The sequence below is a fragment of the Nycticebus coucang genome, chromosome 19, assembly GCF_027406575.1.
Source record: "Nycticebus coucang isolate mNycCou1 chromosome 19, mNycCou1.pri, whole genome shotgun sequence".
Classification (NCBI taxonomy): domain Eukaryota; kingdom Metazoa; phylum Chordata; class Mammalia; order Primates; family Lorisidae; genus Nycticebus; species Nycticebus coucang.
This window is the reverse complement of record NC_069798.1, coordinates 41,416,898-41,488,626: the sequence shown is the minus strand read 5'-3', so window position 1 is coordinate 41,488,626 and position 71,729 is coordinate 41,416,898. Positions and strand designations below refer to the sequence as shown.

At 45.5% G+C, this 71,729-nt stretch overlaps 1 protein-coding gene across 1 annotated transcript; it reads right to left on the bottom strand.

Annotated features, from left to right (window-relative positions):
- Positions 1-17,314: 17,314 nt before the first annotated feature.
- SLC14A2 (solute carrier family 14 member 2) lies at positions 17,315-66,913 on the bottom strand. Its single transcript, XM_053571592.1, has 19 exons — positions 66,732-66,913; positions 65,784-65,964; positions 64,606-64,795; positions 60,317-60,445; positions 55,945-56,137; positions 53,433-53,580; positions 52,136-52,270; positions 50,393-50,442; positions 49,736-49,910; positions 35,079-35,201; positions 32,839-32,921; positions 31,965-32,124; positions 31,137-31,326; positions 30,677-30,805; positions 29,676-29,868; positions 27,055-27,202; positions 26,185-26,319; positions 22,045-22,094; positions 17,315-17,802 (listed from the first exon to the last, which is right to left on the bottom strand). Exons 1-19 carry the CDS (start codon positions 66,903-66,905, stop codon positions 17,602-17,604), a joined length of 2,787 nt encoding a protein of 928 aa, XP_053427567.1. The 5' UTR covers positions 66,906-66,913; the 3' UTR covers positions 17,315-17,601.
- Positions 66,914-71,729: the final 4,816 nt, after the last annotated feature.

Here is a 71,729-nt window from a genome sequence, read left to right as displayed (position 1 = left end):
CACCATTAGCAGGGGTTGTGACTAGAAGGGAACGAACGCAAGAGGCTGATGTTCTGCTGCCTCATCTGGGTGTTCCTCCCTGGAGGTGGCCCCTTGTGACATGTACACTTAAATGCAAAGTTACTGCAATTTAATAAAAATTTTAAGATGACCATAGGAAGTGGAGCAAAGGCAATTGGGAGTCTGTTTTGTGACAGAGTTTCAGATTACTGGATAGGTGTGTGGCAAAGCCCGAGATGAACTTAGAGACATGGGACTTTCATGGGGGTAAGAGTCTGGGGCTGGAGGCATTGAATGTGGGGATCATTTACACAAAAGTCACAGGGAAGACAAGAGCATGGGCCATTCTTCTGGGGTAGTAGGGAGCTGTTAGAACCAGTTAGAAGCAGTTGGAAGCAGTTGGAAGGCAGGAGGAGGATGAGTGAACACAGCCATGCATATTGGTGTATTCAACTTCTTCCCACTCTAGGTCCCTCCGTTTGGCTCTGCCAGCTGTGATTTTTATGATTTCTTATGGGACTTAGGTTCTGATGAGGTAGGGGGAAGATGCTGCTTCATCCCGTCAGGTGGGGAGGGTTGGCGAGGTGAGCGCAGGTGGTGAAGGATGAAGGGAGGACGCCCATCCAGCCTTCCACCTCCAGGGTATGTGGCCCCACCCTGTAGCTGCCAATAGCAGAGGACAGCTAGGTGCTCAGACCTGTGGGTTTGCCTCAGAGAAGGGCCTTGAAAGTCAACTTATGGGGGCGGGGGGAAGGTGTGTGAGCAACGTGCTGCTTGGCACTCCTCTCTGGAGTCCAGGGGCCTCTCGAGATAAAGTGAGAATGTGCTGGAAACTGTGTCTGCACAGAGAACAGTCACGCAGGCTTGTTGTCTTGCCTCCCTGTGTGGGCTGCTGGGCTTTGCTTTTCCTGTAAGCACATTAGGTCAGGAGGTCCGGGTGATGTATCCCAAATACCTGTGTGATGCTGAGGCCCAGGTAACGTGTCAAGAACAGAGCCAGTACATTTCCTCTAAGGGAAAATACCAGGGCAAAAGTGACTACCAAACACACTCACAGCAAGTGTCAAGGCATCTGCAGAAGTGCAGAGGAAAAAGTACATATTATGGAGATAGCACACACACAGCAAGGTTCCCACCGTGGACTCTAAGCCGTCACACATGGCAGGGCAGGAAGGGTGAAGGGGCTGGTTGGGGCATGTGGATGAGCCCTCCGTTACAGAGCCTCTGCCTGCTTTCAGGACTCCTCCCTCCTCAGCTGTCATTATTCCTCAATCGGACACTACATGGGGGTGACAGTCCCTCAGAGTAGAGGTGTCTCAGGACATATTGTCCGTGTTCCCACCCCAGGGCCTTTGGCTATGCTGTCCCTGTTAGGAAGATGCCTTTGGGAACCAGGTGGGTTGAGATCTTGGTTCTGGGGCTTCAGTCTATAGTTTTGGGACAAGCCTTGTTTCCTTTCTTCAGCTTCCTTTTCTTTAAAATAGGGGTGGCCCTCTCTGTGGTATCAGTGATGGTTTAAGTCAGTGGTTCTCAACCTACTTAATGCCGTGGCCCTTTAATACAATTCCTGTGGGTCATGACCCACAGGTTGAGAACCACTGGTTTAAGTGAACTGCTTCACAGAGATGCTATCACAGATAACCAATTAGAGTTGTTCTCTATCTCATGTCCCTTAATTCCTGCCTGGAGTCTCCTCATAGTCCACATGATCTTGTTCTTCAAACATTACTAATTGTTTGACTCATATAATGTACCTGCCTCCCTGTACCTGGCTTAGCTCCAAGAGTTGGGAGTGTCCACTCCGGGGCCCAGGTGAGCTGAGGGCTTGGATTTTGCTTTGGAAAGGAACACAGTGTTCCCAGATCCCCAGGGTGACTTCTTCAGGGGCATTTTGGTTTCTGTAACTTCTAAAATGTCTTTGAGAAGCTAGTAACTACTCATATATTTGAAATTTTATAGTTCTTTTTTTTTGTTGCTTAATCTAGAGTGTAGCATCAACCTATCTCACTGCAACCTCAAACTCTTAGACTCAGTGATCCTCTTGCCTCAGCCTCCCGAGTAGTTGACACTATAGGTACCCACCACTATGCTTGGCTAATTTTTCTATTTTTAGTAGAGACAGTGTTTCACTCTTGTTTAAGCTGTTCTTAAACTCCTGAGCTCAAGGGATCCTCCTGCCTCAGCCTATCAGAGCACTGGGATTACAGGCTCAAGACACCGAGCCCAGACTCATAGTTCATTTTTAAATTGTAAGTTTAAATAGTTCAAAATGCATTTTAAAGTACAATTGTGAGGGTCTTGTGAATGCTGGTAATATTCTGTTTCTTGACCTACATGCTGGTTACATGAGTGTGTTCATTTATGGTAGATTCATGGATTAAATCATACACGTATGACTCATCCCTTTTCTGGATAAATGTACTTTAATGAAACATAAAAACAAAAAAGCTTGTTCTGGGCCATTGAGCCCATAGAGAGGACAGACAGCTCTGTGATAGAGTGACTTCTAGCTCAGCCTGAGAGCAGTGGCCCAGAGTCCTAGGGCCAGTCTAAAGAAGCCATGGAAAAGCCAAATGAAAGGCCACATCTGGTGGGTAGGAGGCTCCACCAGCCTCCTGAAAGCCAGATCAGAAATATTAGAGATGAGGTCTACACGAAATACCATGGAAGTGTTGAAGAAGAAGACTTAACTTTGCCTTGCTTATCAGAGAAATATTCACAAAAAATGCTAGTGACATTTGAATTGGGGTTTGAAGGTGGAATAGGAGTGTTTCTGGTGGAAAATGGAAGAAAGGAATGACAAGAACAGCATGACAAAAGAGTAAAATTAAGAATTATTGGGTCTGAATGGACTATAAAACTAGTGTATGGTGCCCCATGATCGCATTAATGTACACAGCTATGATTTAATAATAATAATAATAATAAAAGCACATTAAATGAAAAAGAGAAAATTGCAATGTAAAAAAAAAAGAATTATTGGGTCTGAGGCTCAGAAAGTAATCAAGTGGAAGAGTTTAGTGTGTGAGGGGATCTGGAGAGAAGTGAGGCTAGAGAGGGAATGTCTGGTTCATAAAGAGCTTTGTCCATCAAGCTTAGGACTTTAGCTTCATCCTTCAGGCAGGTGGAAGCTCTGAAGCATGCAGGGGTCACCTCCCCCAGTGAAGTACGTAATATAATAATTGTCTTCACAGAATGGCTTATCATAATGCTCACAATAATACAATCAATTAGGGAACAAAATTTAAATTAAAATAACATTAAAAATAATTTAAAGATAACTAGAATAACCTAGAGAAAGAAAGCTGGGTGTATGGAAGGCATGGGATAGAGAAGGAGGCCCCTCTTCTCCACCCTGAGCTCTTCTGCAAACCATCACTGCTGTAAACCATGCCACAAGCAAGACCCAAGGTCAAGACTGAACAGTACAGAGACAATGATAAGGTTTCTGAGCATAAGGATGAGATACAGTCAGGACCAAACTTAAGTTTGTTAATAATGAACATTCAAAAATTATTTTTGTGGGGGGCGCCTGTGGCACAGTGAGTAGGGCTCAGTGAGGAGGGCGCCGGCCCCATATACCGAGGGTGGCAGGTTGCAACTTGGCCCTGGCCAAACCTCAACAACAACATATAGCCACGCATTGTGGCGGACAACTAGCCTGTAGTCCCAGCTAGTTGGGAGGCTGAGGCAAGAGAATCTGCTAAGCCCAAGAGCTGGAGGTTGCTGTGAGCTGTGACGCCGTGGCATTGTACCAAGGGTGATAAAGTGAGACTCTGTCTCAAAAAAAAAAAAAAAAAAAAAAAAATTTTTGTGATGATGCAAGGTTTCTGGTTTTCTAGCAGTGCAATCATTGCCTGATAGTAGAGTAATAGCCAGGAGCTGATCAAGGAGCTTTACCTTCACTATCTCATCTAATTGCTAAAAGAACTACAGTAAAAGTTTTACTTCCTTATTTCCAGTGAGAAACCTGGACTCAGAGGCAGATTAGACAAATCTCTCAGGACCTCATAATTAATGTTTTTCTTAGCAGTTGTGCACTGTCTTGCCATCCAATATCCTGTGGAGAATCAGTGAGGTGGGGGATAGGACTGAGACTGGGAGACTAGAAGCCAAGGACAGGACACATGTAAAGCAAAAGGGCAAGGAGTGGAGAGCTTTTGTGGTGCTTTTTGGAGGTGCGTGGGCGCCCTCCAGTGGCAATTTGAAGGTGTTATGCGCCCAAGGTCACCTGAGCCCAGTGACGGCCTAGGAGGCTGCTATATAGGAGGTGCCAATGTGCAAAAGGGTACAGGAGTAGACAAGGAAAGGGAAGGAGATGCAGAAAGAGCCATTTTCGTCCTAGGTACCCAACAGTATGTCTCCCATCTCTCTATGGACAACTGGGATCTCTCTCTTAATTCAAGGGAAAACATAGCTCTCAAACTTTGATGTACATAGGAATCACCTGGGAACATGAGGCTGCAGAGTCTGGGCTCCAGTCTTGGAGTTTCTGATTGTTAGGTTTGAAGGGACACTCGAATATGCATTTTAAAACCACACCCAAGTGATTATGACTCAGGTAGTTCTTGAACCACATTTTTCAAGAAACAAAATGAGGCAAAATGAAACAGCAATAAAGCAGTTTAATATATATATTTTTAAAAGTTGGTATTTCAGCAGCAAACTAAGAATGTGGCTCCAACATCCAGTTGCTGAAAGAAACCCAGAGGAATTCACAAATTACTGTTCTCTTTATGCTCTGGGCTGCCTAAACATAAAAAATACACAAACACATAAATCCTCAATTATCCTGCTGGCTTAATTCTCAAAGATCAAGTTAAAACAATCTGATGGCTTTCAAATTAGTTTGTCCTTGCAAAAGAGTGAATCCAACAGTTGGGCTCTTTGGAATTACATTCCTAGAGATTTTAATATGGCCACACCAAAAAAAAAAAAAAAGGTCCTCTCTGATTAAGTAATGATGAGAGGGTCACTGACATTGAAGTCTTTGGGAAGACTGGTAAAGAAAGATGTTTAACTTGATTTAGCTTTAGGTGCTTGGATCTTATTGGATAACATGACTTTTTTTCTTATTTTTTCTTTTGTTTTTAATAGATATTTATTATGATCCATAGTCAACTAGTTTTGGATATATAGTAGAACCTCCCTACATTGACTACCTCCTTAAGTTGATCTTAACATGTACCACATGTATGTATCAGTACAGTAGGTCTTGTTCCTTATCATGACCACCTCTGTATGTTGGCCAGTTTGTTGCATTCCTTGGGTGTTCAACTTGTAGAGATTCTACTGTACTACCTTAGAGCAATAGTAGTATAAACCAAAGATTTTTCTGAATTCAGAAAAAAAATACTACATGTGGAAAAGAATAATTTTGTGACATTATCTGGAACAACTAGATGTCCACTTGTAAAAGATTGAGAACCATGCCTCATACCATGTATAAAAACCCCAAATGAATCAAAGACCTAAATATAAAGTTGAACAAGAACAATAACTCTAGCCCTAGCCCAAACCCTATTCAGCCCCAAGGGCTGTCTAACACTAGCCAGCACCCAACCCATGCCCTTATCCATGCCCTAACCCAAGAGCTCCAAACTCCATTCATACCCAATGGCTACTTAAATCTAACCTTCACCTAAACCCAAACCTTAACCCAAGGGACCTGAACTGTATTAATACCCTAGGGCCACCTAACCCTAACCATCATCAGAAACTCAACTATAATTCTAGTCCTAACCCAAGGGACCTGAACCCTATTCATCTCCAAGGGCCGCCTAACACAAATCAGCACCTGAATCCGAAGCCTAAACCTACCCTGACCCAAGGGCCCCAAATGGTTTTCATCCTCCAAAGCTGCCTAACCCTAACCAGCAGCCAAACTCAAACCTAACCCTAGCCCTCGTCCAAGGCCCCAAACCTTATTCGTGCTGCCTAACTCTAATTGGCATTCAAACCTGGGCCTAACCCAAGGACATTGAACCCTCTTCATTCCTAAAAGCAACCTCACCCAAACCACCATCACCAGAATCCATGCCCTAACCCTAGCCCTAACCCAAGGGCCCTGAATTCTCTTCAGACCCAAGGGCTGCATGACCACATTCATCATGTAAACCTGGTGCATAATGATAGTGCAAACCCAAGGGCCCCAATCTTTTTCATTCTCAAGGGCTGCCTGATGCTAACCATAACCTGAACCTGGGCTCTAACCCTAGCTCAGGGCCCTGAGCCCTTTTCATCCTTTAGGGATGCTGGACCCTATCCATCCCCCAGACAGACCTAGGCCCTAGTCATCCTAACCTTCACCCCAGGGTCCAAGGTCTATTCCAACTCGAGAGTCTCCAGGCCCTAGCTATCCCCTAGAACTGGGCCCTAATCCTAGTTGTCACCTGAGCTGTCACTTCATCCCCCAGGGCCATCAGTCCGTAGCCATCCACAGGACCTGGCTCTAACCCTAAATCTAACCCCAAGACCCTGAGCGCTTTTCATACCTCAGGGCCACTGGGTCCCAGCCATTTTCCAGACCTGATCCCTAACTCATAGACCAAAGATCCTCTTCATCCCACAGGCCAGGCTAACCCCAACCATCACCCTAAGCCAGGCACCAACACCAGCCCTCTCCCCAGAACCCTGAAAGCTCTCCATACTCTATGACCAACTTTTCGTAATTATTACCCTAAGCCAGGATCTAATCCTAGCCCTCACCCAAGGGCCCAAATCCTCCTCATTCCCCAGGCCTGCCTGTCTCCAACCATAACATAAAGCTGGGCCCTAAACCTACTCCTCGCACAAGGACCCAGAACCTTTATCATCTCCATGGCTCACCTGACTATAATTATCACCCAAAGTCAAGCCCTATTTCTGGCCCTCGCCCAAGGGCTTTTAACACTCTTCAACAGTTAGGCTTATTTTATCTTAATTAGCTCCCAAAGCTGGCCCCTAACCATATCCCTCACCCAAGGGCCCAGAGCCCTTTTCATGCCTCAGGCCCTCTTGACCCCACCATTGCTTGAAGCTGGGCCCTAACCCGAGCCATCACTTAAAGGCCTTGAATGCTCCTGACTTCAACCATGACCTGAAGCCAGGCTCTAAGCCAGTCCTTACTCAAAAGCTGGAACCCACTTCAGTCTCCATGTTCATTTGAAATTATTACCTGAAACCAGGCCCTAAACCTAGCCCTCACCCAAGGGTTCCAGCCTTAGGTTGATAATTATGGACAAGCAGGCCTTGAGGATGAAGAGGTTTCAGGGTCTTGGGGAGAGGGCTAGTGTTATAGGGCCTAGGTTAGGGTGATGGTTGGGGTAAGGTAAGTCTGGGTGTAAAGAGTATTGGGGGCCTTGGGTGATGGCTAAGGTTAGGGCCCAGCTTCAGTTGATAATTACAGACAGGTAAGTCTGCAGAATGAAGAGGGTTTAGAGCAGCGGTTCTCAACCTGTGGGTTGTGACCCATAGGAACTGAATTAAAGGGTGGCAGCATTAGGAAGGTTGAAAACCACTGGTTTAGATAAATTAGGTGAGGGCTAGAGTTATAGCGAGGCTTGGGGTGATGGTAGGGGTCAGTCTGGCCTGGGAGATAAAGAGGGTTCAGTGCCCTTGGGTGAGGGCTAATGTATGGCCTGATTTCAAGGATAATTAAAATCAAATAGTCTTGGGAAAATGAAGAATGTTCAGGACCATTGGGTGATGTCTAGGATTAGGGGATGGCTTTCTATGATTGTTGGGTTTAGCCAGACCTGGGAAATAAAGAAGGTTTTGGAAACTTGGGTGAGGACAAGGGTCAGGGCCTGGCTTAGGGTGTTAATTATGGTCAAACAGGTCTGGGGGTCGAACAGGGTTGGGAGCTTGTGTGTGACCCCTGGAACTGTCTCCTAACCCTAGCTCTCACCTCAGAGTCCGAAGAATTCTTCATCCCACAGGGCCACTAGGCCCTAGACAACCTCCATACCTAAAGACACAAGAGATTATTTCTGATTACTATGAGAAACTCTTTGCCCAGAAATTTGACAATGTAGAGGAAGTAGACCAATACCTGGAATCATACAATCTCCTTAGACTTAACCAGGAAGAAATAGATGTCTTGAACAGATCAATATCAAGCACTAAAACTGAAAAACAATGAAAAATCTCCCATAACAACAAAAAAGCCCTGAACCAGATGGCTTAACACCAGAATTCTATTAAACTTTCAAAGATGAGCTTTTACCTATACTGCAGAACCTATTCCAAAACATCGAGAAGGAAGGAATCTTCCTAAACACATTCTATGAAGCAAACATCATTCTGATACCAAACCAGGAAAGGACCCAACTAAAAAGGAGCACTACAGAACAATTTTACTAATGAATATTGTCATAAAACTACTCAATAAAATCCTAGCAAATAGAATATAGCTACACATGGAAAAATATACATCATGATTAAGTAGGCTTCATCCCAGTGATTCAAGGCTTATTTAACATGTGCAAATCCATAAGCAATAGAAGCAAAAGCAAAGACCAAGTGATCATTTCAATAGATGCAGAAAAAGCATTCAACAAAATTCAGCATCGTTTTCTAACAAGAACACTTAAGAAAATAGGCATAGGTTGGCAGCGCCCGTGGCTCAGTGGGCAGGGCCCTGGCCACATATGCCAAAGCTGGTGGGTTCGAACCCAGCCTGGGCCAGCTGAAACAACAATGATAATTGCAACAACAACAAAAAATAGCTGGGTGTCGTGGTGGGTGCCTGTAGTCCCAGCTACTTGGGAGGCTGAGGCAAGAGAATCACTTAAGCCTAAGAGTTTGAGGTTGCTGTGAGCTGTGACACTCACTACAGGACTCTACCCAGGGTGACAACTTGAGACTCTGTCCCTCCCACCCCAAAATAAGCACAGGTGGCTGATTTCTTAAGCTGATTGAAGTCATCTATAACAAACCCACAGCTAATATCGTATTGAATGGAGTAAAACTGAAAGCTTTTCCACTTAGAACTGGAACCAGACAAGGATGTGCTCTATTGCCACTACTATTCAACATAGTGCTGGAAGTTCTAGCCAATGCAATCAGGCAAGAGAAGGGTATAAAAGGCACCCAAATGGGAGCAGAGGAGGCAAAACTCTCTCTCTTTGCCAATGATGTGCTTTTATACTTAGGAAAACCCAGAGGTTCAACCATGAGACTCCTGAAAGTTATCAATAGGTATAGTAACATCTCAGGGTATAAAATTAATGTCTACAAAACAGGAGCTTTTGAATACACCAATAACAGTCAAGTTGAGAAAAAAAAATCAAGGACATAGTACCCTTCACAGTAGCTTCAAAGAAAATGAAATACCTGGGAATATACTTCACAAAGGAGGTGATGGATCTTTACAAAGAGAATTATGAAACCATAAGAAAAGAAATAGCAGAAGACATTAACAAATGGAAGAACATACTATTCTCTTGGCTGGGAAGAATTTACATTACTAAAATGTCTATACTACCCAAGGCAATCTACAGATTCAGTGCAATCCGCATTAAAATACCAATATCATACATTGAAGAACTCAAGAAATAATTCTTCTTTTTGTATGGAATCAGAAGAAAAACCTTGTATAGCCAAGGCAATACTTAGTAATAAAAAAAAAGCCAGAGGCATCACTCTACCAGACTTCAGGTGATATTACAAGTCCACAGTGATCAAAACAGGATGGTATTGGCACAAAAATAGAGACACAAACATATGAAACAGAATAAAAAACCTAGAGATAAAACTAGTTTGTAGTTGCTATCTGATCTTTGATAGACCAAACAAAAGCATTTAATAATATATATATATATTAAAAAAATAAAAGGAAAAGATCTTCTATTCAATGAGTGGCGCTGGGAGAACTGGATAACCACATGTAAAAGACTGAAACTGGACTCAGACCTTTCATCACTTATAAAAATTTATTCAAGATGGATAAAAGATTTAAATCTAAGATCTGAAATGATAAAAATCCTAGAAGAAAGTGTGGGAGAAACTCTAGATGATGTCAGCCTGGGGAAAGATTTTTTTTTGAGACAGAGTCTCACTATGTCACCCTTGGTAGAGTGCCGTGGCATCACAGCTCACAGAAACCTCAAACTCTTGGGCTTAAGTGATTCTCTTGCCGCAGCCTCCCAAGTATAGCAGACTACAGGTGCCCACCACAACGCCTGGCTATTTTTTGGTTTAGTTGTCATTGTTGTTTGGCAGGCCCTGGCTGGGTTCAAGCCTGCCAGCTCCAGTCGATGTGGCTGGTGCTCTAGCTGCTGAGTTACAAGGCACTGAGCTCTGGGGAAAGATTTGATGAAGACTTCATCAGTAATCACAATGACAACAAAAATATCAACTAATGGGCCTTAATTAATCAGAAAAGCTTTTGCACAGCTAAGGAAACAATAATTAAAGCAAATAGACAACATTCAGAATGTGAAAAGATATTTGTATGTTATGAATCTGACAAAGGGTTGATAACTAGAATCTACAGAGAACTCAAATTAATCAACAAAAAAGGAACAATTTCATCTATCACTGGGCAAGAGACATGAACAGAACCCTCTCTGAAGAAGATAGATGAATGGCTAACAAACATGAAAAAATGCTTATTGTCCCTCATCATTAGAGAAATGTAAATCAAAACCACCCTGAGATATCACCTAACCCCAGTGAGCATAGCCCACATCACAAAGTCCCAAAGCTGCAGACACTGGTGAGGATGAGGAGAGAAGGGAACATTTTTATAGTGTTGGTGGGACTACAAACTAATACAGCCTCTTTGGAAAGAAGTATGGAGAACCCTTAAAGGACTCAGAATAGACCGTCCATTTGATTCTGTAATTCCATTATTAGGCATCTACCCAGAAGAAAAAAAATCATTTGATCATTAGAACATTTGCACTAGATTGTTTATTGCAGCTCAATTTATAATCACCAAGATGTGGAAACAACCCAAGTGGCCATCAACCCGTGACAGGATTAACAAACTGTGGTATATGTATACCATGGAATACTATTCAGCCATTAAAAGAGATGGAGATTTTACATCTTTTGTATTAACCTGGATAAAGTTGGAGAACATTCCTTTTAGTAAAGTAACACAGAGTGGAAAAGCAAGTATCCAATGTATTTAATACTAATATGAAGCCAGTAGATGAACCAATATACATGCACAGAAGAGAAAAACTCAATTTAATTTAAGATGGGGGGAGGCGGGAAGGGAAAAAAGGGTGGAGGGAGAGGGATCGGTGTGCTCCTACCTAATGGGCACAATGTAAAGGTATATGGCACACATTCTGGGTGCTGGACACATCTACGACAGGGACCTCACCTAACAGAGACAAATATAGTAACCTAATCATTTGTGCCCTCATATTAATCTGAAATAAAACAACAACAAAGAATTACAAGGCAGTGATAGCAGAGCAGTAAACCAAGTGTGGGTCCATGTGACTACACAGGCCACATATCCACGAGGCCAGCTCTGGCCCAGGGCACTTGGACAGACTTTCAGAGGATTGGGTGGTGCATGGAAGAGAGAAAAGCAAGTAGTGTTGGAGGATCAAAGACAACAGGAGGAAGCACCTTGTTTTGCTGGACATCACTTAGTGCAGCAGTTCTCAACCTGTGCGTCTGTATTAAAGGTCCATGGCATTAGGAATGTTGAGAACCACTGACTTAGTGTAACCCTGTCAGTTGCTCACTGCCCCTGGCAGGACAGGGCTGAGATTCAGGGAGGTACAAAACCTGTCATCCCCGTTTACAGTCTGTTTGCATCAAAGGCCCAGGGATGAGCCAAGGTGGGGCCCAGAGAGAGAGAAGTGGGCCCTTGAGGGTGGGTTTAGGAGGAGGGCTGGGTACTCCAGCTGCAGTACAGAGTTGCTATCCCACATTCCAGATTGTCACCTCAATTTCATGTCCCTGAGCTTGCTTGCTGTATGCTAGGATTGCCAGAAAGTAGATAGGCATCAGTGTCCCTCAGGGAGCTTGAAAACAAAAACCATGCAAAGATGAGAATAGGACTCCACGGGTCTTTAGAGAGGTCAAGAGCGCAGCCTAAGTCTGTCAGAACCAGAGGTGAGGAATTGCATGGCCACCTCTGACTTCTAATGACAGGGACAGCCTCCACTTGACAAAACCATGCAGCCTGGAGCTCTTCTCACTCTCCCTGAGGCCTTCCCATTTCCCAGCACAATACCAATTCCTCTCTATACCTTCCACTCCTGGGGCCAACAGGAGCTCTCATAGCCACCCCTGCCTGGGTCACCCAGACACTCTTGAGGAGCAGACAGCAGGATTTTGAAAATACTGTTGCCTGATATTTATCTAGCTTGCAGCCCTGCTGGAAGGGCTGTGCTATATGTGGCAGTCTCTCTCTAATGTTATGGGAGATCCTTGTGACCCAGACTAACACCCCAAAAGCAAGTCCTAGAGAAAGGGGTCAGAGCTGCACCAGTCCCTGTCTCAGTCCTGGCCCCTCCAGGGAGTTGGCAGAGGGGTGAGTCTCACCTCCTCCAGTGAAACCACTGTATTTCTGGCCTCTTCCTAGTAGAGGGCGCTGGCTGTCTTGATAGCTCTGTGTTCTGTCTGTCTCCTTTACTGCTAGCCTAAGCTGTCTACCAACTCAGAGCTCCTAGAGCAGGCTCCTTTTCTATTTGCATCACGCCTACTCACCTGTCCACGTGCAGCTGCTGCCATCACTACCAGCCCCCTTCTATGTTTTATCTCCACCCTGAGCAGCCCTCCACCCCGTCCTACCTGCTCACATGTGCAACTGCTGCTTCTCATCTGTGCCTGTGCTCTCATCTCCAGCCTGCTCTGCCGGTGCTCACAGCACCTCACAGAGAGCAGAGTGGCCAGAGAGGCTGAGAGACAATCCCACCACTTTACTTTTCCTTTCTAGGATGGAGGTGCTCTCTCTCCAGCTTTGGGGGGTCATGCAACCCTTGCATGGGTGCTCAGCCCACTGAGCCGGATGTTTCTGGTTAGTGGTTTCATTTTGTTTTATCTAGTCTCCTTTAGGGTGGAGGGCTGGCCCCTAACGGCGTTGAAGAAGAGATAGGCTTCATTTTTGAGGATTCTCTGCACTGATTCTCTGCACTGTCCATGTGCTTCCTGCTTCCAGCTACCCAGGGCTTCCCACTGCTCCTTATCAAAACCTACCTGGGATAGCTGGGCATTGTTGTGGGCGCCTGTAGTCCCAGCTACTCGGGAGGCTGAGGCAGGAGAATCGCTTGGGCCCAGGAGTTGGAGGTTGCTGTGAGCTGTATGATGCCATTGCACTCTACCAAGGGCGATAAAGTGAAACTTTGTCTCTAAAAAAAAAAAAAAAAAACAACCTACCTGGGGACTGAGGGCTTAACAGTCTCTGGGGGCGACTGTAATGGGAAACAGCTTGGGGCCCAGGAAACAGACACTACAGTTGTTTTCAACTGCCTGCTGCATGTTAGAATCAACCCAGGAACTTTAAGAAAATACTTATGCCCAGGGCCACTGCTGACTTAATTGTTCTAGGGGAGGGCCTAGGCATCAGGATCTGGGTTCTGACCTAGCCAGAACTAGACCTCAAAGTCTAGACCTTGATCCAGCTGCATCCATGTAATCTGAGAGGTTTTAGAAGCTCAGATTCTTGGCTCCATCCGGACCTGCTGAATCTAAATCTTTGGAGTTGAGGCCCAGGGTTCCGTGTTTTAGTAAGCTTTGTAGATGAGGCTCAAGAGTTTGCAGCCAGTGCCTTACAATATGCAGGGAAGGAGAGAGAAATGGATGCAGGCAGGATCCTGCTTCTAAGTCTATGCTGTGGTCTCCAAAGAGCGGGTAGAGACCCACCGCCTCAGCATCACCTGAGAACTTGTTAGAAATCACATTCTCAAGCCCAGCCTCCAATCTGTGGAATCAAACTCTGGGAATGGGGCTCAGTGTTCTGCAATAAATAAAGTCTCTAGGTGATTCTGATACAGGCTGGAGTCAGAGATCTACTAACTTGCTGTCTAACTATCTCACCTGAGACCATCACATGCTTTAAAGGTCCAAACCATAGAGCAGTGATTTTCAACTGGTGTGCTGTGAAAATTTTAAAGATCATTAATTAAATTATTTTTGAAAGAAGTTCAAAGCACATATGTGTTTTTTCACTCTTTTATTTGATAAACATAATTTAAATGTGCCATAGAAGTTTATCTATAGATTCAAGTGTGCTGAGCTAAAAATGATTGAAAAACACTGCCTTTGAGGCTCTGTAAGGTAAAGATGGTTGTAGAAAACTGCTTGCAGAGCCTTGAAGTTATTGGCACAAAATGATGAAATTCTTAGGCTTAGATGGGGTGTCCCATTCCGAAGTATTCATTCCCTGAACACTTCTAAGTTCTGAAGGCGAGTCAGCAGGCCTGCCTGTGATTCTGTGTCTGCTATGTGTATATTGCTTTGTGTGAAATAGATTACAAATTCCAGCTAGTATGCATGACCGTACTCTGGAGTCCTCAAACTGTGGCCCACGGGCCACATGAGGCGGTGCGATTGTATTTGTTCTCGTTTTTTTTTTTTTTTTACTTCAAAATAAGATATTTGCAGTGTGCATAGGAATTTGTTCATAGTTTTTTTTTTTTTTTTTTAAAACTATAGTCTAGCCCTCCAACGGTCTGAGGGACAGTGAACTGGCACCCTGTTTAAAAAGTTTTAAGGACGCCTGAGAGAGTGGACATGGGAGGGTGTTTCAGTCAATTACTCAATTAACTATTTCTTGGGGCCACCAATGGGCTAGTTCTATGAGGGAAAGAGACAAACAACAGAAACAACTATGTATGTGTGTGCACGTATGTGTTTATCTATATGTGTGTAGCACACATTCTGCCCCACATACATTAAATATTTTTTCAGCAGTTGGGTTACGCTTGTGCCTTAGTCCCTAGCTTATCTTCACTGGTCCATGTAAGGCCCCTCTCTGGGATGTGTGAAGGAATATATGTCTTTTTATTTTTATATCCCACTCTCTTTTCCCTCTCCTTTTTTCCACTGTCCTTTTTTGGTTTGCGTGTGTACTTGCAAAATGTGTACTGTGCACACACCCAGATGTGTGGAGTTTGCTGATTTCTTGATGTACATATTCCCACCATGCAGCTATCAATATGGTGCCACTGGGTGGCACTGGGAGAAACGCACTCACTTGCACAGGCAGCTCCCAGGACTGGCCCCAGCCCTCCACTGTTGGCACTTAATTGAAGTTCTGGACTAGACTGGCTACTTTGATATCCTGTTGACATTGAATGCTTTCATAGGTTGAGTTTTTCTTTTTACCCCATCTATTTCCACCTTGCTTGCTGGGCCAACTTGGCTTGCTTTATAGGCAAGGATATTGAAATACTTAGAACAGCTGAAGGGTTTTATGAGTGGTCACAAACCAGAACAGCATGCATGTGGAGGGTTTCCTGCTCTTAATAAAACCAGATTATAACACTTTGGTGGAAAATGCATGAAAACTGGTACTTTAATAGTTCTATATCATCACTTAGAGGTTCTGGGGCAGCTGAGTGAGCTGTGAGCGTAAACAGCCTCCTGGTGAAATTCCTGGAAGCTTAATCCTCAGAGAGCAGTAATTCCATGGTCATTAAAATACAGCCTGAGACCTTGTTGGCCTCAAGGTGTGATCACAAACTCAGAGGTAGCCTCTGGAGTGTGACTTGTTCCCCTTGCCTACATGGAGGATTTGTTTCCATGGAGAAGTGCTCCATTTTCCTAGAGAAGTCATAATGAGCTAGACATGATCTGGAAGAGAAATATGCAGACCAGGGATCTTAGGCTGGGAAAAGATGGCCAGGATCTTGGGGCAGACAGGAGAGAAAAGGATAAATGTAGAAACCAGCTTTTTCTAAGAGAAAATGCATTTAGTGAAATGCATTCTTTTCCTAAAGCTGTGTTTATAGAGGTTCTATTCCCTCCCTTATCCCTCCGCCCTTCATTCCCCTCTTAGGTCCTCACCCATTCATGCTACACTGGAAGTCTTTGTGTGTGTGTGTGTGTGTGTGTGTGGTTGTGTGGAGGGGGAGGTCCCTCCATGGCCCTCTAAGAGGTTCATCCCCCTTCTTTGGGGAAGGGGTGGGAAACCTGTGTCTTGTGGAGTCGCACAAAGAAATGTTGTGGTCTAGGTCAATGCTATGACCACAGCCACTAAGTAACGACTTCCTGGCCATGTGAGAGTTGATTGATTTATAATTCACAGGTACAAAGCTAAAAGACTATCCCCCTAAGAAGTGAAATGGGTTATAAAAATCTGTGCTTGATCTCAAACAGAAAACCATATCCACAGTCATTTATATATATTTTTCTCCCTAAACACATCAGACTCACTTCTGATAATTTTTTTTTTTCCTGGGATTTTTTTTTTTATTGTTGGGGATTCATTGAGGGTACAATAAGCCAGGTTACACTGATTGCAATTGTTAGGTAAAGTCCCTCTTGCAATCATGTCTTGCCCCCATAAAGTGTGACACACACCAAGGCCCCACCCCCCTCCCTCCTTCCCTCTTTCTATTTCCCCCGCCATAACCATAATTGTCATTAATTGTCCTCATATCAAAATTGAGTACATAGGATTCATGCTTCTCCATTCTTGTGACACTTCTGATAATTTTTAATCCATCCTCACCTCTTTTAAGACTCGTGATTGACCAGCAGAACCCCCTCCCTTCCGAGTAATGTGTGGAGCTGCAGGTGAGCCCAATTTTAATAAAACTCTGATACTAACTTGGCAAATTTCATTTAATGAGAGTATGAACATGAATATTGCAAAAGGAAATATATTTGTTTACAATACGATTTGAGTGTTGATATAGATCAGTTTTCACCTATGACATTTTCAGAAATATTTTTGTAATGGAAAGGAAGGTACATTGGCATTTTAAGTGAATTTAGATTCCCAACCTCAAGTCTGGAAAGCATCATCCTGTGACCTCTGTAGAATGTTAACAGTTTCCTGCCTTTTCTCTGGTAACACTTCCATCTTTTACTGAACTCAAAGTAATTACTTGTTGCTCATGCTGATTCTACCAGTTTATAGGACAGAAAGAACAATCAATAATTCTGAGGTGGAAAGGACTCTTGCGTCCCTTCCTGTCATGAGACTGATTAAGGCATCAGGGCTAAAGGCTGGGAAGAACTTGCCCAAGATGGTAGCAGCTCATTTGTGGCAGCGCTGGGGTGGAAACTGCCCTCTTGCCTTCTAGGCGGGGGTGGAACCCGCCCTCTTGCATTCCAGGTTAATGCACAGTTCCTGGTACTGTGCTTTGCTATGCTGAGTTGGGTGAGCACATCACCAATTTCTGTTCCCTTCCTAGTGACTTCTCTTTAAGGATGCAGCTTATTTGTAAAAGAGGGCAAGTTCTCCTCAAAGGGAGCTCTTATGAAGTGAACTATGAATATAAAGTCTAAACTAAGTGTATTTTGGATAAGTGTTGTGTGTCTCAGAACAGAGAGGTTCCTGAATAGCAACTACACACACGTTTCCCAGTCCTTGAGGGGAGAATCACACAACAGATAAAAGGGAAGGTCAGGGCCACTGTCTGGGAACCGGACAGCCTGCTGAAGGCTCAATTCACAGTGGCATGTTTTGGAAAGGGTAGTTTAGGAGACATCGTAGGCTTGGTACTTTGTTATGGTTGATGCCCTTCTGTTTCTCTCCTGGGACAGGTAGTAGATGCGGTTGGCTTCCGGGTAGGTGACTTTGCTGAGCGGGAGCTTGTAGATGGCGGGGTTGTTGGTCGTCAGGAGCAGGAAGGTGAGCGCTGAGAGGCAGAACGGCCAGGTGCAAGGTGGTAAACCAAACTAGGGGTGGGGAACACAAAAGAATCCTTGGTTACTTATTTATTTTATTTTATTATTTTTTTATTTTTTTGTTTTTTATTTTATTATTATTTTTTATTTATTTATTTATTTTTATTAAATCATAGCTGTGTACTTTGATATGATCATGGGGCATCATTCACTAGCTTCACAGACCGTTTACCAAGTTTCACATATACCCTTGTAAGATGCACCGCTGGTGTAATCCCACCAATCCCCTTCCCTCTACCCACCTCCCCCCCTCCCTCCCCTCCCTTTCCCCCTTCCCACTATTCTTAGGTTGTAACTGGGTTATAGCTTTCATGTGAAAACCCTAAATTAGTCTCATAGTAGGGCTGAGTACATTGGGTACTTTCTCTTCCATTCTTGAGATACTTTACTAAGAAGAATATGTTCCAGCTCCATCCATGTAAACATGAAAGAGGTAAAGTCTCCATCTTTCTTTAAGGCTGCATAATATTCCATGGTGTACATATACCACAATTTATTAATCCATTCGTGGATCGATGGGCACCTGGGCTTCTTCCATGACTTAGCAATTATGAATTAGGCTGCAATAAACATTCTGGTACAAATATCTTTGTTATGACTTGATTTTTGGCCTTCTGGTTATATGCCCAGTAGAGGAATTACAGGATTGAATGGCAGATCTATTTTTAGATCTCTAAGTGTTCTCCATATCTCTTTCCAAAAGGAATGTATTAATTTGCATTCCCACCAGCAGTGCAAAAGTGTTCCCTTTTCTCCACATCCACACCAACATCTCTGGTCTTGGGATTTTGTGATATAGGCTAGTCTCACTGGAGTTAGATGGTATCTCAAAGTAGTTTTGATTTGCATTTCTCTGATGATTAAAGATGATGAGCATTTTTTCATATGTCTGAAGGCCGCGCGCCTGTCTTCTTCAGAGAAGTTTCTCTTCAAATCCCTTGCCTTGGTTACTTATTTAATCAGCTCTTATCAATCACCTGTAGCCCAAGGGTGGAGAAAGGGATGCTTTTTGGCCATTGATGAAGATACTTAATTAATGACCAATATAAATAATATCACTTCAGTGTTTCCATCTATATTATAACAAGTGAGCCCACACTTTTCAAAATACAGCCATGGGGCCCCTAGTAGGAGGTAATATGCCTTACATAGAAGTAATCAAGTCATGATAATATCACTTTTATAGAAGGCAAGTTTTACCCTAGTTTCTCTGGCCAGGCTGAATTTCTAAGTCTGGGAACTATGACCATTCCATGTCTTCTCCCATCACATCCTGCTGAAGGACCATCTTTGGCAGCTGTTTTATAACTCAAGACTGTTTTCTGTTTAGTTATAACTTATTGGACTAGAAATTGGCCCCTGATGCAAGATAGCTTTCCATTGGCAGGTGACCAGGGCCAGTAGAATTCCTCTTTTGGAATTTGAACTAAGAGGCACAGAGACTGTGTCTTTAGGGCTCTTTAATGGAAAGAACTAGAGAACCACCCAGTGATGGCTGGCCATTAAGGGGCTGTGAGCAGCAGAAGAAACTCATCTCTGAGAGACACAGGGATGACTGAGAGGATGTATGGAAAGAGGCAGATTTGTCTACGGCCATACCACCCTGAACGCGCCCGATCTCGTCTGATCTCGGAAGCTAAGCAGGGTCGGGCCTGGTTAGTACTTGGACGGGAGAGAGGCAGATTTGTGATGTTTTCATCCCAGGGAGCTGGAGCCATAACATCAGTGCCCCTCTTCTCAGGAACTTTCCCATCTCCAGCTCCATTTCTCATGATGTCGACCTTATTTTTATTCCTTGAGATGCTTGGAGGCTTTTTAATACTCCCCATTCTCCATTTGAGATAGTGTGAGTAGATAGTTTGCTAACAATGAATTCAGTTATGAGGCAGATCAAATTATGTCCCCTCTTTCCAAAGCATCATTTTTATCATAAGCAGTAAAACTCTCAGGTAAAACCATGGGATTGACATTGCCAGTCACACACATGTTCAGAGGCGGCACTTTTGGGTGAGTCTTGGGGGAAGAACAGAGACAGACTGGTGCTAGAACTGAGGCTATAAGGGGTACCCATGAGAGGAGGATGCCACCCAATAAGGCTTTCCAAAGCCTTGCTGAGGTGGCACAAGGTGTTTGGGAAGCACTTGCCCCTTGGAGCAAGTGAGAAGGATGAGGGTCTGGAGTTCCACAGACCCAGATCCAAATCTCAGCTCTGAGCACATTGTTTTGCTCATTTGATATTTCTGAGACCTGTTTCCTCAATAGTAAAATTGTGATAATAATACCTATTCAGAGTTGGTACCTCATCCCTGTGAAGCACTGAATAAATGATCCTCAGTGCGTGGTTGTTAATGCCAAGCAGATGGTGATGTTGTAGAAGACACAGGCTGCACAAGCACAGGCCAGTTAGGAAGCAAAAGAGTACAGGTTGTCAGTGCTCTTCTGAGGACTTAAATGTTCTCATGAATGTTCAACATTTTTACATCTTGTTCCTCAATGAGACTGGAAATTCCCTCAGGGTGAGTTAATAGCTTGCACTTTCTTGTATCCCTGACAGTGATCAACACAGTGTCTTGAACACAGTAGGTACCTAGGAAGTACACTTGATTTTATTTTGAAAACTGTCTAAATTGAGTAGTGTAAACTGTAACTTCTCTGCAAGCAGAGAGAAGGGTCAGACATCCCTGCAAATACCTATGACCAAGAATCAAAGCTTTCTGTTTTGCATCTTTGCCCCTATCTTGCCCCAGGAAGGCTCATGACACAGATGTATTGGATGAATGATTGGGTGAATGGATAAGTGTGGGAAGAGAGGGTAAAGCCTGGAGCAGACAGGCGCCTCAGAGTCTGTACTTCATAGTCTTTTCCCCTCTCAGTATTTCTGATGGTGGCTGTCTGGCCCAGCTCTAATATTCCCTGTCATGGAGGCTCACTGCTTTATGATTTCATCCATCTGGTATTACTCGAGCACCCACTATGTGCTGGGCACTGTCACAGATCCTAGAGATAAAGATAAGGATACAGTATGAAAGAGCCCCTGTTCTGAGGGAGAACATGGATTGAAAATGGAAAGGACCAATGAGTACCAGACTCAAAGATATTTTACATAGTATTTTACTATGTAAAAATACTATGTTTAAGCTCGGCGACTATAGTACAGTGGTTATGGCGTCAGCCACATACACTGAAGCTGGTGGGTTCAAACCCAGCCCTGCTAAAAAACAATGACAACTGCAACAAAAAAATAGCCAGGCATTGTAGTGGGTCCCTGTAGTCCCAGCTACTTGGGAGGCTGAGGCAAGAGAATCGCTTGAGCCCAAGAGTTTGAGGTTGCTGTGAGCTGTATGCCATGGTGGTCTACCGCGGGCAACATAGCAAGACTCTGTCTCAAAAAAAAACTATGTTTAGCTGAGCTACGTAAATGCAAGGGGGCCAGAAGAGGGACTTAGTCCACTGGGGGAGACAGGATAGTATCAGGGAAGGCTAATTATACTGCTTAGACATTATCTTCTATGGTAAGTTTAAATAATCCATTCTGACTAGAGGTGAAGGAGAGATTTAGACAGGTGTGAATTGGATAATCACTCCATCCTCACATGATATGTGCCCTTGTACCTTTATCCAAAAGGGGAGGCTTGACTACAAGATGAGACCTGAGCCCTCTGTGCTGGGCCTGGGGCTGGCTCCCTGGCTCTTCCAGGCTCACATGTCACTGATGTGGGGGCCCAGGCAAGATAGGGTTTCTCAGGCTTCTGCTCTTGCTCATTTGTCACCACCTTTGGGTCCTTTCTGGCTCATCTTGGGCTTGACTCCCACATTCCCCCCATAAAGACTTCACTCCTGATGCCACAGCCCCCACCAAAGGTGCTATTTACTATGGGACACACACAGATGTGCACGAGCTCACTACCAAGTTGGGCAGACATATACACAAATTAAACAATAAAGATTTAAAAATAGTTTTAGGGGATGATACAATAGAAAGGAGTTTGATTTATAAGATCACACTCTTGAAGTTGTCCTTTTAAAAGGAGCCCCTGGCCCAGGGGATTTGACTGACCAAAAATTGACATTTAAGTTTCTGAGACCGATTTTGTCTAACAGGTGTAGAGGCGAGTAGTGTGATTTGAAACAAGGGGCGTGCACTGGGAAAGGGTTCCTAGAGGAAGGGTTTTGGAAACCAAGAGGACACCAGGATAGGTGTTGTGGGCATGTTGTCAGCCTTCCTTGACTCACCACAGAAAACATGTTAGCCAGGGCAGCACCCAGGTAGGCCGCGAACAGTGCTGGAAAAAGAATCAACAGGAGGTAGACTGTTAACCGTTTAACACTGCCTCAGGTTTATCCACAGATTCTCTCCCCATAAATTTTATGCCACAAATGCTATCTCTCAGATTAAAAAAAAACTTGAGTTATGTTTCCATTGCTTGGCAGCTTTAAGAAATGTTAAATTCCATGCAAACGCCTGCACAGTGAAGACGGCAAATGAACTTTGTTAAAAAGGGCCTGAATTTTGCTGTTATGGTCCTCCTGGGTCCCACCACCTTGCATTACAGTGAAGGAACATTTAGCAGCATAAAGCACAAAAGAAATTTTTACGATATGGCGAAGGCAAGTGTATTCCAGAACTCTCTACTGGAATATTTCATCACAAGTTATTAACATAATATGGGTTTCTAGGGAGGGGCAGCATTCTGTGAGCTTGACGATGCCCAAACATGCCTTCTGCCTTGTCTTTTAGGCTCTGCGGAGGGCACTACCAGGCTGGCTACTGGGAAGATCCTATGTCAGTGACTGGGGAGAAGCTGTTAAAATGGGCTAGCATAATTGGCTTTTGCTTCTGAACCCTTAATTTGTCAACTGAGAGTATCTCAATTGTCCCAGGATATTAACAAGAGCTAACCTTTATTAGAGAATTACCGTGTGCTCAACTGGTGGCAACACTGACCACACCCTCCTGGTCCCACAGTGTGACTCTGTTATTGTCTTCATTTTACAACTGAGGAAATGGAGGCTCAGAGGGTGTGAATGGCTGGTTTGCCTGTCTCTCAGTTGGAGATGTCCCTGTCATCTTAGAATTGAAGATTCAAAGTGTAAGAATAGAGGAGATTAAAGAATGAGTTATATGAAGTGGGGTGCGGGGCCATCAGTGGGTTTCAGGGGTCACACTAGACAGCTGGTTTCTGTGATCCTGACAATAGCTGTTAGTGTCAGGCACTGGGAGTTCAGGTCACCTGCCCAGGATTTAATGCCTAATGTGGTGGAGCCCCACCATCTGGCTCTAGGAGTATGCTCTGGGGGGGCCTCTTAGATTGGAGGTCAGAGAAGGGGGCAGATGTGGGGGACAAACTGAGCACCACCAAGCCCCCAGAATTCAGGGGAGCCAGAGGACCTGAATGGGACTCTGGCCTTCACCTGTGGAGAATGGAAGACCTGACTCCACCTGCTTTCCCTTGGACTCACAGTCAAATGATTTGTTCTCACTGCCCCCTCCCCACACTATTATTTTATCAACACTGGTCTGTGACTAGCAGGGAAACCATCTGAGAACCTTGTGTGCTCATGTATGGTCACAGAGGGACAGGGGAGGAAGAAGAGAGGACAACTGAGTTGCCTGTTCCAGCTAAGGGAAAATTGTCCTGGGGACATGCAGAGCATGCTGTGGGAGAGGAGCCTTCCAGATGGGACACCTATCCACTTGAACTGTCTAGTCCATCACTGGCTGTGAGATGACAGAAAGAGGCCTAAGTACTCTGCACCTGGAGCTTTTCACCTGCAGAGAATGCACTGAAATTGGGAAACAGTGTGGTGTCCTGCAAAGAGCACAGACTTTTAGGTCTCACTATGGGCAATTTATTTACTTTAGTCTCAGTTTTCCATCTGTGAAATGGAGGTAGGAATAATATTCACACACTTTACAGGGTAGTAGTAAGGATCAAATGGGATAACCTGTAACAAAGTTGGTAAATAAGCAGGGTGGCACTGATGTTTCTGGAGGGGGTGATTCATTGTATGGGGTCCTGTGCATTGTACAATATTTAACAACACTCCTGGCCTCTACCCACTAAATGCCAGTAGCACTCCCCCCCACCCCACCAGGTATGACACACGGAAATGCCATCAGACTTTGCCAGATATTCCCAGGGAAGGGGGACGTCACTCCTGGTTGAAAACCACCAGGGTAACATCTGACATAAATTGGGTATTTGAGACTTCTTTGTTGAATGTGAATGTTCCTTAGTGAATAAGCAGAACTTGGAGTTGGCAGCCAGGAAGATCCCAGGTATCTCTGGCCTCTAGACTCAGCACAGAAGTTGCCCCCGGTGCTTCCCCCTTACGTACCCCTCGGGGCCCCTCTCTCATCCTGCACGGAGTTTTTACCCTGAACGCTTTAAAATCTTCAGGACTCCTTGACTTTTTATTTCTAATGTCCCAACTTTTTAAAAAAATTTAGATTAAGGCCAAAACTGATTTAGTAATATAAATGATTACTGATTTTAAAGACATCTGTGAAAGTTAAGAATTTTTGTCATTGGATCTTTTTACAGAGGGAAGTGGCTAGGCATGGGTCTAGTTTATGGTCATGGAAAAAATGCTAGCTTATTAAAAAATCAAAATTGAATTAAAATATTCATTATGACGTTTATTTCAAACAGAGCTGTTCCGCCTGCTGAAGGTACTGCCAGTCCCCCCTGCACTCACTTCCTCCTTCATATGGCCCTGCACTCGGGTAAGCTGACTGCATGTTCCAGATTTCCTGGATGGCCTCCACTAAATTTGAACCTATAATGACACCTGTATGCATCATAGTCTGCTTCCTGATTTTTGGTCTGAAAGCACATTGCTGGATGCTTCCAGATCTTTCTCTACTTTGCAGAAGGAGCGTTGATTCTACCCCTGCCCATAGGCAAACCCTCTCACCTCCCTGAGCCAAAGGCGCCACATAACCCAATGGAGTTAGAGTTTGTAGCTTCTTACAGTGGTCTAATGGAATGCTTGTAAAAGCATCTTGTTAAAAACTAAGGAACATCAGACATTATTGTATGGTCTGTTTACAGTCAAGGATCTACCTAAAGAAGACTTAAATTCCTTCACTTTAGTGTATTCTCCTGTTTCTTGGGGTCATTGGGCTCATTTGCTGTCCTTTGGAAGTGGTGTGACTCAGTTTCCTTGGAAACCAGTGTGTGCTACCTGATCTATCTGAGGTGCCTGGGACATTGGGAGGAGCTGTGTGTGGTGGGGGGAGTTAAGAACATGAATTGGAATGAGGAGTACCCAGGTTCAAATCTTGGCCTTGTCTTTTACGACTCAGTTGATTCACTTAACCTCTTTGACAAGGTTGGACTATGGGACCTGAGAGAAGCACCTGGGGTTCACATTGTAAGGTCACCCTCATTTTCAGAGTCATTTTCTGTTTTACAAAGTGCAAATAACAATGCCAACTTTGGAGACTTGGTATGAAAGGTAGACATGAGGTATTTAAAGTGCCTACTTTGTGCCAGGTGTGTGAATGTCTTATTGATCAAATAAAAGGGTAACCAAACTACTATTTCTTAAGTAACTACAGGCTTATGTTGAGATTTCTGGGGTAGCAGAAATTAATTTTAAAAAGAAAGAAAAACCAAGCTTTACTCTTCATATCTAGCTTAGCTTGTGTGATAACTGTCAAACATATGAAAGAAAATATCTCCACAAATTATCTTCAGGAAATGAATATAGGCCATATCTTATCCTAAACTTCTTCCCTAGCACAGACTATCTGGTCAATTTTTATTATGAACTTATTTCTTAAAATAAGTTTCTATAGGTAATGTTCACAGAGTCTATGATCAAACAGAGTTCTATTTGTTTTTTATTCATGTAACATCAATAAGTAAAAGACGTTCAAGAATGAGGATATATAAATATTTCCAAATTATTGCAGTTAATCTAATTTCCTGGGACTTTGACCATATATATAACCATTAAGATCATTTTAAGGGCCCATGGTCAATGTTTGAATGTTTTATATGACTATTCTCTGCCTGCCTAAACCACTATCTGAATTACCCAGTTTTCATATAGAAGGGCAAATATGCATAAGAATTGTTTTTTCAGTTAGTTCCAATCACCAGCCAGGAAAGTATCAGTCACAGGAGACAACCCACAAACAACCAGATCACTACCCCCTGACACTGTGTATTCATTGATAATAGTTTTTCATGTATTAATTCCTAACTAACCACTGAAAGCTGTTTTTAGTAAAAAGCCTTTTATAAAGGAAATAATTCCTCCCATTTATCTCTGTGGGAGTAGAAGAATTTTCACAGGTTTTTTTTTTTTTTTTGCGGGATAGACACAGGCATGGTTGGAGGTGGGAAGATGGGCAGGACCTACCACAGGCAATGGCGAGAAGGTGCGTCTGCCAGGTGATGACGTAGAACATGCCCCCTATGGCTATGCACGCAAGCGTGCTGTTGAAGCCACACAGGCCGAAGTAGATGGTGTCAAAGGGCGTGGCAATGGTGAGCGCTGCAGGAGAAGGCAGGCATCAGCGTTTTGTCTTGGGGTCTTGTAGGCCTCACCTGCCTGCCCTGAAACCTACCACAGTCCTCAAAACCCAGTACCAGTTATCCTCTTAAGTATTTATACTAAAAAGACTTCTGGCTTCATTTAGTGAAAAACATCTGAAGGAAACAAATGCCATAGAGCAGCAGTTGTCAACTTGGGGGTTGCGACCCCTTTTTAACAATGAAAATACATTGAGGCATTAAGAAGGTTGAGAGCCACTGCCATAGAGCCTTGTGAATATTAGTGATCAAGCTGGTATGGGCTGAAGAGACTTTTTGAGTAAAGACTCTGAAGGCTGATTTAAATAGTACAGAGATATCCTTCTCCTGCCAAGAAAGCATCCTCCTCTCCTCCTTCACTGATACTTTAATGTTCTCTAATGGAGAACAAATCTTCCTTAGTGTCATTGGATATGGCTTAAACTATAAATATCTGTGGAAGAAACCTTTCCCAAACTTTAAATTTATACTAAGGTGTAAATGACTAATAACAAGGCCTTTCATGAGGATGGCTTTTGCTCAGGTGAACATGAAGGCACTAGTACCCAGAGTGGAGAAACAGAGTACAAGAGAAAGAGGAAAAGTTTACAGGAATTAACAGGTGGAGTGTTGAAGGCACCTGTCACCACTTTCTTTGGAGCTAGCCATAGGCACTAACATCCTCCCAGCCCATTAATGGGGAAGTGATGACACAGACCTGCTAGCATCCCCATGGTGGATCCAATTGCTGCATGCAAGCAGATAAGAGGTGAAGATACGAACAGAGCTATGAGGAAAATGCCTCCAGTCCAGGGGTTATCGCAGCCGTACACTTGGCCGATTCCAATGGGGATGGCTCTCAAAAGCTGTAGGTGCAATGGGGTCACATGGTTATTATAGAGGCAAAAGAGACACCTCAAACCTTGGCTACAAAAGACTCAACACCAAGCCTGTCACACCAACATTTGGTAATAAGTTTCCAAGACTTTTCTACTCAAATAGGTTAACTCTAAAAAGAACAAAATAACCTTGATTTTAATTTATTGTCTTAGGCTTGAGTTCTTAGAACACTAAAGGTTAGGATGCCCAGTTTCCTTTATTTAGAAACAGGAGTGTTAGGCATTTTTTTCCCCAGTGAAGACAAAGGGAAGACCTTTTAAATTAATGGGTTATTCTTTAGCAAGGCAATATGTTTGATCAAAGTTGGGGTTTAGAACCTTCTTGTAATATTTTTTATAGCTAAAAAGATGATGAAAAGGCTAATTATTAGGCAGAAGAATGGTTCTTTCTATCTCCCTCAACAACTCTTCTGGGTGAGCATTTGGGCTAGCACCCACAGAAGGGCCTGGAGAGGGTAGCATCACCCCACATCTCTTTTGCTGGACACACCCAGGAGGCACCTGTTGGAATCAGTCCTCTGTGTGTCACAAGGGCCAGTGGTGTCTTTCTGTGAATGAAAAGGCATTTGAGAAAGTCTGATGCCTTGTGAGCACTAGTATAGTGCCCTGGAGTCTGGGGAAAGGATCCTGGAGACTTCCCCAGTAACGTGGAGTGGGACACATGTGTTGGAGGGTTTGGCCAGAGGCCTTAAATTAGGAAGGAGCATCAGGTAAGGGAGGAAGCTCTGGGCAGGAAGCTGAGAACAGGCAGAGCTATGGGGGGAGGGGGTGGGAGTCGTGCATATGTTAGGGAGGGCAGTTCTTCTCTCAGCTCATGTCTTCTGGAAGGACTCTGCCCCTGGAGGTGGTAGGGGATGGAGATCAGGAGGGCCTAGTGTGCTAACCCTTTGGGCTCCATCTCCTGTTAGCCAGGACAGAGAAGGTAATGAGGGCTCTGGCCTTGGCCTGCAGGGGAAAGGGGATGGGAGATCGAGTACAGAGCATCAGCAGCAGTGAGATACCCAGCCAGCCACTCTCTCCAAGGGGGCCCCTTCAGTGTTACAGGAACAGAAGAACCTACAGGGACTCAAAATTGTTGGGCATTTCAGGCCTTCTCTGCGACACTTATTTTCCTGAAACCCAAGTCTCTAATTATATTATACTTGTCAAAAGACAAAAGATTTCAATCATTATCATAATCCATTCAGTTGGCCAGGAAGGCCAATAAAAAATGGTGTTTTTATTTCCTGGAAATTTTGGGTGGTGGGGAGAGGTCTCAAGTGTTAGTATATGATTATCTACAAATTTTTTTTTCATTTTATAAAATTTCAGATATCTTTTCAATTGAAAACAGCATGAAGAATGAACTACCCAAACTTGTATTTTCTAATATTATCTACCCTTCACGTGCCATTTAGACCTATTTTGTCTCTAAAAAGCGATCGATTTGGTCCACACCATGACTCAGAAGCCTAAAGAGCTGAATTGCCAGCACCAGGTATCCTCATCCTGGCCATGCGGTCCTCACATGCACAAAACAACCAACAAAGGTGGGGCTAACACAAACAGTTCTCTTCCTAACTAATGATGCTTCTTAGAGCAAATGCAGGGCTCTTTCCACTCTGCCGAGGTGTTGCCTGCTGTGGAGTGCTGAGAGAAACTAGGCATCATTATTTCTGAGAAAGTTCCTTCAACAAGCCCAAAGGCTTTGTGGTCAGAAGACGAATTGCTAATAATGAAGTTTCAGAGTGAGTGCCAGACGGTGGGGCCCTCTGGTGAAACGAAGGTAGAAAGGCCTCAGCGAAAATGTGCCTGGTTAGATAAGGTGGCTCAGGGCACATTTCTACTTGCAGAATTAATACTGTGAGTGCAGCTTCTTATTAATGAACTTGGCAGACCTCCAGAGGTCAGTATTATATACAGAATACTTACAAAGGACTTTAAAAGCTCTGTTATATATGTTTCTTAATGGAGGGTCACCTGTGCTTTTAAAATATAAGCAAGCCTCAGACATTAAGTGGAATAAACTCTGGAGGTGGGAATGGTGGCTACCGTGATGTGTACATCTTTAATGAGTCAGTGTGATTGAATGCAAGAAAATATACAGCTTAGACTCTGGACTGAATGTGTTGAAACTGAACTAAAGCATCAAGAAGACTTTTGAAAAATGGAAAAAACCAAAGGACCCAGGCCAGGAATTCTAGACTTGACCTTGTCTCTTCCTAATTCACTGTGTGACCTCAGGCAAGTCTCTTAGTCTGGGCTCAATTCCCTCCTCTGTGCTGTCACAGTGTGAGACCAGCAATGGCCCTTCTAGCTCTCTGAATGGGAAAAGGGCGGTGCTCTCGAGACGTGTATGTAGAATGCTTTGTGTTGTGTAATTGTTAATATCATTACTCATGGATGTGGTAGTTTAATGTCTAGTTTGGACAGATGCCCTTCCTCCTCCCATGATACCTACCAGGGGAACTTGGACCTCAGACCAGGTGATGTTGGGCACTGAGGTTGCAGGCTGCAGCAACATTGTGGGGAAGAAGAGGTTGTAGTGGCCTGTGGCTGCTAGATACAGGGTCACAGTGATGTTGAAGGGCAGCGTGAAAACTGGGAGGTCCCACTTGCTGAAGATGGTACTCAGGGCACTGGAGAGGATGGGGCTGATGGCAGAAGCATGGGAGATTCTGGTTAGGAAGCTGCCTGACCCTGACACCAGACTATATAACAGTCAGGGCTCCCTGCACCTTCCCATAGAAAAGCAACCTCTGGGTCTTCTCTCTGCCCCCATCACAGGGACAGGGTGGGAAATCCAGACTCAGCTTCAGAAGGAGGGCTTCTGGGAGTAGTTTTAAGGCAGAGAGCCCCAGAACTTACTTTAAGCATCACATAGCTCCATGCCTAGGCATGAGGAGAGAGGGCAGGTTGGTGGGGGGGAGGGTATCACATTCATTCATTCAACAAATGGTTTTTGAGAGGCCAAGTATATTAGCCTGTAAGCAGAGTGCCCTGCATTTTCTGGACAGGAGGGAGGAGCCATGCTGTGAGGGCTCTGCCTGTGTTGGGCCTCAGCTTACTCTGGGAGGTGGTCTTGGCCAAGCCTGGGGTCCCAGGAATACAGAAAATCTGTGAGAGGGGGAGAAATGAGAAGATTTTCAGAATCTTCTGAAAATCATGGGACCTGGAGTGCCTCCCTTAACCTCAGTTTCTTGTTCTGTTCTCTGGCAGGATAAGAACAACCACCCCTTTAGCTTTTAAAACATAAAAGGAGTAAAGGGTGGTAGCTGTATACAGGTGACCTAGCATGGTGATATCACTGTATGACCTTGGCAATGATTTCCAGCAGATGCTTGTGATGTACAAGCTAAGTAAATGCTACTTTAACATTGAACTTAGACAGTTGATCATGGGCTTGGCATAAAAAGGTTGGTGGTTCATGACCTAAACCCAGGAGCTCAGGAGCAAACTTACCAGGACATGGACATGATAATGACAGGAAGCAACAGCCACCAGTAATAGTCGCCTTTGTCTGAGAACACAGCCATCAGCAGCCCCACCAGCACACCGTTGTAGCCGTGTAGTCCTGCAGCGATGGCAGACCTGGTGGAAGCGGGTGATGGGACACAGGTTTTCCCAGGACCTTTTAAGATTTTCTTCCAAGTCATATTTTTCTTACCTGGGGCCCAACTTTAACACACACAACTTTAACTAGACCACCCTTTCAGGGGAGGGGAGGGAAAACATCACCCCTACGAACCCTTATTTCTTTAGACAATGTGTCATTGCTATGAAGAAATAACCTGAGAAAAGACACTTTCAGTTATCAGCGTCCTTATTTGGAAGGGTTTCTAAGCTGGGGAGGGGAGAATGGCCCCCTCAAGAAGCTATATCTTGGCTTCATACTTGGACCCTTGGCCTCTACAGGACCTACCTGTCCTGACTCAGGATGAGGGCTGCCAAGGTGGACATGATGGTGCCCAGGCAGCCTGAGATGGCCCACCACGGGTTCTGGACAAAGAGGCCGAGCACAATGAGGGTACCACTGAGGGGGTTGTTCACAAACATCACCTGGGACATGCCCCGGAGGACCCAGTCAATAAACTGGAACACTGGGGATTTGTCTGCAAAGGAAGGAGGGCAGGAAGTCAGCACATGCTCAGCGTGGGACAGGCCAAGGGTGTGAGGGCATCTGCCACTTGCCACCTGCTTTCTCCAGTTGTCTTTATTCTGAGAGAGTATTAGACAGCCCAGAAAACTCTTGAGACCCCTTGTCAGCTGGATGTGGTTTTTAGGTGGTTTTTCCAGCTGCGAAGACCAGATACCTTGAGCTATTTGTGTCTGTGGTGGTACTGCTGTGAATTTTCAAGAAAAGTTTCATACTGTATAAAGGGCATCAAATCCATGACTGAGCTCTGGGAAGATCCCTAAAGAAAGCCTACCTATTGCACAGTAGACACCATTCTCCCCTGAACCATCCAGAGGGCATGTTTTCTAGAATGGGGGCACTAGAATCCAAATTTAAAAAATACACAAGCGCAGAACTGTAATGCTCAGAAATGAGAGCTCACAATCTCACATGTATTGCTATTTATATCCCAAGAAACCACATATTTATTCTAGCAGCACAACTCTGAGCTTCTCTGAAAGATCAGAGAAACAGAGCCCAGCCTGAATCTATAGGGACAACACCCCCCTTGAGTTTCCCAGGGATGGCAGGAGGTGCCTTTTTAGGGTTAGGGAGGGTTGCACAGGACTTCACCTTTGAGTCCCTCTCCACACTCCTTCATCTCTCCTGTGATGTAGCTGAGGGCTTTGCTGATTCTCTTCCCACCAGAAGCCAGGGAGCTCTGAATCCAGGAGGTCTTGGAAACATTAGTTTCCACTTTTATCTCAGAACTCTCTTCCATGGTGTCCAGGTCCTGTTCAGGACAAGAGATGAGCAAGAATGACCCACATTCTGTTATTGCCACACTGAGAAGTCACATTTTTAGCCATTTGGGGACCTGGATAAGAGTTTTGTTTAGTTAAATTACTATATAGTCATCTCCCTGTTTCCATAAATTAGAATATGTTTTATTTTGCTTAATATGTGACCTCACTCAAGACAATCCACCATCATAAGGTATAACAAGATGACTCCTTTATCATCATTCTGTGAATGAGGACTCTGACACACAGAAGTTCTCATTTGCAAAGGTCAAGGTCAAACAGAGCTGAGATTTAACCACACAGCTTTAGTATCTTAAAAAAAAAATCATTACTCTCACAATACTCTTTCCGGAAATTGTTTTCCCTCCAGCATGTCTAGTCTTTAAAATTTAACCGTCCATAAGCAGAAAGGTATGAAATTGAACACATAAAGCTTGTTTTTGAAAGTTGGTACCAGCTTATTTCCTAAATGCTTTAATGCTGGATTTAGAGGAAGCCTGATAAAAATAATTTCAATAAAAGAAATATGAAAGCTTAAAAAGTAAACTGTGATAATAGACATTTTTATCCTATGTGACATTTCTGAAAATATGAATTCAAGTGAATTTTGCCTAAATCAGAGAACATCTTTTAGGGATTTCAGCTCTGCTGTAGGCTTTGTGGTGACAGGGTACTGTCCCTGATTCGGATCACTCAGTACTCACGAGCAGCTCTACTGTGGGCTTCCGGTATTGATAGGGAAATGGGTCTTTGGTTTGTTTGTCCTGGTGTTCACCTCTTCCAAACCCTGGAGTTAGAAAGAAAGAGCATTAGGACTCTAACCCTAACCCTTCCCTCTACAGTTAGGACACCTCTACTTTGGCATCTTCGCAGCTAATTTCTTGTAAGGCTCAAGTTAGATTACTCAGTTCCTCTTCTTCTTGAGGAAGGACAGAATTATGGAGTCCTGCAGGTGGAAGGCTCCTTGGTTCTCTTATCGGTCATGGACCCATTTGGGTCCCTCCCTTTGGGGAGAAAATGTACATCTTCATGCAAAAGAGCATCTTACAGGGAATTTAGGGAGTTCGGGGGTTTCAGTGACTTTTAATTAAGAAGCCATGAGCTCAGCGTCTATATTTTTTAGATGGGGAAAAAGCAGCCCAGAGGAATAGTGCCGTGCATGGGGCCCCGGGTTCAGGGTTCTTTCTTCTGGGCCACATGGAGAGCTTACAGGTGCATGAAGAAACTTGAAGCTTCTCATCCACTCCTCATAAAGTATTCAGCTTCCTGAACTGTGTAAGAGCTGTAGATCTGTGTTTGGATTTGGCCATAACTCCCCTCAGCTGGATCATCTCAGACTGTTTTTGCCTTTTTTTTTTTCCTTTTTTCAAGGCATTTTAGTGATAATTACAAGTTGGATTAGGAAAAGGGATCATGTAGTCACTTGAAAGAGGTGTTAGCATGTCCTTGTAATTCAAGATAACTCTTATAATGTGGCTGTAAATATATATTTTTTTATCACTACAGGTAATTTATTTTTCGAGATGACCAGTATCAGCAGGGTTTGGGCCTTGAAGTTTCTGTCTGATGCTTTGGTTCCCTCTGGTGGCCAAGTGTGAGATGGCCGTCTGGGCTCTGCCCACCCTGTGTCTTCAGACCAGACTGGCAGTTCCCATTGTGCTTTCATGAGTCTTCAGGGTGTCAAAGCGCTAGCAGGGATGCATCAAAGGCCTCATGTTCTCACTTTTGAAGGAGCAAGGACTGAAAATACCAGTGATCTTGGGAGGTCACACCATGCAGAAGAAACTAGTTAGTTTTGAAAGCCTTGAAAGGATGAGTAGGAGCAGAGAGGATCCCTTGAACTTGGAGGCCAGTGTCTGTGATATCCTGACTGACCTGATGCCTCTGAAACTTCCTGCTGCTTGCCCAGTGCAGTTCTGACTTCTACCTTCCAGGTTCCTTTGCCACACCCTCCCCCACCCCAGCCCCTGATCACAGTCACAGCAGGATGTTAGGAGGGACTTTTGAGGCAAGTTTGCTCTCCTTCACTCTGAACCCCGGGTCAAAGGCAAGTGGGGCCCTTGAGCTGTCAGCAGTGCCTTCTCCACCTTTTGGGTTTGCCCACAACCCCTTCAGATCCATTCTTTGGGTTGGCTGACTTTTGGTATGAAATGAAGAGTCTTACACGAACCAGAGGAAGAAAGTCACTAATGCACCTCTGGAAGCACGTGATTTGTAAAAGAGCCACTAACCTGGGAGTCAGTTTTATCCCTGGCTGCGGCCCTAGCCAGCTGTGTCTCTCTGGGCAATTCTTCTCCCCTGTCTGGGGGTTGGGAACAGAATTAGATTGCCCCTCAGTCCTTGCTCTGCACAAGGCTGCAGCTGGTTGGGGAGACCGCCCCAGACTCCTGTTTGCCTCTGCATGTTCTCAGCTTCCAAGTCCACGTTTCTGGCTTCCCACCTGTTCAGCTTAAGCTGCCCTCTGGACCCCCTTCCTGGCCTTTGGGAGCGAGTCCCTTCCTGACTGTGGCTCTCTACCTGTGTCCTTGGCTACCCCACCATTGCTGTGAGAACTTTTCATCTTTAGCCTCCTAGACTTAGTGGCTTTGATTGGTGGCAAATTAGAATCTCCTGCATGGCTTTGAAAGATGCTAGTGCTCATGCAGGCTGCTGCCCAGGGGAATTAAGGTAGAGTTTTGGGGGTGGCATACAGGTGATTTCATTGTGCAGCTAACTTGAGACCCCAAAAGCCCAAGGCATGGCCCAACTGTAGTTTCTAGCCAACACAGGGGATGTCCAGCCAGACACTGGGAACTGTGGCTTTGGTCAGAGATCAGGTGAGAGAAGAATGAGCCTGACTCTCGTGGGCCTCCTCACCAGCCTGTGAAGTCAGTACTGTCATTGCCCCTGTGTTATTAGAGACTAGGATGTTGGGGACCAAGTGGGAGGTGCAGGAAGGGCACACCTTTGCTCCTCCGCCGGACGGATGACCACTCGATGTGGAACACGCTCCTGCACTTGGGGAGCGTGGCCCCCAAGCTCTCCTCAGCCTTCGGGCCCACTGTGGATGGCTGCTCCCCACTGCCACCTAGCCAGGGGCAAAATGAGATAGGTCAGTGTCCCCGCTGGTCCACACACTCAGGAGAGCTAAGCAGAAATCTGGGAAAAATCACACATGCAAGCTGGAAAGGAGAGAGCAGTGAAGCCCGAGGCTTGAGTAGTAAGTACATCCGTCTCTGCTAAAACACCCAACTTCTCCCTTCTCCCCCTAAAGCTTCCACTTCCTCTCTCCACAGTAACCTACATTAGATCCATGATAAGAGGCAGGTAAGACAGCCTGCCTTCTATCTCCAGCAAAGAACCACGCTGAGAGCCACACAACTGCCACTTGGACAGACACAAACAGGTGGTGGCCAGAGCCTTAGACTCCATCTAGGGCAGGGAGTTCTAGGGTTGGCTGTATATTGGACTTACCTGGTGCTTTAAAAAAATTTAAAAAATTTGAGCCAAGGGTGGTGCCTGTGGCTCAAAGGAGTAGGGCCCCGGCCCCATATAATAGAGGTGGTGGGTTCAAACCCAGCCCTGGCTAAAAAAAAAAAAAAAGTCTGAGCCCTACTCAGACCAGTTTAAAAAACTAAAGCTTTTTTAGAGCCCATGGTATTTAAAAGGTGGTGCTAATGTGCAACTTGGGCTGAGAATGACTGAGAACGGTTCTTGCTACTTAAAGTGTGGTCCCTGGGCCAGCACATCAGCAGCATCTGGGACCTGGCCCCCACGCCCACCTGATGGAATCTGTATTTCCACAAGATTCTCCAGTGATCTCTGTGCACATTAAAGTTTGACAAATGCCAATCTATGGGCGCTAAGAGTCCTAAGCACGTGATGGGCTACAAGAAATCATCTGCTGTGTCTCATTATCTTCAATTTTGCATTGTAGGGTGAACAGAGCTCTGTTATCACTCAAGACAGGGCTCCTCAATGTATATCTGAGAACCGACAACATCACATCATCTCGGTGGCTTGTCATAGTGCATGCTCCCCCGGGTTTGTTTGTTAGAGTATCTGGTGACCCCAGGGGCATGCAGTTTTAACTTGCTCTGCTCGGGGTTCCAGTGCATGCTACAATTGGAGGCTACAGTGGCTGCCCGGAGTAGTAGATACAGTCACACTATTACATTTGCACACTTCCTGAGCTAATTCACTTGTCTTTTCAATAGTACCTTGAAAGTGATAGGATGGCCATTATCACTGCAAGATGCAACAAGGAGGCTTGGAATGATTTCCGTAGCATCCTTCATTGAGCTGGGTGACTGTCAATTCTTTTCCCTGCATCTTTGCTCCTGAGAATCTGGTTTGTGGACCAGTTTTGTGGATGTTACATGGAAGCTTGGTAGGAATACAGAATCTCAGGCCCTACCACAGACCTGCAGAATTGGAATCTGCTTTTAACCCAATCCCCAGCTGATTGGTGTGTGCATTAAAGCTTCATGGCACTGGCATAATCACACTGCTCCTGCAGAAGCAACTTCAGCACAGCTGGGAGTACAGTAGGGCCAACCACAAAGAGTCTGTGGGGCAGCATGGGCAAGGAAGGAGGTCTTGTCTGTACTTCAGATGGAAAGGTAGCCCACGTGACCACATCCCTTCTCAGCTCCTAGGTGTATATCAATATCCTGTCCAGAGTCAGTGTTGAGAGATATCTCCTGAGGCTGGGCAGTGCCCCTCAACTCTGTACCTCAGAGACACCTGCAATGTCAGCTTTCCCTGGGTCACCTCTGCAGACAGGTTCATGCAGGACTAGAACTGAGGAGTGTCATTGCATCCTCTGACCAATCAGGGCATCCTTCCTTAGTGCCAACCTCCAGTGCACATCTGTTAGGTTGCAAAGACAATTCTCCCAACCCATTGCTCCCTGTTCCTCAAATGGCAAGTGCTGGCCATCCTAGACACCCCCTAGGCAGAGCCATACTTTATCCAAGCATCATAAACTCAGAATGGGATGGGAGCTTCAATATCACAGTCTACCTCTGTATCCAGAGAACTTGTTTCACTGAAGTCACATGGCTCATCAGTCACAGCAAAGTCAGGAATCGCCTGTGGGCCTCTTGCCCACCAGTTCACTGTTCTCTCCACCCCAAAACTGCACTATAATGCACAGTTTAGGCCTGTTTGGTGCAAGAAAGGAACTGTTCTTTAGTCTGAGACCTGGTCTTGGATTTTAGAGGCCATAAACTGTTGTTTACTAACCTGTTGTTTACTAACCTGTGTTATTTTTCATATATACAAAGAAGGTGCTTCAGTTTAACAAATGAGGGCAACATCTATCTGGAAATTTTGAAATACAAAAAGAAAAGTTACTATTTGTTAAGATATGTGCTTTCACATAGGAGTCAGTCACAGTAACAGAGGTAGAGCAAGCTGGGCTTGCTGAGGGGGGTCTTCAGGTAGGTGGGTAGCTGTTTGCCCTGGTCCAGCTTCTAGCTGCAGAAGGCCAGTGGCTCAGCCTCCACTCCCTGGCTCTTCACGTTTAGTGGCTAGGATTTTGCCCTGTGTTCCTAGAGTTCATGGCCCAGCCATGAAAAACAAGAAATAACACCCTTCTCTTGTGGCCAAGACTGCACTGCTGGGTTATAGACCACCTGGGAGGGCAGAGGCCCCTCAAGATGTGCCAGCCAAGAGTCAAGAATGAAAGTGGGGAACAGATGCCACAAGGAAGTAGGTAATTTAAAGTAAAAAAAAAAAAAAAAAAAGAGAAGAAGAAGATTAGAGATAAAACAGCAAAACTTTCAAGGCTGTGAAAACACTTAAAGGTAATAGCAACACACAGTCAGCCTCTGGGACAAATTGTCAGGACTCCCATAATGGGTAAAGACAATTTCAAGAATTTTATGAAGTTTTCTTTCAAATGTCCTAGAAATGAGATGTAGCATGGTGTGGTAGGAACAAAGAAAACTATAACATTGGGAACCAAGAGTCACTAATTTAGAAAGTCACATAATCTAGTAATAGTTGTCTTAATTGCAGGCATGAGATTCTCCCAGAAAGAAATATACAGTCTCTATTGGACCCATCTTGCAAATCCATCCTATGAATGATTACAGATACCTGATATTTCTTTCTTATACCACTTTGAAGATGAGATAACTTGCAAAATGCTCTGGAAAGTAGTTTTGCAGTGCTCACACGTCAGGTGCTCCTTAGGGCGAGCACATCCCTCTGATGGCACGAGGCCCCACTGTTCCAGGTGGGATAGTTCCTTATCCTTAGGGCATACCTGGCATTTTACACCTGCCAGCACCTGCTCTTCAGTTCGCTAAGAGTTAATTATGTGTTCTTGACTGTAATCTTTATAGGATCATGAGATCCTCGATATCCAGGATTATACCAATTTATCTTGGCACTCCCAGCACTGAACATGAGTTCCGTATGCTGTAGGCATTCAGAGATGCTTACTGAATAAATTAATGAGGGATAATTGGGTGGCGCCTGTGGCTCAGTGGGTAGGGTGCCGGCCCGATATACGGAGGGTGGTAGATTCAAACCGAGCCCTGGCCAAACTGTAACAAAAAAATAGCCAGGCGTTGTGGTGGGCGCCTGTAGTCCCAGCTACTTGGGAGGCTGAGGCAAGAGAATCACCTAAACCCAGGAGTTGGAGGTTGCTGTGAGCTCCGCGGCACTCTACTGAGGGCGGTAAAGTGAAACTCTGTCTCTACAAAAATAAAATAAATAAATAAAATAACATTAATGAGGGATAATTATCTTACATGTTTTAGTTTCTAAATGGTATAATGAACAAATCATTGGGTATTTCAGGGTCTGAACAATTTTTCAAAATGACATATCTTGGGGGTAAATGTTAAATGTTTTATAAATATTTAAATAGAGGTAAGAGTCTTTCACAGGTTGACAAAAGTTATAGCTGAATTGTGTAGGGTTCTGGAAGCTGCAGGGTAAGGGCTGATTGTTTCCAGCATTACTCAGATAAAAGAGTGATAAAATGATTGGCTATCTACGACCAACTAACCAGAAACCCAGAAGTCCTACAAGAGTGCCTAGAAGAACTAGAACAAAGAAAATATGTTATTAAAGATGAAGGTCTGGACCCACATAATTCATTTTAGTCACTGAGATATCACATAGGTCCATTTCATCTGGCTGCAAACCCCTAAGCTATTTGAAGGTAGGGTTGGGTGTCTTATAGCCCAAGAGCAAATTTTGTTCACAGTAAGAATGCAAGAAATACTTTAACCACTTTTTTTTTTTCATTTTCAACTCCCCTCCTCGCCCCCATATATCGCAGCACACATAGAAAATAGTACTTGCATGGTCTAGTGTAGTAAACAGACGCTGCTGCTTATGGCTAGGAGCCTGGGCCCAAGGACTCTGGCCACAACAGTTCCCACCTGGCTGCTTGTAGGGCCAAGGTGGGGAGGACATTACCCCTGCACACCTGCGTGTCTGTCTGGGTAACCTCTGGGTAAACCCCAGCAGCTGAGCAGTTCCTCGGCATGCCTGCCTGGTGCTGGGGCTGCTGCTGTCCTTCCTCTAACAAGGCTTATTAAGTATCCCAGGGCATGTCGCTTTGCCCAGGGGGGCTGTTTAGGATCATCTGAGGGGCATGGTTCCTGCCCTTGAGGATTGCCACTATCCCTTGTTTGAACAGGCAAAAGTCCAATGATGCTTTCCTCCCGTCGACTCAGAGAAGGAGAGAACACTTACAAATCATAACGGTTTGTTCAGGCGCACTTTTCTCTGGGGAGTATTGACGGCACAAAACCCATGCCTTTGCTGACTGCTGCTGTGCAGAAAATGCCAACCAAATATCAGTGGCAATGAAAGATTTCTTAGAAGAGCTCACCCATGGAAAAAAACTTGGAAGCATATGATTATAATTTCCTTGAGTGGAACCAAAGCCCAAATGATATGTGACATCTTTCAGAAGAGGAAAAATTATCTAGTCTATGTTCTGAAAAACTCAGCCTTTTTCCAAATAGCTCTGTGCCCACACACCTTGTACAAGTTGTCTTCCTCAGGCCTTAGACAGGTTTTGGTCTTTCTTGGAGGTGGATCAGTGTTGTCCATCTATCACTTGCCATGTCCAACATATGGAACATCTGGAGGCTGCCACCAAGGTCATCTGTCCTCTATGCTCAATGCCCTGAGTCTCCTGGCCCTTGACCTGCTGTTTGTGGACAAATTTCCCCACTACAATGGCACGGTGACTTTCTTCCAAGTGACATATCATATATAATTTGATTTTTTTCTACAACCAGTTCTCTGTGACTATGCTTTAGCCACAATTTGGACAGATGTTTCCGTACGTGGCACTTGAGTTTTGCATTATGACTTGTCATTCCCCGGGCTACTCTGTGTAAATGGGGCACTCCCCCTGCTCCTGCAAAGTTGTGCTTAGTTGACATTTTCAAAGATCATTCTATAAACTAACAGACGTTGAATACTAGAATTGGGAAAGGATTTTGAGTTATCTAGTCCAGCCCTCTCATTTTACAGATGCAGAAACTGAGCCCGAGAGAAACAGGGTGGCTTGCCTGAGGCCACGCAGGTTTTGGCAGAGCTGAAAGTAGATATTACATAGGTCTGCTCTGTCTCCTGTCTTGTAATCTGAGATTTATTTCCTTAAAGTTTACTTCCCATTAGGGATTTATTTTTGGTCTATCAATTCAACTCTGCTTTTGAATGTAATGGCCTGATTACATTCTTTTTAAACTGGGGCTCTCTTTGCTCAAGAAAAAAAACCCAAAGTGTTCTTGAACCTTTCCTGACCTTTCCGATCTGGATAGGGAGGTGGGCTGAGAGGTGGATGGGGTCAAGAGGAAGGCCAGGTCCATATGAACACTTGGAGATAAATTACTTGGAAGCCTCAACTTCTTAATCAATTAGCCATTTCAAAAGATTTTTAAAGGGAGGAACAGTCTGAATCACTGTACCCTGAAATAAGCAACACTCATGCTGACAGTAAATGGTTGAAACATTCTCTTCTCTTTCCCCACACAGAGGCCACACAGCTCACTAGGGGGCCAATGGACTCACCTAGGTTTAGTTTCTTTTGATGTTTTGGGGGAAAGACATCACTAAGCATAAATGAGTTGATGCCTCCTTTAACCTCATACAATCTTATAATAACCTTATAAATGAGATTAAAGAGAGCACAAAGGTCACAGAACCCTATGTATAATTGGAGTGGCACCTGACTGATTTTTCCCTGGAGTAACTTTGCACTCTCTTCCTGCTGTTCCTACCCCAGCCCACACCCTCAGAGTTGCATGTCTATCATATCAGTCTCCCTGATTTTGATCTCTCCTCTTTAATCCATTCTGTGCTAGACCATAGCATTATGCTGCTCTCTTAAGAATCTACACTGCTCCCTACTGTCCAGAGCATGATGCTGAAATTCCTCTGCTTGCTCTTCTAGATGTTCTTCATCACTGGCCTTGTCTTTTTTCCTCCCAGAATACATCCTGCTGTGGTGCTCTGACCTTATCACGGGTGCTCTGTGCTTCCTCTGTCCCCCTCCTTGCCTAAGTTCTATACATCCTTCAAAGCCTGGTTTATATTGTGCTTCCTCTGTGAAGCCATTGTGGATTATGTATGGATCATTAAAGTTTTTGAATTCCCATTGTATTTGCACAAGATACACTAAGACTGATCATTAAAATGCATATAAAAATTATTAATAATTGCTTTCCAATCTAATGAGAACACTTGGAATTGAAGGTTCATCAAGGCCAAGGTATTGACTATGGGTAGAGGCCTATCCCTGTGCACATCCAAGCCTCACACGATGGCTTTCCTCAGCAAGTTCACCAAGGCTTATATTCTCTGGTGCCTGTCTGGGAGGCCATCCACATACCTCACAAGGCTGTCCATTCTCAGAGAACTGCCATACGCTGGAATGTTGTTCCTTTGTCTTCCAGAAACATTCACTCTCAGTAGCTACACAGAGTAAGTCTGTAGTAATCTGCGTATGCGAGAGAGGGACACTGTGGAGATGGGCTGATCATGAGCTGGCATGTTAAGATGTTTGTGGATACCAGATGATCCAGTTCCACTGGTGTGTCAGGGGAAGGGATGTAGGACCAAGAAGTCTGAAGCAGACGGCTCTACTCGGAAAGCAGCAGGTAATGAATCGTAGGCAGAAGGGATTCAGCTTTATTTCATTAGCTGAGGTTACATCCCGGAGGCTCAGCTCAGCTCAGCTCAGCACAGTGCTGCCCTGGAACTGAGGTCAGAGTCATGGGTCATGGAGTTGTGGAGAGGATAACAAAGGATATGAAGTGGGTGTGTGGGGTGGAAAGGGCCTCAGGGTGTGAGTTAGGACACCGGGACTTTTGTCCAGCCTCTTTTACCACCTGAACAAGTCTCTGAACAAACTTTCCTCATCTATAAAATAAGAGGTTTGAACTATAAATATTTAAGAGCTTTTCCAGCTTGAGGCGTCCGAAATCTAGACTCTCTCTGAAGTTCCTACTAAGGTCCCCATCCTGGGGCTTCTTCCCCAGATGCAGCTCAGCAGAAGAAGGAAGCAGAACAAGAGCAGCCTTTCTTTACTCTTCGACAAGGCAGGTGGTTCTGCTAGCGAGGGGCCTGGATGCCTCCTTCATCTCCCTGAGAACCTCTTACCTGGGCTCCTGTCGGCTTCCTGCACAGGGCTGGAGGAACCTAGACCACTGGGACTTGGGAAGACTCTTCCTTCCGATGGGGCGGCGTCTCTGGTCTTCAACTCCAGGCGTGGAGACTTCACCTAAATCCAAACCTCTTCACTTCCACCATCCCTCAGCCCATCCTCTGACTGGCTGTCTGTAAACTTGGCAATGTGTACTCCCTAAGAGTGCCCGTCTGCCAGTTGAGAAAAGTTACCATGGAGGAGATGGGAGAAGACAGAGCTCCTTCTGCAGCTGGTCCCTCTGGCCTTCCTGCCAGAAGACTTCCTAAATTCCCTGGGGAGGACCAGCTCCAGCTACCATGGTTCCCCCACCTGGTTGGACCAGGCAGATTTCCTTTAAAGGGGCTAGGAGCTTCCCTGCTTTCCCCTAGGTTACCTTCTAGTTACCCCTCTCCTTAGAATTCTTATGCCAGAATTTGCATTTAAAGCAACTATCCAAGTGTTGTCTCTCCAGGCGGCTGGTTTGCCTTAATCTCAATAAGCTCCCTTAATTCCCCATATGGACAGGGCACAGCCTGGGGAATGGTACTGCCATCAGCATTTGCATGGAAATTTCTGCACAGCACAATCCAAGATACTGTCTTTCTGGTTCTGCGGAAATTTTCAGACTTTTCTTTCTTCTGACTCCTGCTGGCTGGGGTCCTGGGGCCATGGAGGCTCACAGTGGGACCATCTCAGAGCAAGAAGTCCATGACCTAATCCCAACTCCAGAGAAGACTCTCTGAGATCTAGATATACTGGAGAATCTGGCCCTCCCAAGTCCCATGAGGCTGTAGGTCTGGTTGGCTGAAGTTTGGGGAGGGGGCCCAATCCAAACATGTTTTGTTTGGCTTTGGGAGTTTGAAGGGTCATGCACTGACCCGTACTCACATACACTCCAACCACACACACACTCAGTGATGGGGTGTAGGGTGGCCTACCCAGGCTCAGAAACAAAACTTCACACTGGGTAAATTAGCTACACCTGAGTAGACAAATGCCCCATCTGACGTCAAAGGCCCCTTCCCACCTTGTCTGTTGTTTTGGAACTGCCGAGGAGGGTCCTGATCACAGAGGGCCTTCTGAGTAAGGAAAGCAAACAAAGGTGGTGTAAGGATGTCAGCAGGCCCCCACATTCCAGGGGCTCCATGGGGAGGGTTTGCAGAGGGACCCAGTTCAGGCATGGGGGTTTGTCCTTGGTGTCCCAAGTTCAGGACCCGTGGCCGTCTACCAAAGACACTCGAGCCTTCACTGTTTGCTTGTCCCCTGCTGGCTGGTCCCTTGGCTCATTCCCAGATGCTTGTCCCTTGCCTTCTTGCTCTTGCCTCTCCTAAGGGCTCCTGAACTTCTTGTGATGAGTTCGCTCCAGCACCTAAGCAAACATCCATCTACCCAGACAGAGCAGGGAGCTGCCACTCATGAGCAATTTGCAAAGACAGGTAATGATTACTCCTTTAGAAGCTAGTCAGGACGTTTGTACGTGTTCCGTGAGCCAAATGGAACCTCAGTTCTTCAAGGCGTAGTGAGTATGTGTCACACACACTAGGCTTAGCATGGGGGCAATAAAGTGCCATCCTGGAAAGCAGAAGGCCTAGATGAGATTGTGTCCCCAACTGGTCCTACTGAAGACTGGAGCTCAGATACCAAGAGCTCAGTTTGTGTCTAGAGATTCATGTCTTAAAGGCACTATCCGAATTCACTTCGGAACACAGGGTTCTTCCCAGCACTTAGGGCTCCCTTCAACTCTACATTTCCAGGCTTACAGAGAGAGGAGACCCATACTGACCACCAGGGGAGGTCAGATTCCTCCAGGGGAAAGGGCCCAGGGCCACAGGGAGCAAATGCATGCCAGGGGAGAACATTCTCCAAAGAGCTGCTCCTTGCTTCCTTCTGCCCCCCAGGCCCGCACAGCCTGGCGGGGGAAGGGCTTCCTCACTGTTAATTCACGGGGGTTAAAAAGGCTGTCTGTCCTCGCCTCCTTGGGGTCTGTCTGACCCCCTCCTAGGGGTCTTGGGATTTCTAGTTCCACTTGGGGTAGAAAGGTTCCCTGTGGATTCTTCTATCTTCTTTTTGAATGGCTGAAGGCAGGAAAAACTCTAGCAAGTCAAAAAACTCACATAAAATGGGAATGCCTTTAAAGTTGTGAAGTGAGACTGTGTTTTATTGAGTAGAAATCACGTGTGTGCTGAAACTGCCAGCTTCTGCCTGATTTTTACATTACAACCATCCCCAGGCCCTCACAACTTTTATGACCCCAAAAAATAAAGCTCAGACTCCTGTAAGGAAGCATAGACAAACTGGGGCACACAGTCTGACGTGACCACAGGGGCAGGCCAGAAAGACATTTCTTAGAGGGCTGACTAGAAGAAGAACCCCAGAGGGAACAGTGGTAGGAAGGAGATGCTTAAGGCCAAGACTTAGTGGAATAAAGTTGTCCCCTGCTGTGTGTCCATGTAAGTTGGTATATTGAGCATTTTGGTGAAGTGACCATATGACTAATTGGTCAAGTGCTAGGACAAGCTATCAAGGCACTAATGGTGTATTTTAGGTACAGATGGTCTCTATGTTCTGATGCTTTTGCCACCTCAGTGATAGCTCTTCCTTACTCCTCTGTAGGAACTCAAAGCTATGGAATCACAGCAGCTGGCAGGTGGAGAAGAGAGGCTACAGTTGAAGGTCATCTGGTCTCGTCATCCACCCAAAGCAAGCATCCCCAGCCAGCCTCCAGGCCCTGCTCCTGCACTATCAGAGCAGAAAACTTGGGACCTCACAGGATACCATTTCTCACAGAACGTCCATTGTTAAAAAGCACCCCTCTCCACTGATCTAGAGTCAGCCTGGTTAATGCCTACCTGGTGGTGCTTGCTCTGTGCTCTGGAGTGACATCGAGTGAATTGATGTCACTCACACGACAGACAGACACAGCCCTAGCTCTTTCTTCTCTTCTTCAAGCCAAACACAGCCAGCTTCATCATCACCCCCTAGGAAGCAAGGGGACGCCAAACCTTCATTTTCCCAGCTTGGCCTCATCTCAGCATGCCCTCCTTTGCCAAAGACCCCAGTAACACCTGCCACCTATTTTTTCTTTCTTTTTACCTCCCCCCATTTTTTTGTGAAATCAGATCTATTCTCAGGAATGGCTCCTTCAAGCCGAGATGCAAATGATCAGTCACGCTTACTGTGCCACATTCCCAGCACTGTTTACACTTTAACAGGTCAAAGCCTTAAATGGAAAGGCTAGCTGGAAATGCCTGGGCAGCAGATAATGACAAGAAAGGGATAAGAGGGAAAATTCCAGCACAGAAATGTTCCTGGAATCCTTAAAATCATGCCCAACACATTGCCTAAACAGAAAACTAACCTGACCAGATAATTTACTCAAGAAAATAACTGGTTCTCTGACCATGAGTGGGCTCAGGCAGTCTGTGTACCAGCCTCATCTTCACCACAGGTGGGACTACTCACCTGGCCAGGTAAATCCGCATAAAATGAACTCCTTGAAGTTAGAAACTGGTCTGATTCTTTCCTGGTTTGTCTAGCCCAAGTCCTGGGTAACATATTAATAGTTCCTCATGCAGTGTCTTCTGGATGAACGCATGTATGAGGTCCGGCCATGAGACAGAGTTTCTTGGTTCATGAAAATTGGCAATTGGCCCTAGGCAACCAACACAGGGGCCCACCTATGATGAAATAAGGGGAATGGGCAGAAGCTTGAGGCCACAGGTTGCCAGAAGCTATGATTTCTGAAGCAAGAGAAAACAGTAAGAAAATAATAATAAACACACAATTTCAGCCCCCATCCCAAAGATTTTCTGAAGCCAAAAATCTGACTTTTGAATGATAGAAATTCAACTTATCTGAAAGGTTACTATGGGGACCTCAGTCAGTGGCCTGGAAGATCATGTGGAAGAAATATCTCAAAGCAGAGCAAAAAAGACAAGCAGCTTGGAACCGAGATCAAGGAGGCCCAACACATGGACGTAGGAGTTCCAGAGAGAGAAAAGGGAAGAGATAGAGGAAACAGCGATAGTCAAACAAATGTTAGAAGAGAAGTTGCCAGGCTGAAGAAAGACTTAAGTTTGCAGATTGAGAGACAGGATTAATGTGAAAAGACACATCCTTAGGCCCAACTTCATAAAATTCTTGCACTTCAAAGATAAAAAGTACATCTTAAAATTATCTAGAAAGAGAATAGGTTATTCACAAGAGAAAAAGAATGAGATTTCTCATTGGTTGCACTGGGAAGGCAGAAAATGAAGAAACAACATCCATAGACAACTGAGGGGAAAGGCCCCAAGGCTGAGGTGCAACAGTCCCCCAAATGGTTAAGCTTACAGTGTGCAGAAAGTCAGAATATGTCACTCACGTTCTCTCATACATTACTTGAGGAAGTACAGAGTTCTAAAGTAATAAATGAATGAGAACAGAAATAGCAAGGCAGGGGAAGAAGGCTGGACAGAAGAGGCAGTAGAGGTAACATACTTAATGCAAATAGTAAACTCCCAGTGGACAGCCTTAGAATTACTAACGATGGGTGCTGTAGGGGCTCGGTGAGGATTCTTGTAAAATGAAGTGGCACGTTGCAAAGGGAAAAATTAAAAATGTTAGATGATCGTGTGTCACACTTTATGGGGGCAAGCCATGATTGCGAGAGGGACTTTACCTAACAATTACAATCAGTGTAATCTGGCTTATTGTACCCTCAATGAATCCCCAACAATAAAAAAAAAATGTTAGATGATCTTAGCAAAATCTAGGGGTGGCAGATGGCTGGAGAAGTACAAGTATTTTAGGGACTGGGTCACTGGGAAGGGGAATAGTGAAAATATTTAAAAGGCCTAAGTTCTTTAAGGTGAGGAAGGAACATCAGAGAAATGGGTGTATCTTGTCAGGAAAACTATTTGACATCTTGCTTCTATAAAATAAGAGAGAGAAATATGGTTTTGATTATGAAAGTTGGAATGGAAAACAACAGTAGACCTTACGAATTAACAGAGGGAGAAAAGAAAGAGGTAATAACATGGCCAAACTTGCAAAATGAGAAAAATGGGATTCATGCATTATGGTAGGACGCTGAGACGAGCTGACCTTCACATGCCCTTCCACCCCCGAGGTTCTTCCTGCCTGGAAACTCAGCACTGGAAGGGCCATGTTTTTTTCTTCCTCCCATGTGGTGGGCCTTCTGGCAGATGGGAAAACACACAAGAGAGTGAGAGGTTGAGGGAGGGTGAGCCTTAGGAGTGGTTCCCAGACATTTATGTGGATGGGATACAACTGCGTCGCACAATGCACAGTGCACAGTGCTGGGTCTGGCAGTTCTCTCAAAGAGCCTCAGAGAAGCTTTACCTGATTTCAGGCACCCTAATCCCACTTTTCTGAGTGTCCTCCCTTTCCTGAGAGTCCTCACATCATCATCCAACATGTAAAGTGCCTTTGTGGAGGTGTCTGTTGCAAAGGGCCTGGCGGTGTCTGTTTGGGCTTGCTATCAGGGACTCTATCAGGGATCTGTCAACTGCAGGTTGTGGGCCCAATCAAGCCCACTGCTTGTTTAATAAAGCTTTATTGGAACAGAGCCATGCTCATTCATTTCCGTATTGTCTCCTGCTGATTTTACACTACAATAACAGAGTCGAGACTGCAAAAGAGACTGTATGGCCTCCAGAGCTAAAAATATTTACTACCTGGCCCTTTAACAGAAAAAAATTTGCTGATCCTTGATCTACGATATATTTATTTTATTGTATTTTTAATGATCTATATAATTTAAAAGACTGAATGCAAGCTGTTGATGGTAGTTAGGAAGCCAAATTACAAAAGTCACAGGTAATTGTTTGTCCTTCTATAGTCAGAGCTAACCATTTGTTCTAAGTTTCATAGACCTTATAAGCCTCCAGCATTCATGAACTAGTAGAAAAATGAAGTAAATTTACCAAGCTTTTCATACAGTGAGCTCAGGTACTTTCCTTAACTGAAATCTCTACTCAGAGTTGCTGGTTTGACCTAACCCAAGAAGTGCTCATTCTCCATAATAAAGTCGTATACAGGACTCTATTACTAATTTATCAATTGCTCCCTGCCAGGGAATCTCACCTTGCCCTTTATTCAGACCACTGAATATTTAAGACTAGTTATTTAGGCACTTCCAGTGCCCCAGTTGTCCCTGTTTTAACTTTAAAACTCCATCAGGGTGAAAGTCCTCTCTTCTTTATCGAGTACCCATTGGCCACCAGCTTGGCCACTAGAAATGCGTGCACTTCCCACCATGTGTGTCTCCTGACTTACAACCATGCCATGCTGGCCCAGGAACCACTCAGCAAGTTCAATTTTCCAGCATCTATTATTTAGTTGAGCATGCCAGAAAGATCATCTTTTAATCATCTTCCTGAAGGACTAAATCGTGTTTTTGTTTTAAGGCAACATTTAAAGCACGCTTCTTTTTTTATCGTAAAAAAAATGTACAGAGTCTCATTGTACCACCCTCGGTAGAGTGCCATGACGTCACACAGCTCACAGCAACCTCCAGCTCTTGGGCTTACGTGATTCTCTTGCCTCAGCCTCTCGAGTAGCTGGGACTACAGGCGCCCGCCACAACGCCCGGCTATTTTTTTTTTTGTTGTTGAAGTTTGGCCGGGGCTGGGTTTGAACCCGCCACCCTCGGTATATGGGGCCGGCGCCCCACTCACTAAGCCACATGCGCCGCCTTAAAGCACGCTTCTTACTTCTAACTCATTACCAGCTTCCTTTAATGTCACACAACGGATAGTTATGGAAATTTGGGCAGAGGGAGAAAATTAAGCTTCAGGCAAAAGGAGTTACAGGTGTGTTTGGGTCTGTCTACACAGATGCAAGGAGACACAAAAGAGGTGAGTGCTGTGGGTGATTGACCCAGAGTGGGGGGCACTGGGAGCAGATAGCAGATCTAGGCAAAGGGCGTTTCTGCCTGAAACTTGGCTAGTCACCGCTGGGGGACTTCTCTTCTTCACTGTTTTTCATGGTCAGGTAGTAGATGCGGTTGGCCTCTGGGTAGGTGACTTTGCTAAGTGGGAGTTTATAGATGGCCGGGTTGTTGGTTTTCAGAAGCAGGAAGATGAGGGTGGCAAAGCAGAAGGCCCAGGTGCCTGGTGGCACACCAACCTGAAAAGAAAAACACTTGGGTCCTAAGAATGTTCCTAGGCTCAGATGTCAGGCCAGGGACCCAGAGGAAGAAGGGTATCGTAGGGGATGAGGATGGAGATTCCGACTCCCTCCCTCCCCCATCGAAGGCACTGGTGTTCTTGGATTCGGAATTTCAGAGTAGTTGCTCAAAGGAATTTGAGGTGTTGGTACTTTGGGACACAATCAGAGTCTTTCAGTGATGGAGCTGAAAACTGGCCTTCAGATGGGCCCAGCCACAGGGCCATCTGTCTCTGTGTGTTTCCCACTACTCATTACATTGTGATCTCTTCCTTTCAACTCTTCCCCCCTCCACACACACCCTGGACAAACGAGATAAACCTTGGCAGAGGCGTCATGTGAGTACCAGCTACTATTACCCACTCAGGATTCTTCCCCAGCTGCCTGGACAGTCTGGCTGGTGGAGACCTCCCAGGACAGTGTTCAGGAGAAGACAAACTTACCACTGACATGATGTTGGAGATGGCTCCTCCCATGTATGCACAGAACAGGGCTATGGAGAAACAAGAACCTCAAGTCAGCTTCCCAGAGCCTGGTCCTCACCTCCTCCCCAGCCACTGCTGTGGCAGAACAGGGAGCCCAGTTCAAGATGGGGGGATCCTACTCAGTTGGGTTCCCACCCGGGGGAGTGCCCAACCATGGGTCCCACCCTCTCTTCCACAGTCTCAATGTCTGCACCATGCCCAGATGTCCAGTGTGCTGGCCTGGCATTATGAATTATCTCTGCCGGCAGGTGGGGGCCCATCTCCCACCAGTCTCTGCACTCTCTGAAGGCAGAGGGGGAAGCTTATATATATCCTTTTAACCCTTTCTCACTTTCATGGTGGCCTTACATAGAGTCAGCGATCAAAAAAGTATTTTTTGCTTGTCCACATTGACATCAGGCTGGATGATTAGTGGTGGGCGATCAGATGATACGAGCTCCCCCTAAGGTCTCTCCTGTATGTGATTCTTAGTGGCTGTGATACTGTTTGATGCTCACCAAGTCTCATCAGGTCTGAATCTTCCTGGATCCCGAGCCAGGCAGCTGGGTTCCCCAGGGTGAGCAGGACCACAAGGATAGTCAGCAAAGCTTTCTCCTTCTCTATCCAAAACACCTTTTCCTTTTCTCTTTGCCAACCCAAATTCTTATGTGGAAGTGTTGAAGTAAACCCCAGCCTCTCACTGTGGCCCTCCTGGTTGGTTCCAGCCACTGAAATCTGCCACTTCTCTGAAGGTAAAGGAAGTTACAGTCTGAACCTCAAAGTGTCTGACACCTTTGACTTGGCAAACATTTTCTGGGCCACTGTCTCTGCATCCAGCCTCACACTGGCTGCTGAGGGGGTGCAGGCGACACGGGAGTCATTCATGATGCCCACATATGAGTGGGAAAAACAAAAGCAAAGCTATTCTGCACGTTCTCCTTCCCTCCCCAGTCCTGCTGTCTCTAGAGAATGCAACAATGCCCGGAGAGGAAGTTGGGGGGGTGGGGGCTTGGGCTGGGGCTGACCCTTCCTTTTCCATTAGTAGCCGTGTTCTAGGGCAATTGAATTGGCCCTGTGAGTTTCATTTCCTCATCTGTAAAATGGGCCTGACAAGCTATGCCTGGTGGGATTCTTGGGAGGACACAGAGCATGGTGCCAGGTTGCAGGTATATAACAAGGACTGTGGCCGACTCTCCTTCAGATGGTGCATCCTCTATTCACGTGACAGAGATGGAGCTTCCACGTGCTATGTTATGATTTTCAGTGTCCCCGGGTATATCATCTCACTGGGTCTTTCCAACAACTTTTGCAGGCATCACAGCTCTAATAATTATTTCTGCAATTCTCTATTGCTAGTCTGTGGCTTCACAAGAATGTATCACCACGATATCTTCCATGCTCAGTCTAGGCCCTGGCTCTTAAGCAGGACTCCATAAATGGAGTGCAGGAATGCTGCCATTAGGAGATGAAGAACTGCACATGTGATTTCCTTGCAAGCTATGTGATGTTGGGTGATTATAACATAAAGTGGTTGTGACTGGGTTTGACAGAGGAGGAACCTCAAATCTCCATCTATGAAAGGCACTCCTGGTGAGGACCTGAGCCATTGGCCCTCCTACCTCTGCTGTTCAGTACTGATGAGTGGTCATGATGGGTTTTACGTGGTCAAGTGGGTAAGGAATGGCCAGAGGGACCTGGTTGTTGCGCTTCCCAAACACCTACCGCAGACAAGGGCCAGCAGGTGTGTTTGCCAGGTGAGGGCGTAGAACATGCCCCCAATGGCGATGCAGGAGAGGACACAGTTGTAGCTCCAGAGACCCATGTAGACTGTCTTGAAGGGCGTGGCCACCGTCAGGGCTATGGGACAAGGTAGGATGTTTCTAGCTCACTCTGAGTCACAGAATAAAGGCCACCCCATGGCTGCCAGGTCTCAGGGTGGCCTCTTACTGTTCACTCCACACCTCCGACCCTGCCCATCAAAGGACTTTCTACAAATGGCAGTGGCTCTCAGGAAACCAGCAATGACAAGAGGACACCAGTCTCCAAGCCGTTTTTAAAACCACAGGTTTCACAAAGAGGAATGACTACATTCCCCTGGGTGAGACGGGGCCAAGGAGGGACCCCAGGCCCCTCCCTATCAATCTGGCAAGAGCAACTGGATTTTCAGCAAGAAAGAGTTCAATTTAGAAAAATTCTATTTCAAATAGTTCAGAAAAATTATGAATATACTTATATAGAGATGTATGTAGACAGAGGAATGATATGGCAAAAGGGATGAACTGTGAACACCAGGTAAAGCTAGGCAGAGAATTTATGGGTGCCTCTTATAATATTATTTTTATAATATTTTGATAAAATTGAAATGATTTCCAAATAAAAAATATTTTTAAAGTTCTGTTTCCAAACAGTCTTTAAGAAACATTGGAAGAAGTCAAAACAGGCTCCTACTCCCAGGGTCCCTTCCCCAATTTCCGACTCCATTGTCAGAGAGAGCATATATATTTGTGAATGTGTGAATGTACATATCCACATATGTAGAAATATAAAATCATATTTGTCCAATGGCAATCCAATTTTTGAGAAAAATTTTCCTTTTAACTTCCTCCAGATTTCAAGATGCTGGGCCATTTATGCCTCAGCTTGGTCTTGGCTACTGCTCTCTACCCTGCGCAGTGTCCCCTCCACCCTCAGCTCCAGGGCTCAGTGTGCAGAGGCTGCCTTGGTTTTCAGTCTCTGCATTTCCCTGTGGATCCCACAACTGCAATCTGCTCCTTTTGGAGACTCAAGAAAGGGAAAAATAAATTTCTACTCCTGACGGTGTTTTAAAACTCCAACGAAGAGGGTAAGTCAGAAGTTCTCAACCTGTGGGTCGTGACCCCTTTTTTCCATTTATAACAACATGGCAATTAAGAAGGTTGAGAACCACTGGTAAGTTTACCGTATTTATTGTGTACAGGCAAGAAAAAAGCTCAAGAAAATTACTCCAAGGGCCCCTCTGCAGAGGGTGGCTCTGTCCTACCTGCCAGCATCCCCACGATGGAGCCAATGGCCGCATGCAGGCAGATGAGTGGTGAGCAGATGAATAGAGCCACCAGGAACACACCACCTGTCCAGGGATTGTCACAGCCATACACTTGGCTGACCCCGATGGGGATGGCTTGTAACAGCTGTAAAGTCAATAGAACGCAGGTCACTGGGGCATAAGCCAATAACACAAAGACTGGGCCTCAGGGCCAGATGTGAACCATTCCTGGGCGAGTAATGGGGTAGAACGGAGGGTGACTATTCTCTGCAGGGTGCGAGAGAACGTGGGAGGCATAAGGTGGAACAAACAGCTCCTCACTCCACCACCTAGCAGGCATCTGAGCATCCCCCCTGCAAAGCCAGGGCCCCAGCACGGGGGCTGGGTATGGGATGCTTCTGAGGAACATATGGCTTCTGCTTTGAGAGCAGAAGCTTTGCAATCCTAGAAATATGTAGGTACATTCTAAAGAGCTTTGTCTTTAAAGAGATTATATGACCTGCTCATGAAGAAAAGAACTATATAGAATTGTAAAGCTGGAGGATCACCTACCAGGACAGCCTCCTTGTGTTATAGAGAAGGATACTGTTCCCCAGAATGAGGATGTGGCATGCCTGTGGTCACACAATGGCTGTGCAGAGCCCCCTGGAAACTGGAGCCCCCACTCTAGTCCAGGGCTCTGCATGCCCTTCCCATCTCCCTCCTTTCCTTCCTGCCCTCAAAGAACTGAAAAAATCTTAACAATTCAGCCAGGCCAGGGAAGGCCATCTGACTTCACTGCTAACTAAATCATTCCCAATTACAGCACCACAAAAGCCTGCTCTGGCCCTAAAAGGAATATTTAGGCTTCAAGTCATTCTCCAGATGGTCACGTACTATCTTTCCACAATGGCGAGCATGGCTTGAGAGCAGAGGGAATGTTTCTCCTCCTTTCCAGGGGCTACAACCTCATGACAACATTGAATGGGCCTCAGCCACCAAAGAGGATGTATCAACTGTGGCTTAAAGGAAAGATGGTGAGGGTGGCAAAGACATTAGACAAGAGGTCAAACTCAGAGGCTCTAGCGTCTAGCCTGTACTTGCCACTGACAGGATGAGTAATCTTTAGGCAATTGATTTCAATCAATCTTCGTTGATTGAAATGGCCTAGAATATTTCCAGGATTTTCGAAGATCTAAAGGAAATCCCTTAAGCCCTGAAACCCTGCATGGTAGTCCAGGGAGGAGGTAAATTCTGGTCCCCTCAAAGGTTTTGCTCTCAAAGAGGAAGCCATATATTCCTCAGAAGCATCCATACTCAGCCCTCATGTTGGGGGCCCTGGCTTAATAGTAAACACATAAGAGTTTTGGAGGTTCGTAAACTTTGCTGTGCATTGGAATCCCCTGTGGATCTTTAAACAAATACTGACCCCTGACCCTTCCCTATACCTTCTAGTTTAATTGGTATGGGCATGATGGGGGCCTCAGGGGAGTCTAATGTGCATCACCGCTCAGTTATGGGTGACCTAGTGTAGATGCTGGGAATAATTGCATTTCTACCTTTGGATGAAATTTTATACCTTTTAACAAATTGATTTAATTCTGGAATTGGTGTGATTTCTTTAGGGAGAGAGCTTGAGGAATCCTAGAAAGCTTTTAAGCTTTGCCCACCTTTGTCTTCGAATGTAACCAAACACCCTTTGGATCAGAGCCTATAAGCTAGTGAAAGAAATGGTAGGCTGGGACCCAATCATATTTGTAGGAACCCAGAAGCCCTTTGTACCAGACAAGAGAACTCAGCTGAAAGGTTGGAAACAGGCTGGAAGTCTACTCAATAAATATCCCACAACTTGCCAACATCTAAGGAATGCAGGATGCTAAAGGGAGTCCACCTTTCACCTTTCCATATGGCAACTTGGCTTTTAAGCCCAGGCCGTCAAGAATGAGAGGAATGAAGGGACAAAATGGTCTTGGAAAGGAGCCTGGGTTTAGAATGAAGCTTCCTTCTCCAGTATCCATATTTCAGCCTGGTGGATAGTGCCCTGGCGTGGCTAGCCCTCTTTGCACACTGCTCCCCAGCCCTCAGCTGACACCTTCTATGAAGGGCACTCAGGTGTGCTGTGGAAATTTACTGAGCACTTAGCCTCCTTCACATTTCTTATAATTCTCATGTAACAACAACAAGCTGGTTAAACTCAAAGGAAGTCGTTTTTCCTTTGTTGTTTCAAAGAGAAAGAGGGTAAAGGCACTGATTCTTCAAAACTCAGATCTGGATGGTGTGGGAGAGAAGGTCCCTGGTTGTCAGAGAGATGGGCTGGGGGGAGTCAAGAGGGTGAGCTCAGGCCTCATGATACCTGCATTTGGGTCCTACCACTTTTTAGTTATTTATTTTGGAAGATGAACACAAGGCATCTCTTCTCTGTGAAACACGCCACACTGGTACCTTCAAGAATGGGTTGTCCAGCTTAGTGGTGTGGTGTGGAGCCTCAGGGAGCCTTTCTTTCAGGCAGTGTCTCATGTGGATGGCTTACCAAGGGCATTTCAATTTCTGTCCAGGTGATATTGGGCACTGAAGACACAGGCTCCACCAGGGTTGTGGGGAAGAAGAGGTTGTAGTGGCCCGTGGCCATCAGGTATAGGGTCACAGCGATGTTGAAGGGTAGTGTGAAGACCGGGAGGTCCCACCTGCTGAAGATGGCATTCAAGGCACTAGAAATAATTGGGCTGAAGAAGAAAGAGAGGGTAAGTCACTGAGCCATCTTTAGGTCTACACTGTCTCATCAGGTCTGGCCAATGGACCATCCACAGACCCCTGCCTTGGCACAGCCATTCCTGTCTCCCTCAAGACTGTAGAGGTTCATTGATCTGGGATGGGGAATAAGGTGATCGATTTAAGCTTATACCTTTAAGATACATATTTCAAAAAATATTATAACTTATTTTGAATAAAGTACTTTATAACAATAATTGAGATGTTTCCTTATTTCTTAAACTGAGAAAACTAAACAAAATGTGATCTTTACAAAATGTAATGTATCATCTTTGGATCAAGATGTGTGATTACTCTTATCCAGGAGAAGACTGCTATGCCTGTAGGTAATGTGAGAGCTTGAAGCCAGCAGAAATACTTAGAGCTACTTTGGGAACTGTCAGGGGAAAAATGGAACCTTCTGTTGTTTATACCCTCTGTCTTCTTGGCCTCTTCCTTGGAAAGAGAATGGATTTTGGAGACAGATGGAGCTGAGCACAAATCCTAACTCATGTCTCTACTTACAGGCTCATGGGCTACATTAGATAATTCATCTCACCTAGCTTTGGCTTCTTCTGGAAGGGAAAAGCCATCTAGACACCCTCATGCCCACACCTTCTGTGTACAGTAAGCTGTTGGGCAAAACATGAAATCATGTGGTCCAAATGAATGATTTTACTTTAATGAATGACCATCAATCTCAAATAGGCATTTAAGACTTCCCCAAAGCCCTCTTACACATCATCCCTCACAAAGTAACTCTCTGCCTTGATGAGACGAGTATTTCACATTTTAACCTTTTCCCTCAAATCTTAAATATCTGCTTCCCTTTCATCTCAGCCACCACCTGGATTTATGTCATTAAGGACAGAGAAGTGACAAGATGAGAGATGCTTTGTTTTCACAGCTGTAAAGTCCTCACCCCATGTACTCTGCTCCCCCACACTCTGTGTCTCCACCTCTTTCAGGCAGAGGCAGCAGCTCTGCCCCTTCACCAGGCTGGTTCTTTTCCCCACGTTTTGGGTCCCATCTAAACTCAAAGGTTCACTCCTGCACTTTTCTCCTCTCTCTCCTGCAGTTTCTGTCTCTTTGTCTTGGGTTCATTCTCATCGGTATATGACATACTCTTGGATCCTCTACCTCTAAACATCCTCCCCCTTTATACTGATGTCCACTCCATCTGTGGCCGCACCACTGTGCTCCCCTGCACAGCAATGGCCCTCAAAAAGGTTGGCTTTCTTTGCTCACCCCAGTATTTCTGCTCTTAATGTCTATTATGTCCTCTCCAATCAGGTGTGTCCTCACTACCCCATGGAAATGTCTCTTGTCCATTTCATCATCTCTGTCTTGCCAAATCCACAGTCATTCCCTGTCTCTCTCCTTTGACAGTTGGACCTACCCACCCTAGTGAAAGACTTTCTTCCTGGGCCACTGTGACACTGGACTTGCTTGGCTTTCTTCTTGCCTTCTCTTTCTTAGTCTCCTTTGGTGGAGACTAAGAACATCTAAATGCTGGAAAATCCTGTGGCTCTGTGCTGGACCTTCTCTCTCCCTTTTAAAATCTTCTCTTTTGAGTCATACCCTTTATTCCAGTGGTTCTCAACCTTCCTAATGCTGTGACCCTTTAATACAGTTCCTTATGTTGTGGTGGAACAATTATGAATAATTTTTATGAGGAACTGTATTAAAGGGTCGCGGCATTAGGAAGGTTAAGAACCACTGCTTTAGTCCTACAGATGAAAGCTTCCATGTGCTTCTTTCTGTCTTTCAGATTTGTACATCCAGTTTCCTTTTCCACATCCCTACTTAGAACTTGAAAGTATATGTGTCCAGACAGAACTCTTGATTTCTGTATCATCCTTCATCACCAAACTGTTGTACTCTCCATCAGCCCAGGTACTCAGGCAAATTACAGGAATGTATTAGATTTTCTTTCCTTTTTCTCCTTCACACTCCACACTCCTCTTGTCTCTTAGGCCCATTCACTGCTGGCCATGTCCAGGGATCTCACCCTAGTCCAAACTCTGTGGGTGTTTGTAGCAGACAGTTGCTGGCTATTGTAGCAGATGCTTCCAGCTATCTGTGTTTGCTCCAGTTGAAACCCATTCTCCATGCTGTAAGTAGAGGGATTTATTTAAATTTAGGCCTCATCCCATGATTCCTCTGCTTAAAACCATCTAGCTGCTTCCCATTGCAGCTGTCATGGAAATCACTGGGTCTGGAGATGTGTGTGGCCTGGCTCTGTCTCCTCCCTGCCCTCACCTCCTGCCATCCCTCTGTCATTCACTGGGCTTCCCCTCACTGGTCTTGTCTCTGCTTCTGGAACACATCCTGCCTCCCCAGTTGAGGTCTTTGATGCACTTTGCTTGTAGGCATTTTGCTTCTGTCTACAACATCCTTCACCTAGATCTTCAGAGGGCAGAACCTTCCAGTCTTCAATTGAAGACTCAGATGTTCCCTCTGCAGAGTGGCCTTCTCTGACCACCCATGTCTGGAGTCCCTCTCTGTCCCAGGTACCTGTTTTGCTTTCCTGAAAGCACTTAGCCCATCTTGGAGTGATCTCTATTATGAACTAGTTTATGAGTTTATTTCTATCTTTGCCAAGAGGAATGAATGCAGGCTGTAGGTGATAGGGAAGTTCCTGTTCACAGCTAACCCGATGGTCCTTGCACTCAGCACATAGTTCCAGGCACTCAACACATTTTTGTTTGTTGGATAAATCTGGAAAATGGCACTACTGATACCTACCCTGTAGTTTGAACGTCAAGGACTTCATGAGTGGACACATGAACGTGCTAGAGACACAGCACACCGCTCAACTCAGCTCAGGGTGGGGGCTCAGTTGTTTTTGTCCATAAAATTAGGAACTTGGGAAGTCAGAGTGGGGGATACTGAATTCTAATTGCCACCAGGGCCCGGTGGCCGAGGAGCTGTGCTGAGGGGCCTCATCTGTGTCTTTATAAATAAGATGCATGCAAATGAAGATAGGTTTTTCTTTTCACATGGGGGCCTGAGGGGGGCATTAGGAACCATCCCCACAGAAATGACTGCCTTAGCTTTTTGTCTTAGCGGATTCAGAAAGATGCCCTAAGAAGAAAAATAAATTGCCCAGAATGTTTAATGTAGTAATTTATTTCCAAACACTACTAAAAAGTAATGAAACAGTACTTAAGTGAAATTAAACTAACTGGTTTTAGGCACTCCAGACTTAGAAACCAAAGAGAGACATTTACTTCTTAGGGATGTTAAATCACCACGTCTGATTTATTGCCGAGAGCATGAATAGGTCACCACATCTGAGTAGATTTGGGGAACAGGTGATATTGATGTATGAATCAGTGGGTGGGAGACGGAGGTTCCTGGGGACAGTGAGGATTCTCTGGAGACCCTATGATACCCAACTGACCTGCTGTAATCTCAAAGGAACTAAGGGTCATATGTGAAATGGCCTCACTTACCCTGAACTTGGTGAATATTTGTTTCAAATTCCCTTTCTTCCCGACCTTTTTATTTCATCTGCACCATGAGGTGACTGCTCAGCAAGACCTCGACTGAGACTTCTAGTTCAAAGATTCCACACTTTACATATACACATTCTCTTTTAAGAAAACTCTCTACTTTTATTACGAGTGCATTTTTTGGCTTTTGGGTCTTGGGTAGGCCACATAACAGATGGTTTTCCCACCCAGCCTGGGGTGTCAGTGTGCAGACTCTAGATTCAGACTGTCAGCATCAACGACTTTCACAGAGTAGGACCTGGCGCAAGTGACGTCATCTCTTCATGCTTCGGTCTTCCCTTCTGTAAACCGTGTGCAAACGTAACCTACTTAGCACTGCACCTAGCATGTTAGAACTACTTGGTAAAGTTGGCCTTTATCATTAAGCCTATTACTCAAGGAAGATTATCAGCACACCACAAAACATGTGGTCTTCTGATGCTTTTTGATACTTTAAGGAATCCCTGTTAGTCCATATCCCCAAATGTCTCCTGTGTTGCAATAGGACTCATGGGCTTTCATGGTGTCTTGCTAGACAGGCCAGCTTGGCTGTGAGACACCAGGTCCCACATGTGTGTGCCCTGTCCCTGTCCAATATAAGATACAAGTGCCTCAAGGCCCGGAGGATCTGTGAGCAGAAAGAATGAGGCTCCTCACCAGGCCATGGCTGTGAAGGTCACAGGAAACAGAAGCCACCAGTAGTAGTCCAGCTTCTCCGAGAACATGGCCATGAGCAGGCCCACCAGCATCCCATTGTACCCGTGCAGCCCTGAGGCGATGGCGGACCTGGAGTAAGGAGAGTGACTTTGCATTTGAACCCTGGTACTCTGGGAATGTGCTTAATTTAGACGATTTCTTTACTACTGATGTATAGAAAAAAGTCGGTCTGCAAATATCAGGCAGTCACACAGCTGTCGGGACTTTTCCAGATGACAACACCCCCCCCCCACATATCTTTCTGATTTTTAGTTAATATTATACGCTTTTATCTTATCTATGGCTAAGTTCCCCCTTTCAAGGGCGTCTCAGACTGCTAGGTGTAGAGGGAAATGTCATAGAAAGCTGAGGTGTGGAGGCGTGACGAGGGAAGTTGTGTGCGTGCACGTGTGTGTGGGCAGGTGTGAGAGGGCACAGGAAGAGAGTTCTGACTGCCCCAGGTAACATTCTCTGTGATCAGAGTCTGGGCGCTCTCTCCTCCTGCGTGTCTGCACTGGAGTGGATGAGCTGGCTGGGCCTCCAGTGCCCAGGTGCCCTGTCCATGAGGAGTGGCCCAGAGTTGGGGCAGAGTCAGCATGGGAGGCTATCGTTTCTGTTTCAGAGGAGAAGCCTGTGTTCCCCTGATCCTAATGAACACTGCCACCAACTTTCCAACAGCCCTGCAGGGTGGGGGAAATGGAAAGTGGATGAAGTGTGTGTGTGGGGGGCGGAGCAGGTGACACTGTGCGGCCCCGCCAGGGAGTGAGCTGTGCCTATTGCAGCCTGTTCCTGTTCCCCTACCCCTGTGTCAATTTCATGAGGGCTGGAACCTGTCTGGGTGTCCAGTGCTGTGCCCTGGTGCCCAACAATGTGAACAGTGTCTGTTGTACAGAGGGCGCTCAGTCAGTGTTTGTGGAATGAATGTGTGTGTCTGTTAAGCCTTATCATGTATTAGCTGTTCTTGCACAGCAGAGAAGGGAATTTGGGCTAAGAGGGCTCCTTCCTGGCAGAGGCCATGGCTTAAGTGCGGAAGGGGGAGGACCTCTCCCTCCACAGTGACCAGGAGGTCGAGTCTGCTGACCTGGATGAGGAGAGCAGGAGGGAGCATGTCTAGACAGTTGCCAGCAAGGGGCTCTGGGGCACAAGGCACTTGTGTGTGGACACTTACAGTGGACACAGAACAAGCTGAGTCTTCAGTGGCTCCCAAGGCCAGGCTCCTGGGGTCATTTGGACATCAGGGGGCTGGGATGGATGGAGGAAAGGCAACTGAAGCTGTCTCAGAAGTAGAAACCCAGGTTTTGAGAAAAATCATTATTTTTAGTGTGTCTGCATTTTCTCTGTATTTTCCCCTTGGTGTTTGGTGTTAGAATTTAGAACATTTTTGTTGTAATACCTGCTGAGGAAAGATGGATGGCCCATGATGGCAGGCCCTATAGCCTCAGTGGCTGTGGGTAGCAGAGAAAAATGAGAAAGTTCAGGGAAGACACAATTAGGGTAACAGCTAAGGGTTGCCTTGACAGCCCCCCTCCCTGTGGAGAGTGTCCTTTCTGAACTCCTTTTTACTAAAACTCTGGCAGCTTCTGGCTTTGGTTGTCAACCCCCTCCCCCACACACCAATTTCTTTACATCTCCTCCCTGACCCTCAAAAATATAAAATTAGATTCAACCCCAATGTCAAAAAGATCTTCATCAGGACCATATCCCATCAGGGCACTGCAGTGTCAGTGTTCTGGTCCTTGAGTTGCCATCAGCAAAGTACAGTCTCAGGCTGGTGGGGGGATGGTGGAGGCAGCAGGGCGGCTGGGGTGGTGGGAGTGGGTGTTATGATCACAGTGTACAGTGGTGCCAGCGGTTCCTTAGAAGGACATGTGTATGGTCGTTGTGTTGGGTGATAGAGCTCTGAGCCTGTGGAGAAGAACAGGGCATGGACCTGTCAGGAAGGATGTTTGAATTCTCCTAGGTGCTGTGGCAGAACATGGCACATTGGAGAAAACTTCCTGTGCTGAATATGCTTAAGACATAGCCAGTGAGAGAAGACTCAGGAAAACACTAGAGAACAACCCAGTGTAGTACTAGGGTGTAGTCTATGGCTGTTCAGAGACAGAGAAGGGTTCAGAGTACTTGGAGGCAATCAGGAGTGGCTCCCTGGAGGAAAAGGGATTTGAAGGAATGGTAAGATTAGACTGGCAGAGTATTCCAAGTGTCAGGAACTGCAGAAGCAAAAGTACTTAATTAGGGACAAGTGTGATGCTGAGTGAGCGTTAGGTAATAAGGGCCCATCAAAGAAGTCTTTGCAAACCAAGCTGAGGGGTTGAGTTTTTATCTGATGCATATTTCTCTTAAATTCTTATTCCAGGGTGTTTGGTAGGATGAGGCAGGCCTGGTGTTTGTCTCCCTTGTAAAACTGAATTTGTGAAGTGACTTTTGATTGGCTCAGCAGATTCATGGTGGGGTGAAAATCAGAGCATCAACCTGTCAGTACCGCAAGGGACTTGGGCTCCTCTGAGCTGGGCAGAGGACGGCACCGAGGAGGAGCATGACGGGGCTTGGTGGGGAGGTGCTTACTTGGGGCCACTGAGCCGAGAAGGCAGGGGGCTGGACAGAGTTCACCCAGGTAGGTTTTAGCAAACAGTGACCAAGCACCAAGGGGTAGATGCCCAGTCCTATGCCAACTGTTCATGAGGTGACGGGTAAGAGGACACAAGGGTAGGGGAGCCACTGGTTGAGGCAGACACAAGATCCTGGTTGGAGGCCATTCGTCATCTCACCCACAAGAGCTCTACTCAGAAGAAATCAGCCCCTCATCCATCCAGCCTCCAGTGGCCTCCCAGCTTGCTGGGTTCACAGTGGTCCCCCGTAGCCACCTTAGAGGTGCAGGAGCAGCCTCTCACCAGGGCCACCCTAGTGGAAAGTGTCATCAGTTTTTGACACAACCGATTGGGATTACTCCTGCTAGGTTCACCAAAGGGCCTCTGGACACATTGTCCACACAGGTGCCATGATAAGGACAGTGTGACCCGGAGCGCAGAAGGTACAGGTCATGCATCTGAGCCTGGGTCTTGCCATTTGTGGCACTTTCAGAGAGCACCTCTCCCCTCTTGTCTCCTTTCCCTCACTTGTAGTAGTAAGGGAAGCAACTTGAACTCTATTGCCATCACTGTCTGAAGTGGGGGAAGAGTCACATGTAACAAGGTGCGACAGTGTTTTTCAATTTTTTCTAGAGAATCCCATTGTAAGGAATACATTTTATATTAAGGCGTAGTTGCTTCTCTCTCTCTCTCCAACACACACACACCCCCCCATCATAAATGAAACAAAAGTTTTATAAATAATATTTACCTTGACTACATAAGGATTATTCTAGTTGGTTTGGTTTTATTTTCTTGTTTTAACTTATTAAAATGCTATTGGCAATTACCTACTGATTTACAAATGGGTTGGAGAGCCCCACATTTAAAAATATAAAAATATGGGCTAATCCGGTGTTTTCCCTTCTGCCCATCAGAAGCACCTGGGTGGACCTTGTTACAAACAGCCCCTCCTAGATGCCCTGAGCTGGAATCTCTGTGGGAGGAAGGGGGAGAGGGCAGGGCTCAAGCTGAATTTCTCAACTGTCACCCATGTAACTTTGACTATTAGGAAAGTCCAGGATCCACTGGAATAATATATGGTAAGGTCTGAGGAAATGGTTGAGTTCTACAAAATGCTAGTGGTTATTGCTACTTGACCTTGCCCCTGTTATGCAGGGCTCCCGCACAGCTGGCTCCTCCCTCATGCCTGCCTGATTGCTCCTCTTCCTCCCATATTGTCCTCCCCTCTTTTCTTGTTTTCTCTCCCATCCCCCATACTCAACCTTTCTAGTTCAAAGTTACCCTCTCTGATCTTCCCAGCACCTGGCGTTGTCTGTCTTCTTTGAAACCTTAATTCTCTACTGTCTTGTCTGAGACATTTATTGCCTGTTAATTTTCTCTCTCTCAATTAGATAGTAGATTTCATGAGGGAAATCTTAGGTGTTCCTGGACCTCCTTCAGAAGGAGTGTTTCCGGAAGGCTCTCCAGTAAAATGGGGCTTGGAACTGTGAGCAAGAGTTTAATTCTGCAAGGACTGCCAGCAACCTGCTCAAAGTTGATACTCAAGAGACAGGCTGGCTAATAGGATAAGGTTGGTTGGTCACTTAAGTAAACACCTCTGAACCTGTATGCCCCACACATCTTGTCAAGACCCCCCATAGAGAGTTTAGAGGAACTCACCTGTCCTGGCTCAAGATGAGGGCAGTTAAGGTTGAGGCCACCGTCCCCAGGCCCCCAGAAATTGTCCACCAGGGGTTCTGAATCAGGAGCCCAATGAAGACGAGGAGTCCACTGAGAGGGTTGTTGACAAACATCACCTGGGCAGCCCCTCTCAGGACCCAGTTTGTAAACTGGAGAGCCAGGTGCTTATCTGGAAGAGACAAGAGAACCATTAGTAGGTCCAGCCTGAGCTGCCCTGCTGACCACAAGGCAAACAGGGATGTCCAGGCCAGGACATTTCCCTGCCTTTAGCCTGGGTGGGAAGAGAGGTGCAGATGGGGGTGTACTGGCACCTAGCCCAAGTCTCTGAGTGACCCAGCAATTTCTCTGCCTTGGGTGGTAGTTTCACCATACAGACTAAGGCGCCATGCTGAGACGGATTTAATGTCGTTCCAACCATCAGCTTGGTTGGTAAGGAAGTCCCAAGGAACATTCCAAGGGAAATTTATTGGTCCAAAAGATGGGGTGGGGAGGGAAGGAAAATTCTTTTTCTTTTTTTTTTTTTGTAGTACTATATGACTCATTCGAGGGCAGGTATCTGAGCAGCAGAGAAAGTAGCATAAAGAAAACAAGCTGGGCAAGAAATTATTTTAGTCCAGCTGTGAAAATCAGCATTGAATCGGGGCCCAAGGAAGCCAGGTGTGGTAGAGGGACCTACGTTCTGCCTTGTTCTCTGCTTTGGTTTCCAGGACAACCTGAGCAAGTAGGAGAGGGTGTGTGTGTGTTCACTGAAGCATTTAGTGCAGGAAGAAAATAAAAGGAAAGAACCCTGAAACTTTGGGAAGGGTGATGCCAGTATTTTCTTAGTACACACCAGGTGCATAATAAATGGCTGTGGAACCAGTGAAGGAATGGCCGTTCAGCTTGCTTGGGAAATGGCTGACACGTTGCTAGTGAGGATGTCTTATATCTATTTCACCCAGGCACGAACAATTTGCGAAGAGCTAAATCCAGCGAAATGTGTTAAATTCTGAAACCGTGAGAATTCCAGGTCAGTAGGGATATGACTGACGTCCACCCTGAGTCAGCTCAGGGCTGCATTTCCCCCAGATGAAGGGGCCTTCGAGAGGGAGCAGCTTCCGCATTCCAAACCAGAAGGCTGGTTGTGTCCCTGTGCCTGGCCCAGGGAAATGGCCTACCTTCCAGCCAAGCGCTGCACTGTTTCATGTCGCCTGTGAGGTAGCCCACTGCTTGGAAGAGGCTGATGCCCCACTGGCCTGGAGAGCCACGATGGGCCACCCCACTTTCTTTCCTTTTACTCCTTTCATTTGGCTTTTCAATTTTCACAATGTGACTATCGTCGTTGGATGACCGGAGATCCTTTTAGGAGAAGCAATAACAAGATAGGTGTAAATAATACTGCTTTCCAAGAGCAGAGGCACTCAGGGTCAGAGGTGACTGTCAGGTTTTTGAATAAAAATAAAGAATCATGAGACAAAGGTGAAACATGCCCACTGCCTGGGACTGCTACGTGTCAGAGGGTTGCTTTGGGTGGTTTGGTGAAGCCCAGGTACTACTGTACAGGATAGTGTTTGTAAATGCAGAAAGAAAATAAATATGATTATAAAGAAAACCAAACATACTGAAACGCCATTATCGCAACATTATGATAAACACGTACGTGTGGCAGATCCAGGCCCTATTATAATTTCATGTAGTGATGAACAAATAGTCAGGACTATTTGTAGAGCTGTCCTGGCTGCCTTGTGTCCTTCTCTGCTGTGGTAATGGCCAGCAAGTCTGCCTCGGTCTGTCTGTGTTCAGAGGATACTCATGGCCTGCATGTTAACAAAGGTCTTGCTTTGGAGACAACAGTGTAATTGGAGAGGGCAGGTTTAAGAGGGATAGTTTTAGAGACTTGTTGGAAGACTAGTGTGTGAGTGTGTGTATTCTCTAACTGTCCTTCAAATTGTGTCTCACACAGAGTCACATTTTCTACTGAAGATTGGACAGACCCTTCGTGGTATCACCTTGTACTTGACTGGGGGCCGAAGTGCCCCAGTTATACCCACTGGAAAGCCAGCAAAACAGCATCTTCCACCTTCCCCTGTCCTCTTCATTCCCTACCCAGGAGGGACATTCCTCACCTTTTCTTCAGGCATTTCCAGGAGGGGCAAAGCTGAGTGAGTGTCCTGGGAGGTTGAGGACCAGGTAGGGCTGGTCGGCTCAGCTTCATAGAGTTGGTATCTGCTGGACAGAGGCCCTGGCAGGAGAGGGCTGCTGTGGCTGTCAGACATCTCCTTCAGGGGCTGGCCACTCATCTATCGGATGCCTGGAGAGAGGGACAGGGAAAGGACTCTGAGTCAGGATGGGGCCTGGAGGACTGGGCTGAGGCTGGGCTGAGCCCTCAGAAGCATGAGGTCCATCAGGGGTCTATCAGTGACTTACATGGCACCTACTGTTTTTGCAGCTGGTGGTGTCAGAGGGGCCAGAGGCCATTCCTCCATCCTTACCTTTCAAAATCTCCCCCCATTCTCCAAGTTCATTTGTGCTATGAAGATTTCCCTGACTACCTAGTTAGAAGTTTCTCTTCACTTTCTAGTCACTGAAATATTTTTTCTGGCTTTCATTTTGCCTTTTGTTCCATTTTATTGTGGTAGCTATAGGGATGTGTAATTTCTCCCTTGGTATAAACACACAGATCCAGTTCTGGCTGGGGGACTAAGAGGAACCAGTCTTGTGAATTGCTCTGGAGACTCTGTTGCTTACACTCAGCCTCCAGCCCTTCTCCTCTTTCTGTCCCTGGTGCCCTTTCCAGCCCTCCCCCCATTCTTCTCTAGGAGCAGTGAAGGTCTGACATGTTTTCCTGGAAGTTATGTACATACAGGCCCCTCCATGTGGGCCTCCCTTTCCATCACCACCAGGCCCAGGACTTATGCCGTGGCTCGCTTCCTGTGCCCTAGGCCCTCAGTCTCCTGATTTTGTCTGGCTGTCACCTGAGTGCTATACTCTCTCCTTCCCATTCAGTTAGTTTTGCCCTTCTTCTTTGACCTCCTCTAGTTCAGTTGTGTCTTTGTTTACTTTATTGCTTTTTTGAGCTGTGATTTTGAACCTGCACACAGTCTCATCTCAACATGGTCTAGAGTTTTCCTCATTGCTCCATGCTGCATACCCTGTTTTGCAGGACATTTTCTTAGGAGAGTGATCACAGATCCCCAACATGGGTGCTGCCATTCCTACATCCCTCCTGCAATTGGAGACACTGTGTAAGGATTGCAGAGTTCTCTTCCAAAGGCATGAAGTCTCCTTCTTGCCCCTGAGTTAGTTCGATTTCCCTGCACTATTACCTCTCCTATTCCCGATGAGCAGATTTCTTGTTCTTCACTCTCCCATCTGCCCATCACTCACCAGAAGCCATCCTCCTTGAACATGTCCTGGCTGGCCACACTCTCCTCCCTAATTGCTCACTGCTGTTTCTGACTTTCACGTAGGAGCTCGCACCTGTTGTCTTCCTCCCCACTCCAGTCATTTTCAGCAAGCTCAGTGTCTAGGCAGACAATGCATCATCCTGTTCTCCAGCTTCTCAGGTCCTTGCCCTCCTTATCTCTAGTGGCCTTTCCCATGCTCTCTTTTCAGACACCAGTTTCCACAGTCACAGCACAGTCTGGACATCACATGTACTATGAAACCTAAGAAAACAGATCTCTCCTCTGGTCTTTTCCTCCTGTGCTTTTGGCTTTCCTCTTGGATGGCCCTGATACAGCCCGGAGACCTCCTGGAGACCTCTAATCCATTGGATCTACCAGCTGTCTCTCTTCCCTTCCCTCCTTGGTCAGCTCAGATTCATGGCCCATTGTGTTACTTCTTTCTCTCCCTTGGTCCTCTCACTCTCCCACATGCTGCTATGGAGTGGTCTTTGCCAGGATAAGCCAACCCTTCCATGTTTTCATCAAGCAGTGGAACACACGTAGGGAACAACTACAATAGTTGGATGGACTGCTTCTACTTTAGACTGAAGACTGTCATCCTTAAATGAGCACTTGGTGCTCCCTTTTCTCTCCTTAGCCCACCGCAGTCTGGTTTCTGGCCCCTCTGTGTGGGCAATTCTGAATGCATTTCCATCCTTACCTTGCTTGATTACTCAGTGGTGTTCTGAGAGTTGATCATCCCTCCTCGACACATTCTTTAGCCTAGACTCCCAATCCTCTCTCGTTTGCTTCTTTGCGTTCTTCTGGGCTGGCTGCTCCTCTTGTAAATATGGGCATTCTACAGAGCTCTACTCTGGGCTGTCTCCTTCTCAACCAGTGGTCCTGCCCAGGTGACCTAGCCCTCCCTAAGGCTCTATTTTCTATCTGTATGCCCATCACTCTCAAATCTCATATTGCTAGCCTAGGTTTGAGTGCTGAATTAATCGATTCTATTGTCTACTTCACAGTTGTGCATGGATATTCCAGAAGTAGCTTAAAATTGATATACTGAAATGAGTCATAATGTTACTTTCCCAAATCCTGTTTCCCCTTTCAGGCACTCATCCCTAGAAAAGTCCTTTGCCTTTCTAAGCTACTCCTTCAAAAAACTCAGGAGTCAGACTCCCTTATTCTTTTCTTTCCAAATCCCATAACTTGGTCTCTAAAATATCTTCATGTCACAGTCACCAGTTAGCTACCATTGTCGCTTGCCACTTCTCCACTGGTTCTCATTTGGGCATCCCCACTCTTTCTCAGGTTTCTCCCCCAAGCCATGCTCTGCAAGGAACAGTTGTCATATTAACACCCAAATCCATTCATGTCATTCCCTGCTTAAGACCCTTTAACAATTTCAGATGAAAAAGCACATCTTGATTAATAAAATGTGGTGTATGTACTTGGAGTACTTATGGAGTACTTCTCGGCCATAAAAAAGATGAATTAATACATTTTGCAACAACCTAGATGGAACCGGAGACCATTCTCCTAAGCAAAGTATTGCAAGAATGGAAAAACAAACACCACATGTACTCACTATTAAATTAGAACTAAGTGATCGGCACTTGTACTAGACTGTTTATTGCAGCTCAATTTACAATCGCCAAAACGTGGAAACAGCCTAAATGCCCACCAACCCAGGAATGGATTAACAAGCTGTGGTATATGTACACCATGGAATACTATTCAGCTATTAAAGGAAATGGAGACTTTACATCCTTTGTATTAACCTGGATGGAAGTGGAAGACATTATTCTTAGTAAAGCATCACAAGAATAGAGAAGCATGAATCCTATGTACTCAGTTTTGATATGAGGACAATTAATGACAATTAAAGTCATGGTGGGGGTGAGGGAAGGGGACAGCAGAGAAAGAAGGAGGGAGGGGTGGGGAAAGAGGGATTTTCCCTAACAAATGCAAACTTTGTAACCTATTTGTACCCTCAAATTAGCCTGAAGTTAAAAAATAGTAAAAAAAAATATGAAGGAAGGAAGGGAGGAAGGGGAGCGGTCGTAGAGGGAGGGATTGTAACCAAAGCTAAGTGACTGCCAGATGGGAACCCTTCCTTGGAGAACTTTACAAATCCCCTGGGTCTCAGGAGTCTCCACTGTTGAAGAATAGTGTGGCGTCACCCATCAGCCCTGCATTTCAGGAGGCAGAACTCCTTGTCATGTCTAGCACCTGTCTTCACCCTAGGAAGAGTCCTTTGTGCCAGTGGGGAGTGTCTGTGGACATCATTCAGATCCAACCAACTCTGATACTGCCATTGCTCTGGAACTGGTGCCTTTTTCTCTATTCTGAGCCTGCAAGTGGGGTTTCAGTGAGGAGTTGCACAAGACGTGGAGGGAGAATGCTGGAAAGGTTTAAGAGAGAGTGAAATCCTTTAGGAGAGAGTAAAATTAAATAAGCTGGAGAACCTGTCCCTCTTCTGTGCACTCTCTCCCTCTGGTGGCCAAGAGGTGATACAACATCCTCAGAACAGTGGCAGTAATTTCCCTCCAAGCCAACCCTGTGAAAAGTAAGTAGGGGCAACCAGACGCCTAGACACATGATCTGCACCACAACAGACATCTGGACGAACTAGAAATGTTCTGGAAAGACCTTGTGTTGGATTTAGTGGCTGTAAAATCTCTCAAAATTCTGGCTGAAATGATAACGATAAAGGTTTTTATTCTAAACATAGATCATTGGATCCAAGATGTTATTACTATAAGTAATTATTTTATGTATCAGCAAGAAAGAAGGAAATAATTCCAATCATAAATGCAAGATGCATCCTGATGTCAGAAATATTAAAATATGAAAATAATGTAAATCATATAATCAAGAAAAACAATACATACACACACATATATATATATATAATTTTAAGTAATGGCCTTCAGGTGTATAGGTAGGAGTTGAGAATGAGTATGTTCAGGAATTATTTTCTAACCACAAAACTTCAAATATTTTAATATTTCTTTTGATAAAAAATGTGTATACATTGGAGCCTTTTAGTAAGAAGGACTTTTGCATTTTTAATTTCTGTATTTCTGCCACCCAGTAGAAAGCCTGACACCTAATAATCCCTGGACAAATGTTTAAGGAATTAAGAAATGAATGCATAAGGGAAGGAGGATCTGGAGTGCCCTTCTGAAAGGTACTTTCTTCAGCACCTACACATCCCTCCTGCATGCAGATTAACATTCCCATTGACAGAGAAATCAAGGCCTGGAAAAGCAAAACAATAATTGATTCATACATGGATATAACTCTGCATTTTTCAGAGCAAGCTTGCTTTGTTGTGATGTCTGTAGGATGCAAAGACCTGGAAAATGAGCAGCTGGCTGCTGTTGAGGTTAGACCTGGTTCCTACCCTGCGCTTCTCTGTTACTCCACTGCCTTTGGGGGGGCCTAGTTGGGTGGTGCAGAGGCCCCACGGTCTGGGCACAGGCCCCTGGGCCAGCATTCTTTCTCTCAAGTCCTCATCTCTACCCTCAGCAGGAATAACCGGATCGTGTTTCCTCGAGGGAACACAGAGTTCATCTGGCATCGGAATGTTCGGAGTTTCGGCTTTGGGTAGGGATAAGAAGTGCAATAACAATGGCCTTGTAAAGAAAAGATCTCTGTGTCTGGGAAGAGCACAGGCTGCAAGGCTGAGCTGCCTCTGCGTCACCCTCTGCTCTGCCACGAGGCATA

What these genes read in the sequence shown, in the direction of transcription:
- SLC14A2 (XM_053571592.1), bottom strand. Translation starts at nt 66,905, where the DNA reads ATGAGTGGCCAGCCCCTGAAGGAGATGTCTGACAGCCACAGCAGCCCT. An exon ending in CCTTCTCGCCATTGCCTGTG is followed by an intron (nt 22,095 to 26,184) that starts GTAGGTCCTGCC and finishes TTCTTTTTCCAG; the next exon opens with CACTGTTCGCGGCCTACCTG. An exon ending in TGGCTAACATGTTTTCTGTG is followed by an intron (nt 17,803 to 22,044) that starts GTGAGTCAAGGA and finishes CCCCACCCCTAG; the next exon opens with TTTGGTTTACCACCTTGCAC.